Genomic DNA, 72,089 nt, shown 5'->3' with positions numbered 1-72,089 from the left:
CTTCTGGTACGCCGACCTAGCGGCCCATTAGGCCTTCAGGTATCTTCATGGGCCTCCAATTAGTCAATACCGGATAGGGCAACGCTGGTTACTCGAAGGGTAATGCCCACGTCACTAGGGCCCGAGTGCCATGATCTCAGATCTGAACATGTTATTGTTTCATCATGATATTCATTGTTTTATGATCTTACCTGCAAGTTGTATACACATGTCGCTGTCCGGAACCCGAGGCCCCGAAGTGACAGAAATTGGGACAACCGGAGGGGATGGTAGTGATGTGAGGATCACATGTGTTCACGGAGTGTTAATGCTTTGCTCCGGTACTCTATTAAAAGGAGTACCTTAATATCCAGTAGATTCCCTTGAGGCCCGGCTGCCACCGGCTGGTAGGACAAAACATGTTGTGCAAGTTTCTCATTGCGAGCATGTACGACTATATATGGAACACATGCCTATTGATTGCTTTGTACTTGGACACCGTTTTATTATTATCTGCAAATGCCCTGCTATGATTGTTACATGAGTTTCTCTCATCCATGCAACGCCCGTTATCCGTCCCAGTATTTTAATCCTGCTGTTTACTATAATCACTACTGCTGTCTCTGTTACTCTGCTGCTGTTATTTCACTACTGCTACTGCTATAAAACTGTTACTACTGATAAACTCTTGCGAGCAAGTCTGTTTCCAGGTGCAGCTGAATTGACAACTCCGCTGTTAAGGCTTTCAAGTATTCTTTGTCTCCCCTTGTGTCGAATCAATAAAGTGGGTTTTACTACCCGCGAAGACTGCTGCGATCCCCTATACTTGTGGGTCATCAAGACTGTTTTCTGGCGCCGTTGCTGGGGAGCATAGCTTTATTTGGAAGTTCACTTGGATTGATATTGTTCGCTGCAAATTCTCCATCATGGGTAAAACTCGCGATCCTAAAGTCGCCATATTACCATCCACTACAAGAAAAGGTACAACTCTGAGTACCTCTGCTACTCTTGATTCACCATCTGCGATAAGTCAACTTGTTTCACCGCCGCAAGCTTCACTTGCTGGTACTTCTGCTGAATCTGAAAATTCTCATAATATTGATAATGTTTCTGCTGTGCTTGATGATAGTGGTTCATTGGGATCCTTTCTAGATGCTACAATTGCTAGGTCTAGACAAATTGAAAATGCTGAAACTCCTAATGAAAATGCTACTACACCTGTTAATTCACCTGAACTTGATTATTCTAGTGATGATCCTGATGAAGATTATGTGGAGCTTAATGATGATTTTATTAATAGATGCAATGCTACTGCCGATGCAAGAAAAATTAAAAAGTTTCTCACACAATATACTGTTAGACATAAGTTATCTCCTGATCCTAAATTTGCCACATCTCCTATATGCATTAAGGATAAAGATTATGATTTTTCTCTTGATCTATCTCATATAGCTATTGTAGAGAAAACACTCTTTTGTGGTACTGAAAAAGAAAGTGCTGTAGAACACATGATTGAACTTTCTTCTATGAGTAGCTTGTTTTCTGATGATATCAAGATGCGTACTTACTTTGTCGCTAAAATTTTTCCTTTCTCATTAAAGGATGATGCTAAAACTTGGTATAATAATTTGCCTCCTGGTTCTATTAAAAGTCCAACTGATTTGCGTGATGTTTTCTTTCGGAAATACTTTCCTGCTAGTGCTCAACATGCTGCTTTACAGAAAATTTATAGATTTGACCAGGGAGATGAAGAGAAATTGCCTGAGGCGTGGGCAAGATTTTGTTCTCTTATCAGAGCTCGACCTGGACATGATTTAGAAAAGAATGATCTACTTGATATATTTTATAGTGGACTAACCATTGAGTCTAGACCATATTTGGATAGTTGTGCTGGTTGTGTTTTCAGGAAAAGAACTCCAGACGCAGCTGAAGAATTATTGGCTAAAATAGGCCGGAATCATGATGATTGGACTACACCTGAACCAACTCCGACGCCAATATTGAAGAAGAGGGGTTTAATTGAATTGAATGATGAAGATATGAGGGAAGCTAAGAAGTCTCTCAAGGAGAAAGGTATTAAATCCAAAGATGTGAAGAAACTACCTCCCATAGAAGATATATGTGATATAATTCCCCCTTCATCCATGATCGAGGTAAACTCCCTTCAACGCTTTACTAGGGAAGATATTCCGTATTCGAAACCTCCTGCTCAATGCTTAGATGAGTTTGATAATTATATTGTTAAGCAAGAAAATTTTAATATGAGAGTAGAGAATCATCTCATGGAAAATTCTCAAGCTATTAGCAATTTGCATGATATTGTGGAGAGAACCTCCAATGATGTTAAGATGCTTGTTAAACATTTTCAAATGGTTCAAACTCAAATTGATCAACTCACTAAAGTGCAAAATGACTTGTTAAAAAATAATTCTAAAGAGAAACATGCGTATGAAGTAACAACTAGAGGTGGTGTCTCTACCCAGGATCCTCTATATCCTAAAGGTCATCCCAAAAGAATTGAACAAGATTCTCAACGCATTGAACCTAGTGCTCCTTCTAAGAAAAAGAAGAAGAAACATAAAAAGGTTGTAGAATCCTCTGAACCTATTAATGATCCTAATAGTATTTCCATTTCCGATGCTGAAACTAAAAGTGCTAATGAACATAATAATGATAATGATAATGATAAGAATGATGCTTCTGATAAAGAAGAGGTTGAAGATGAACCTGAAAAACATGCTAAAAATAAAAAGTATACTAAAGAAGATTTTATTGCTAAGAAACATGGTAATGAAAGAGAACCTTGGGTCCAAAAGCAAATGCCTTTTCCTGCTAAGAAACTAAAATCAAAGGAAGAAGAACACTATAATAAATTCTGTGATTGGATGAAACCTTTATTCTTGCAAATCCCTTTGACTAATGCTATTAAATTGCCTCCTTGTTCAAAGTATATGAAATATATTGTTACTAACAAAAGGAAAATCCCCAATGAGGAGATTTCCACTATGCTTGCTAATTACTCTTTCAATGGCAAAGTTCCAAAGAAGTTGGGCGACCCAGGTATACCTACTATTCTTTGTTCTATTAAGAATAATTATGTTAAAACTGCTCTATGTGACTTGGGAGCCGGTGTTAGTGTTATGCCTTTTTCTCTTTATAAGAGACTTTATTTAGATAAGTTGATACCTACTGATATATCTTTGCAAATGGCTGATAAATCTACTGCTATTCCTGTTGGTATATGTGAGGATGTTCCTGTTCAAGTTACTAATAACTGCTTGATATTAACTGATTTTGTTGTGTTGGAAATGCCTGAAGATGATAATATGTCTATTATTCTTGGGAGACCTTTTCTTAACACTGCAGGGGCTGTTATTGATTGCAATAAAGGAAAGGTTACTTTCAATGTTGATGATAAGGAGCATACCGTCTATTTCCCCAAGAGAATTGATAAAGTATGTGAAGTCAATACTATTTCTAATGTGAGAACTATCAAAATTGGAACTATTGATTGTCCTATATATGAGCCTAAAGAAGGTTATCAAAGTCTTATGATTGGATCCATATCAATACAATTCAAGGTAACATGATTGATTTGAGGTTTATTTCTTCTCATGCTATGTAAAATTTATTTGGTGGCAAGACTTGATCAACCTTGTTAACAAATACTTTTTATATGCATAGAGGAGGTAAACAACATCTCTTTCTTCCTCCACTTGTCTTACTTGTTGTAGCATTTTTAATTTGCAAAGTTCCTTAGCTAATTAGAGATTTCGAAAATTTTCCTGGCCAGTAATAATAAACTTAATACCCAGAAATGTGCATTTTTCTAAGTTTTCAAAAATTCACAAAAATTATACCGTTGGTCCTATTTTTCGAAAATGCACCAGGGAGCATCTGGGGATGATCAGTGGGGCACCCCAGGGTGGCACCCCACAGGCCGGAGCGGCCAGCAAGGGGGGCGCGCCACCCTGGTGTGTGGGTCCCCCTTTGCCCCACTTTGGCATCTCTTCCTCCCAGACTGTTCTCTCTCCCGAAAAAATCGACACCAGCTTTCTCTCACTCGCGTTTTTGCTCAAGAGCTCGGGATTTTTCGATCTCTTTGCTCAGCCCAGATTTCTGTCTGAAATTTGGCACATTTTCTCTCTGGTATGTGACTTCTCCGATTATCCAAGTAGAATTTTGTTTGGTTGAGTATATCTTGAATATTTTGCTGCTGTAGGTAACATGTTTAGTGAGCTTGCATGCTTGTTCTAAGTTGTATAAACTAAGTTTGATGCATGATTAGTACTCTAGCAAGTTCCTATAGTAGTTCCCCTTGATTATATGTCACCAAATCAAATTTTATAATGTTTGTTGAAAAATTTCAGAAAATGGAGTGGAATAGATATCAACTAAACCAACAAGAATTGGAGGTGCAACAAGTCATGAGAGTGAACCGCGAAGAGGGAGTATACCCCTCTTACTACCCGTGCACAGATTTCATGAGAAGTGCGGGAATATTGGAAGATGTTCAGAATCTAATTTCTCGTGCAGGGTTGAATGATTTTGTTGACGGAGAACCATGCCAATATGCAAAATTGACTATGTCTGTTGTGCAGGATTTTAAGTTCAATTGGTCGCAATCTAAACCTATGGTTCAGTACAAGATTTATAATAAAACTGTCAACTTGCCATTCAATGATTTTTGTACAGCAATTAGAGTACCGCAATGGGGATCATGTGAGAAGATAAGGGGATCGCCGCGAGAGCTCTTAAGCCTCTTCGAGATGATTTGTCATGGAAGGAGTTTCTCAGAGGATGGTGGTAAAATCACTAGTATTCAACTCCCAGCTATCCGCTACTTTGCTTATTTCATTACTAAATGCGTTCTTGCTAGAAAGAATGGTAGTAAACTATATATCCAGGATTTAGCTTTTCTAGCTGCTGCACTGCAAGGTAGCAAGACTTATAATTTGGGGGCATTGATAGCTTATAGACTTACTACTAACCGTGAGAAGGGCGGAATTTGTGGAGGTCTCATCGCCTCCCGTTTACTAGCTTTGCATGGTGTAGAACCTCACCATCTTGATATTCGACTTTCCGTAGAAAGACTTGACATAGTCTCCATGATTAAACATGAATTTGTTTCTGATTCATCTAACTGGAGTAACCTGTCTTACAAGATAACATTTTACAAGAAGTCTTGGAGAACAACTAAGAAAACTGAAAAACTAGTGAGATTGCCTGCGCCTGTTCTATTTAACCTTGATTCCAGGGAGGATTGGTCAGTCACAGAAGGTGCACTGAATGCACACATAAAGGGAGGATGCCATCATGCAAGAGACAATATGGAGGAGGCCGAGGAACACCTCGACTCGTCATCCGATGCAGCAAGTTCTTCGCATCAAGATTTTGGGCATGTGGAGCCTCCACGCTTTTCTTCTGCACGGGGACCTTACTATGACTACGCCATGCATGATCCACCGGCAAGGAACAGCGACCCTCGCTGGGGTTGAACTCCACTCAGGCCAAAAGCATAAGCTTGGGGGGAGGTATACCGGCATCACTCATTCTTTGCATATTATGGTTGCTGGATACTTGTATATACTTGTTTAGTTTGTTTGAGTGGTTTTCTAATGAGAGGGAGATGATATTTGGGGAAGTGCTGCCTGAAAACAGATTCTGGACTGTTACCGAAAAAATTCTCAAAAATAGGCAGAACGATATTTTGCGAAGCCAATTTTTGTGCATATTCCCCAGGTTGTTATATAACTTTCATTAGTTAAACACTTTTCGATTTGAGCAGTGGAAGAATTTCTTAAAAATCGAGTACTGTACTGCTGTCAAGTTTGACGAATTTCTGCTGCTTTGTGTTTATGTGACTCTTCTAGTTTGCCATTTCTTGTTTTTGCTTTGCTTCTTTCCTAAAACCCAAAAATACCAAAAATATTTCTGTTGTTTCTCTTCATCATTTGTTTGTTTTGGTTTCTTGCATTTAGTTTGCTTTATTTGCTATCGTTGGTTTGCTATAAGAAAATCCAAAAAGATTTTGCTTTGTTTGCTTGTTTCCTTTTGTTCTTGTTCTCAAATTCGAAAACACCAAAAATATTTGCTGTTCTTCTTTGGTTTGTAAAGTTCATCTTGAGTTCAATGGTCTTCGGTGGCTGGAGCGTGGTTTTCATTTCATATTATCCAAGCTACACAAGTGAAAGGCAATAATGACGATCTACGACAATTGGATTGTGGTGAGAGGCTGGTATGAACTCTATTTGTTTTCATTTTTGTACATATACTCATCCATGTGAGCATGCTTAGTTGGTTCATGTGAGGTATATGTCATTTAAGAAAACCTAGTAGTTCATGATCTCTCATGTTTAGCTCCAATTTATTAATATGAGTAGCATGTCATGGATGTTTGCTTGCATTGTTTTATTCATAAGTAGGTATGGCATTGTGGTATCCTCCTCTGAATAATTCATTTATATCGACTTGGCACATGCTCACGCATGCATATGACTGAACAAAAGTCAATTAAGCCTCGATGATTTACATTGCTTCAGAGTTCTTGTATCACTTTTATGCCTCCGTTAATTTATTTTGCCGCAAGCATGATTATGACAGTTACTGCTCTCTTGATTTGTCGCTCCCCAGTCTATTGCTATCCTTCACTTGTACTAAGCGGGAACGCTGCTCGTGCTTCCAAACACCTGAAAACCAAGTTGTTCCAAAGTGTCCACCATAAATACCTATGCATGGCATTTCAAACCATTCCAAGTAAATTCTCATGCGCTACCTTTAAAACCTTCAAAATGCTTCTCAATTTGTGTTAATGTTTCATAGCTCATGAGGAAGTATGTGGTGTTTAAATTTCAACCTTGTCATTTACTCTTGACGGACTTTCATTATGGACTAGTGGCACATCCGCTTATCCGATAATTTTGCAAAAAGAGCTGGCAATGGAATTCCCAGTCCCAAATTAATTAACCTAAATAGACACTCCTCCATGGTATGTGATTGTTGGACGGCACCCGAAGGATTCGGTTAGCCATGGCTTGTATAAGCAAAGGTTGGGGGGAGTGTCATCATAATAAAACTAAAATAAAAAGGCACTCCTTCAGGGTATGAGATTGTTGGCAGGCACCCGAGGATTCGGTTAGCCATGGTTTGTGAAACAAAGGTTGGAAGGAGTGCTATATAAACACAGAAATAATTCATGGGAGCCGCTCTTGGAAGTCCGGTTGGCGAGGTAGTTGGTGTACCCATTACCATTCGTTGACAACAGCAAACACCTCTCAAAATAATTTTACTCCTGTTTTAAAAATGAAAAGCTCTAGCGCATGTTAATCCCTGCTTCCCTCTGCGAAGGGTCAATCTTTTACTTTTATGTTGTGTCTCCATTCTCTCTTTGAGCACTATCTTGAGAGCACAACTGTCATTCTTAGTACAATATGCTTGTCTCAAAATATGACTGATTGTGGTATAACTTTGATGCTTTTATCTTTGACAATCACTACTTCTAGTCTTTCTATGAACTTCAGAGGTGCCTGAGCATTTATGTTTTGCTGATCAAATATGGGCAAGCGAGATACCACTCTATCATACTCTTTTATGAATATTGCAATCCTGCTTATAGACATGATTCATGATGCTTATTATTAATTGTTGGTACCTTTCCATGATTGACATAGCTATTAGATGATCTTATTTGCATGTATCTTATTATGAACTGCCTAAGTGTTAGCCATAGCATGAGAATATTTACATCATATGAACAAATGTGTTCGTGAAAGTTCTTTTATCGCTCAGTTGTTAACTGAATTGCTTGAGGATAAGCAATAAGCTAAGCTTGGGGGGAGTTGATACATCCAAAACGTATCTACTTTCCCGAACAATTTTGCTATTGTTTTGCCTCTAATTTGTGTATTTTGGATGCAACTAACACGGACTAACGCTGTTTTCAGCAGAAATGTTCTGGTGTCTCGTTTTTGTGCAGAAATCCAACTTTCAGGAAAATCCTCGGAATTTATGCGAAAGGTCTTATTTTTCCAGAGGACTCACGGAGCCAGAAGGGCAAGTCAGGTGGAGGCCCGATGGCCCCAGACACTAGGCCGGCGCGGCCCAGGAGGGAGGCGCGCCGCCCTAGCGTCTGGCCCCCTCGGCTGGCCTCCGACGCCCTCCTCTGGACTACTTAAGGGGTTTCGATCTAAAAATCGCATCCAAGAAGTCGAAGTCGCCAGAAACCCTCCAGAACGCCGCCACATCGCGAAACTCCGTCTCGGGAGCCAGAAGTCTCCGTTCTGGCACTCCGCCGGGACGGGGAATTGGAGGAGATCATCGCCATCATCACCACCGATGCCTCTCCATCGACCAGCCATGTTTCCCCCATCCATGTGTGAGTAATTCCCCCGCTGTAGGCCGAAGGGGATGGTAGGGATTGGATGAGATTGGTCATGTAATAGCATAAGATTGTTAGGGCATAGTGCCTAGTGTCCGTAATTGGTACTTTGATGATATTGTTGCAACTTGTTATGCTTAATGCTTGTCACTAGGGCCCGAGTGCCATGATCTCAGATCTGAACATGTTATTGTTTCATCATGATATTCATTGTTTTATGATCTTACCTGCAAGTTGTATACACATGTCGCTGTCCGGAACCCGAGGCCCCGAAGTGACAGAAATTGGGACAACCGGAGGGGATGGTAGTGATGTGAGGATCACATGTGTTCACGGAGTGTTAATGCTTTGCTCCGGTACTCTATTAAAAGGAGTACCTTAATATCCAGTAGATTCCCTTGAGGCCCGGCTGCCACCGGCAGGTAGGACAAAAGATGTTGTGCAAGTTTCTCATTGCGAGCACGTACGACTATATATGGAACAGATGCCTATTGATTGCTTTGTACTTGGACACTGTTTTATTATTATCTGCAAATGCCCTGCTATGATTGTTACATGAGTTTCTCTCATCCATGCAACGCCCGTTATCCGTCCCCGTGCCTACAGTATTTTAATCCTGCTGTTTACTATAATCACTACTGCTGTCTCTGTTACTCTGCTGCTGTTATTTCACTACTGCTACTCCTATAAAACTGTTACTACTGATAAACTCTTGCGAGCAAGTCTGTTTCCAGGTGCAGCTGAATTGACAACTCCGCTGTTAAGGCTTTCAAGTATTCTTTGTCTCCCCTTGTGTCGAATCAATAAATTGGGTTTTACTACCCGCGAAGACTACTGCGATCCCCTATACTTGTGGGTCATCATAGTTGTATAATAAGTGAAGAGCAGTTGTCAATTTTATGTCCTATAGTGCATGGTTGATGATTACTTATTATATAATTCAAAAGAATAACTTTTGAAGAACATGTTCTATAATAAAGAACGAGTATGATAATTAGGTTGGTGGGGTTCTATTGTTAACTATGGTTCCAATTAGCTTTGGAGTAGATATTAGATGGATCCTAACAAGGTTGGATTCATTAGCAACTAGGCTTGAATGGTTTTACTTAAGCATAAGCAACTTCAACAATTAGTTATACATGGTTGTTATCATGGTGGGTTCATCTAGCTGGTGATAGCTCGGTAGGGTTTATAGGTCCTATAATGTAGGGTTGATGGCTATTCTTTATTTTCTTCAAAAGAATAACGTTTGAGGAACATACTTATTAAGTAATAAGGAGTATCTCAATTAGAGTTGTGGTTGACTAGGGTTTACTATTGGTTTCATTAGATAATGAACAATTGGTTCCTAAATAAGATGGTTCATAAATATCTAACACTACTAGGGTTTAGTGTGTATGGTATATGATGCACAATATTGGGCATGGTTGCTATTATGGTTCATCACAAGGGTGTGATGCTAAGCATGGATGAGTAAGGATCAGATTCTTGGTAATAAGGACTAGGGTTGATCCTATTTGATCATCTAGGTAAGATAGGTGTGTATACATGGAATACTGAATTATGGATAATAGGGCTCCTACATTTTATGTGGACAGGGCAAGTATTTAATTGCTAATTATGGTTCTATGGATCAAAAGGAAAATATCATGATCACATCTCCTAACCTAGGTTTTAGGTTAGAAACGAATTAGGGTTCATATGAATTAATGGAGCTAGGGTTCCTAATGGTATTAGGGTTTTAGGGTTTCACATGCAATGATAATGTTGTAATACCATTCAATAAGGAATTAGGGTTTGCTATCTACCATATAGTTCTATGCTTAATAACTTCAATTTTAAAGTTGAAGTTATTAATAATGTTGAAATAAAAATAATATTGAATTTGGCCTTTTATTATTTTTTAAACAATTAATAATTAGGTAATTATTAATTGGGATTTCTATTTTCATGCCCTCGGGTCCTTAGTTGTACTCAGTTTTCCCCAGCTCCTTAGTTTTTCCTCAGTTTTCCCCAAGCCCTTGTCTGTAACCCGCAGAAAGAGCTCGGACGGAAGGAATCCCGTTTAGTTGACGTTGGTTGGTGCTGGCAAGTGGGGCCGCTGTTGGTGCCCCGCGGTGGACACGTCTCCACTTATCCAGATCATCATGGGACCCACAACTTGTCCACGTTAGCGCGCCGGACCCACAGCTTACCCAGGTGACCGTTGCAAAATGGGAGCCCGAGCCAGCCCCGCGCCCGTGCCCGTGCCATTGCTTCCCCTTTCTTTCTCCGCGCCCCATTGTTCTTCTTCTCCGCCAGCGGCAGCCCTTCTCCGGTAGGCGGGTGATGTCTAGTTTCTCTTCGACCTCCCGTTCTTCATGGCCGCAGTATGGACCCGTGCCTTTGACAAGATGCCCTGACTGCCCACGCCAGGAGCCTCTGAAGCGGTCGATCTGTAAGACGGACGAGAACGGCAACCGTGGACGTGAGTTCGTTGCATGCGAGAGCTTGCCATATAGAGAGGGGGATAAGGTTAGATCTCGCTCCAATTTCTCTGTTTTCTCTCGATTTTCTTGTTATTCCCTCGAATTTGGGATTTAGGGTTCACGTTGTTGTTTTCAGATCTTGAAGAAATGCGGGCATTTCGAGTGGATCGATGTGTACGTTCGTAGGCTTCGGTTGCGGGAATCAATTGGCGCTATTGGGGGCGCAATTTGGGAGGGGGACTTGCTGTAGAGAATGCGGCGGAGAGAGGAGCCGTTCCGATTATGCCTAATGCTCCCAATGCAGAACTGGTGGAAGTGAAGGGAGAAGTAAAGAAAATGAACAAGCAGTTAAGGCAGCTGATCGAGTTGAAGAAGCAAGCTAACCTGATGGCTGGTTTTTTTTTGTTGTATAATTACGATCGGATTCTTATCATTGCTCACCCGGCGCTAGAAGTTGTTACAAGGGATACCTTACAAATCCATTATTCAGTTACATGTACTTGTAGTTGTTTTCAAAGTTAGTGTGTGCATTCACCGAAATTACCAACTATATTCCCTAAAAGAAAAGGAAAGCTAAAGATAGTTGATAATTGTTAGAGGGTGACGAATAATGCAATCACCGAAATCCGCAAATATGTATGCCTCGTGTTTATACCAAAATTATACCACTTTTAGGCCGTTTCAAAATACCAATACCATATCCCAAACTATATTCCCTAAAAGAAAAGGACAGCTAAAGATAGTTGATAATTGTTAGAGGGGTGACAAATAATGCAATCACCGAAATCCACAAATATGTATGCCTCATGTTTATAACAAAATTATACCACTTTTAGGCCGTTTCAAAATGGGATCCCTTTCAAAATAGGGTCCCTTCAAAATACCAATACAATATCCCAAACTATATTCCCTAAAAGAAAAGGACAGCTAAAGATAGTTGATAATTGTTAGAGGGGTGACAAATAATGCAATCACCGAAATCCGCAAATATGTATGCCTCATGTTTATAACAAAATTATACCACTTTTAGGCCGTTTCAAAATACCAATACTATATCCCAAACTATATTCCCTAAAAGAAAAGGACAGCTAAAGATAGTTGATAGCAATCACCAAAATCCGCAAATATGTATGCCTCATGTTTATAACAAAATTATACCACTTTTAGGCCGTTTCAAAATACCAATACTATATCCCAAACTATATTCCCTAAAAGAAAAGGACAGCTAAAGATAGTTGATAATTGTTAGAGGGGTGACAAATAATGCAATCACCGAAATCCGCAAATATGTATGCCTCATGTTTATACCAATACTATATCCCAAACTATATTAAGTGGCAAACTCGTTATTGCACATAAATAGAGGGGTGGGCATTCTCCACCGACAGAGAGAGAGAGGGGTGGCCACGAAGAGAGAGAGAGAGAGAGGTTGCCACGAAGAGACGGATAGGGGTATACTGCCCGTTAGATCAGTGGATCAACGGTTCGTGGAGTCGATCCGTGTGACAACGGCTCAACCAATCAGGATAAGTTTGGGCTTCTCCGAGCATTTGTGACAGGACTTGAGGGAAAAACTGAGTAGTACAAAGAATCCAAGGGCACATAAATAGTAAATAGACTAAGGGATTCAAACAAAAGAATTACAAAATGAAAAATGTGTGTTTTGTACAATATAATTCATATTGGGCTACATCAAATTATTTGCAATTCAAATATACATGAGTGTGACAATTATGGCATCATTTAGACAAACTATGTTTTGGGAAAGATGTTTTGCAAAGGGGTTTGGGTGGAAAACCAATCATCTTCATAGCTACACTAGTGATTCTGAGAAGTGGCAATTTGTGGTAAAACTTGATTTATATATGTTTGTTAAGGTTTTCTAGGTGGCAGGTTGCGTAGGAAGACTCCATGAGTAGTTGCCACTATGTTTTTATTTTTTGGATTTTTTTGCGCATGAAATGACTCAATTAGCTATGTTAATCTCATTTGTTGACTCTCTGTTGACCAGCTACTTGAGGGTAAAACTGAGTATATTGCACTTGCCGGTCTAAGTCCTCGAGGGGAAAACTGAGTACAGATAAAATTTCTGTATAAGGCCTGAGGTTATAACTGAGTACACCAAACGTCCCAGGGTTAGACTCGTGTAGCGGTGCACGCTGCAGCCGTGCATAGCGGACGCGTGTTGCGGTACACGCCACCTTCGTCTTTATAGAGCCCCTCTTTCTCTCCCTCGACGCACGTTCTCACTGGCTCACTGCAACCGCCTCTCCTGTCCCATCATCTTCTCCACAACCGAAGAAAAAACCCCGAAGAAAACCGCCGGCGATGGAGAAGAATGAGATGCCCATTGTCGGCACATCAGCCGCCGCCCCCGTCCAGGCCCCTGTCGCTGCTTCCAACGTAGCAACAGGCGCATCGGCCGCCGCCCCCGTCCAGGCCCCTGTCGCTGCTTCCAACGTAGCAGCCGGCGGATCGACCGCCGCCCCCGTCCAGGCCCCTGTCCCTGCTTCGAACGTAGCAGCCGGCGGATCGGCTGCCGCCCCCGTCCAGGCCCCTGTCGCTGCTTCCAACGTAGCAGCCGGCGCATCGGCCGCCGCCACCGTCCAGTCCCCCGTCGCTTGGGACCCGTACGAACCAGTGCAATACGACGCGTCGGAGAACCCCTACGATACCAGCATCGTCGACAATGAGCCGGAGGTAACCCTTTGTTCCCTTGTTCTTATCTCATTTCAATCATTTTGTGTTAGATCTAGCGTTATTACGGTTCGTCTGTTCCTAGTTCAATCCTTTTGTGTTAGATCTTGCGTTATTACTGTTCGTCTGTTCCTAGTTCGATCCTTTTGTGTTAGATCTTGCGTTATTAGTGTTTGTGATTTACTTTTGTTTAAGATTTGTGCCGATGATGATGAATATTTGGGCATAAATTGATTCAGGGTTTGGTCAGTAAACAATTGGTGTGTACAAATTTGTTGTGCATGATCTTTGGTTTGCTGACTCAAATCCTGGATATAAGTGTGTCCAATGTAACTGAGGCTACCTCTTTTTTTCGAGCCCATATTATCATGCATGATTTTTTGTTCACTCTCTGTTCCATCATCGTTGCAATTGACTCTGTTTTTTTTGCACGATCTTTGGTGCTACGTGACAGGTGCAGAGCAGCGACGTCGACAGCGACGACGAGTCCTTCCACACCAAGACTCGTCACGTCCTCAGGAGGCTGCAGTCCGGCCATTACGATGGCCCCTTTGCTCGAGGCATTTACAAGTGCCCCTTCTGCAACAGGAAGCTCCGCGCCACCGACTTCAACTCCCTAGTGAACCATGCTGAATCCATTGGCAAATGTGGCGCTAGAGTTCGAAGGACCGTGAACGTGCATGCGTACATGGCCAAACACAAAGCACTTGGGATTCACCTGCGCAACCTCCAAGCGAGTCACACACGCTACCTGGAGGCGTTGAACGTGCCTACTGCACTCTCTGTATGTGACTGCTCTATCTGTAGAGCAGCTTAAATTCATGTAAAATGTAGCTTATGTTGGATCTATCGATACTACTTTTGGATCTGTCCTGAATATATCTATGTTATGTTGGTTGCTGTATGCAGCTTATCCTATATTTTCTATCTGGATTTGTGCCCTAGATTTCCAACCTGATTGGGTAAAAACGAAGGCATAAAGAAATGAATGGCGTTAAAAAACAGAAGGACAAGCTGCTCTAGATTTGCTACCAATTTGGGCTATCAAATATGAATGAGATCAAGCGAGAGAGAGGAAAAAGGTACATTGAAAACTGCTAATCTGGGCGAAAGAGACAGAAACCACTCGTGCTCCCGTCCCGGACCCACACGGCTCCACACGCTACGGCCCCACAAACATGGTCTCGTCCTGTCCCACGCGGTCCCTTCCTACCAGCCCCACACGACGCGGTCCCACACGACGCGACCCCACAAACGACACGACCCCACTCGTCAGCACGGAACGGTCAACTTAACGGATTCCTTCCGTCCGAGCTCCTTCTGCGGGTTCAGACAAGGGCTTGGGGAAAACTGAGGAAAAACTAAGGAGCTGGGGAAAACTGAGTACAACTAAGGACCCGAGGGCACGAAAATAGAAATCCCTTATTAATTAGGGTTTAAATCTCTCTAATAATGATTTAACGAATAATAAATAAAGAAAATTAGTTTTCATGTTTTTCTTTATTTATTTATTGGTTTTTATTTAATTTGGAAGATTTTCCTAATTATTGAATTTTAATTGCATTTAGAATTAAAAGAAATGACTTAATTATTAAGTTTAAAACAATTAAATTTTTATTAAAAATAAAATTTTCATATTATATTTTTATTGGATAGATTTTATTTTTAGGATCATTCTGATATCTCATTTATATTTTTCTGATTTAAGATGAATTTTCTAAATTTATTCTAAGTTTCAGTAATTATGGGGTTTAAATATAAACGGAGAATTACTGAACACACCCGACTGACTCTACCCGTGGTCACTGACTAGTGGGGCCTAGTTCCAGCGTGGCAGCCATGTTGGCGTGGACTGGTCAACTGGCTGGCTGTGCATAGAAGCACACCGCCGGCGAAGTAGATGGCGACGGCGCCGCCAAACTATGGCTGAAGGCGGTGTGAGACCATCCACGTTCAACGCGCAACATTTTTACGCGTCGGACAAGATGCTTGTAGGATCAAATGGTCAACAGAGGCGGTGGTGATGATCTCCGACATGGCGGCGCTCGCTGGCCCGATTCAATAACGAGCTACGGTGATCCGTAAGATGAAATAGAAGACTTAGGTGAAGCGCGGGATTACCCTGAGGACGATGAGATGCTCGACGAGCTCGCAGGTGATCGGAGACGGACGAATCGTCCACTTTTCCGTCGATCACCGGCGAAAGGGAATGTTGATTTTCCAGCGATTGAGGCTTCCCCTCCTCGATTCCTGTTGCCAGAAGGTTTCCCGCGGCTTCACGCTCCTCCTCCGCTACCCCACGGACCAGGGGATGGTCTGAGTCGACAAAACCGTGCTCGACTCCGGCGGCTACTGCCAGATGGTGGTGGAAGATACAGAGGGTTAGAGGATGATTGAGTTAGAGGTCAAGTATTAGGGTTCTCTGGCGGATCTCGGAGAGTCTTTATAGCTCAAGGCAGCCTCGGAATCGGCAGCAATCCGACGCCGGCGGCCCGGATACAACGGTGGTGTCGGTTGCGATTTTTGGACGGAATCCAGAGGTTCCAATTGGCCGCGGATGCAGAGGGTATTCGTCTCAGCTTTGGTACGGTCGTTGGCGTCCGGGGATCCTTATCATCGACGAGGAGGTGGAGCTGATCGGCGTGCTGTCGATATCCTGTGCGTTTGAGCGAGACGGAAACGAAGACGACGACGTCTTCCTCACGAGCGGATAAGGAAGGGTAAGTTGGGCTGGGCTTCGTTGGGCTGTGCGGGGGCAAGTGCGGCTGGGCTGCTCTAGGGCTAGTGATGGTGGGATGCTCGCCAGGTAAGGTCCAGGTAAGCTTCTCTTCTCTTTTCCTTTCTATTTTTATTTTCTGTTTTCCTTTTCTATTTTACATTCTGTTTTTAATTCAAACTTAAGTCATTTTATACCATGCAGGTATTTTATAATTTGAATTCCATTAGGAATAAGAAAAGGATACATGCATTACTGCATTGTTTTTGAATCACATTCAATATATGTGAGCCTTACTTGTTAAGGTCTTGTAGGTTTTATTATAACTCCCTTCTTAGGTCTAGCACTAACACCTTGAAATACCTAGAGTAGATACTACTCTCATTATGGTTTGGTTCTAATTATAAGGATAAGTGGTTGGTAACCACACAGGGGTTTAATTATATGGTTTAGCATTGGGTGTCTCATATGTTTGATAATTGAAGCATATGATTCAATTAATGAACAATTAGGGTTCTAATCCTATTCTCCTAATTGCACATGGTTTGAATCTCTGTAATATCCCAGGTAATGGGGTTACAAAAATAGAGGAAACAGATGTGTGCATTGCATTCATGCATAGAAAATCTGGGGAATTTTTGCGCTTTAAAGTAAAACAGTCACAGTAACTGAAGTTTCACTTGACCTTGGTGGAATTGAAGTAGCTCATCAAGTCAAGCGCTGTAAACCTCAATGTGAATTTGGTTAAAACATTGTTTTGGGTAGAGATGATTTGATCTAAGGGGTTAGATCAAATGGAACTAATAATCAACACAACAACACTTTACTCAATGATCAATTGCTTGATCTTATAAAAGATTATAATATGGTAATCCTTGCCACAACATATGAACATCCATTTAATTGGAAGTCAAGTAACAGTAAAATGGAGAAACCATTCTTGACTTATCTTTTCCATGTCTTAAACTAATCCTTGATCCTACCATGAATCTCATGGTATTCATTTTACTTCATCCTTGGAAACAAGACAAGGAGATCCAACCAAGGATTACATATCTTTCTCTATTTCAAATTATTATACATCAAACCCAGAGAGGTGAGAGTTCTATAGTATTTATTAGAGAAGCAATGGAAAACCTTAAGCTAAAATCTTAGATATACATTCATGTAATCAAATCATCAGCTTTCAGAGAAACCCTAGGATGTTATTCAAGACAATCCCTAGAGAGAGAAACCATTTATGTTAAACATAGATATTGATGATCACATCAATCTCTATGGAGCCTAACCTCAGATTAGTATTAAAGACCTTCCCAAATGAGAGAGAGACCACTCATACCAATATTAGATTTACCTATTTAAGAATCAAGGACAACCTTTGAACTAAAGTATTAGGAACAACAATTTCATCTTGGAATGATGAGATACCCTGTTATCACATGGAATAATACCATATCCATGAATTAATAAGGTGAGGAAGAGACTAACCCAACTAAGCTAGACAAATGGAACCTGAGATTAAATACCTATTGAGATGTTGTGAATACACCATAAACCCTAGAATATCCTGTTCCTATATGAAAGAGCTCAACATATGGTATTATACTCCAGATAGTTGAGGCAACACTTGAAATTGAAGGGAGAGAACTATCCATATAACCAGATGAAATCATCATGCCTTGAGTAGAACCCTAAGTAATTATCTCAGGGAATCTCCTGGGATAAAAAATTATTGAGGCAACCATAGTAGTCCCATTCAAGAAGGTAAATTAGGTGTACTATACCTTAGTTGATCAAGACAATGCTTGATCATAGAAGAGAGAAACCCATTTAATGAGAGATACCTTAGGAAGCCAAACTTTGATCATTATAAATAGAGTGATGATCATAAACCCTAAGAACTTGAGGTAGAGATATTAAGAACAAGTTGATCATGCCTAATCCATGATCATGCTCTTGAGATATGTGAGGATAAGTTAAACCCTAATAGGATAAGCAGATATCATTCACCACATGAAATCAAAGGGAGGTAACTAGTAAGAAACCCTAAGCTTATATTCCAACCTTAACTTGTGAATCACATGGTGATCATCAGTAGAACCCTGTCACATCTGTATTCCAATTATTCCTCAATTAAAGGACCTAAGAAAACCTTAGAGTAACACTCCATACTTTATAAGGAGAAGAAACCATTAATCCATATAACCAAAGTTAACTATAAAAAGAACCATAACCACCTTAGTTACTTTAATGATAAATTGAGGATAGTAATAGAAGTTAATTGGGATTAGATAAAACTAATTCTCAAGTCCTTAGTAATTCAAGGAGAACAGAAACAATTAAGCAAGTAATCATATTACCTTGGTTAGGGGAGAATAAACCCTAGCAAGTGCAATATGGTGTCATCCCAACTCTACAAACTAGAAGTACATCTCAACCCTAGTTTATGTATCACTATGGTGATCATAATATAAAACTAAAACCATGCCTAAGCTAAAATAGGAATAAGGGAATTGTTCAGCCAACCTTGAAATGAATCAAGATACCAACTTAACCTATTTTTCAAGCCATGCTATATAGGTGCAACTAACTACTGTTTCCAGATAAATAGAAGTCTAATGAGAGGAATAAGATCCATCTTAACCATTTTAAAAGAAAGGGTTTAGAAGATGAGATTAATACTGGAAGATAGCCTAAACAATTTTCCAAATCCTTAACAACCATGATCACATGAAGTAATGTCATGGGATCATATTCTTAAATAAGAAACTAAATAATGAGCTATGCCTTGAAAGTTGTTTCTTGCAAGGTAACATAAACCTAACTATCAACAGGTACTTAAAAGGGCCAATTGGAAAATAGTTTGGACCAACCTAGATTGATATTGAAAATTATGACTATATAGATGCCCATTTCCAATCTCTAATAACATTTAATAAACAAGGGTGTAATTAAACATATATAATATTTTTAAGATCTTATATGAAGCTATATCATTATCTTTATAAACTCCCAAAAGGATCCATACATTTAAAATCCTGCAAAACAGATTTGAAATAAAACAGAATTCAAAATAGAAAACAGGAAATAGAAAACAGAAAAAATAGGAAAATAGAAAAGAGAAGGGAGCCTACCTGGCTTACCTGAAGGGCCACCGCAGCCCAGCACGAGCCCATCAGCACGGCCCAGTCCACCATCAGAACCGATCCACTTACCGTTTTGTCGTGGAAAAAGACGAGACGAAGGACATCGTCTTCGTCTTCTCCACCTCGCCCTCAGGAGGTCTACACCGCGACGGGAAGGGACACGTCCCGTGGTCGCCGCCGCCGACGCTGACCGCCAGCACACGCCAAAGCCCGTATAAAAGGCGCAGAAGCCCTTCCATTCCCCTCTCTTCGTCTCAAACATCCCAATTTTGGAAACCCTAGCTCCCGGACCACCACCTCTCGCCGCCGATTGGGGAAGCCCTAAGCCCCGCCGTGGACGCCATCGTCACCGCCATACTCCACTTGCTCTACTGGCGCGAGGAATTGAGCCGAAGCGTTCCGAGGCGACCTCACCGAGCTCATCCTCTTCGCTCCCGGCCATCGTCTCCATCGACGGTGGAGTCGCCGTCCGGCCACCTCTACCTCGCCTAAGCGCTCCTACGCATTCGTGGTGAGCCTTTGCTCCTCGTGGCCCAATCCACTCTTTCCCTAGCATCCTGTACCGTGCTATCGCCGGAGAACTGCGAGCTCCGCCGCTCGCCGTTGTCGTCGGGCAAACGCCGGTGACCAAAAATAGGTGGCGCCACCATCATTAGCTTCCCCATGTCACGTAGAGTAACCAGAGCATCCACTCGAACCCGTAGATCACCGGAGTCTCGCCGCCGTCGTTAAATTCCCGCCGGCAGAGAGCTCCCAGAACATTTCTTCGATTTTGACTCCAGTCAATGGCCACGTGGCATGTGACGTGGCTAGGACCCCACCAGTCATTGACTGTGGTTGTACCCTGGCCGGGTACGTTTAGCAGATTTCCTTTTATTTCAAATTCAATAATATCTGCAACTTCAAATAATTGTAGAAAATTCATAAAAGCTCAGAAAAATATAAATGAGATATCAAAATTCTTATAAAAGAAAAATCTATCCAATAAAAATATAATATGAAATTTTTATTTTTAATAAAAATTCAATTATTTAATACTTATTAATTAAGCCTTTTCTTTTAATGCAAAATGCAATTAAAATTCAAAAATTAGGAAAACTTTCCAAATTAAATAAAAACCAGTAAATAAATATAGAAAACATTAAAACTAATTTTCTTTATTTGTTAAATTGTTAAATCCTTATTAGAGAGATTTAAACCCTGATTAATAATTATCCTAAATTATTAATTGTTCAAAAATAACAAAATGGCAAATTCAATCTTATTTCTATTTGCAAACTATTAATAACTTCATCCATAATGAAGTTATTAATCCAAGAACTAATTGACAATTAGTAAACCCTAAGTTCCATATTGAATTAAGAACACTAACCCATAATTTTAGGTGGGATACTAAAACCCTAATACCATTAGGAACCCTAGCTCTATTAATCCATATGAACCCTAAATTGCTCCTAAACCTAAAATCTAGGTTATACCATGTGATCATCCTACTTTCTTCCAAATCATAGAACCATAGCAGCAACTAAATACGTCTTGGCCACATAAAATGTAGAAGACCTATCACTAATATATGGGTATCCCATGTGTTCATCCTCATCAGACCTAACTAATCAGGTAGGGTCAACCAAGTGAAAACCCTAGATCCTATTACCAAAGCCATCATCCTTATTTATCCCTATTTAGCATCACACCAATGTGATGAACCCTAATAGCAACCATACCTACTATTTTACATTACCTAACCATATTCCACTAAACCCTACTAGTGTTGGATACATATCAACCATCCTATTTAGGAGCCAATTATTCCTTACTTAATAAGAACCAATAGTAAAACCTAGACCACCTCAACCCTAATTGATATACTTCTTATTACTTAAGAAGTATGTTCTTCAAAAGTTATTCTTTTGAAGAAAATAATGAGTAGCCATCAAAGCTGCTTCATCGGATCTATCAACCCTAGCCAACTATCACCAACAAGATATACCACCTTGATAGCAACTATTGGTAATTAAGATGTTTAGGCTTAATTCAACCATACAAGCCTAGTAGCTGATGAATCCAACCAGGTTGTGATCCATCTACTACTTACTCCAGAAAACAATTAGAACCATGGAAAACCATAGAACCCCACCAACCTAATTATCATACTTGTTCTTTACCAAAGAACATGTTCTTCAAAAGTTATTCCTTTGAAGTATATGATAATCAATCATTAACCATGCCATATAGTACTAAAACTAACCACTGTTCTTCACTTGTTAACTTTATGCCAATTATCATTCTTTGTGTGCTCAATTGATTTCTATGCTTTATTATCTACCTGCTTATAATACCAAGTAATCACACATGAATAAGAACCTTGTATGTGAATCACTCTAAAAGTGCAACACACCCTGAACTAATCAATACAACTCACTAATCCTAAAATCATCGGGGTTAGGTCACGCTTAGAGCGATTGCATCTCATTCTTATGCATTATTGCATCCTTGCCAATCTTTTAAACATCGTCCTTACCGGACGATGATGCTATTTCAGAATTTGGAGTTATTGCGTATCGAAGACCTTGCCTGCATAATCTTGCAGTCAACAAAGGCAAGTTCATCACTTGCTCATGTCATTTGAGTACCTTTATCAAATTACTTGCAAAGTACTATGGTTATCACTATTGCATAAAAACCAAAACCACTATTTTCATAACTATGAATATGACTATGTGGTGGGCAATGGAACCATGGATTGTGTTGATATGGTGGAGGTTCCATTGCAAGGGTTTATATCCATCTAGGATTAAACAACAAATGTCGTCCAGTGATTCTTGTGCCGTAATACCCGTGTTAACCATAAGATCCGGAGTGGGACGGAGTAGTCAAAAGTGTTTCCACCTCTCGTTCATCAACGGATGCGCTTTACCATAGACACTTGTATCTGTCAGGGGCGAGCGGTAGGCTGGGGAAGCCTTAAGTCCCCACGGCATTGTCCGTAGACACTTGTCGCCCGAAGAACAAGCGGTAGGCTGGGGAAGCCTTAAGTCCCCACGGTATTGCGGTCTATGATGGGTTGCAGCTACCGGCGTAGGAGTGTATGGTAGAGCCCAGCATTGTCGTCGTGGTCGGGGTCCACCCTGAAATATATGGGAATAATGGGACCGGCGTGGACCCAGGGTCGGGGCATGCAACAAAGGGTGGGTGTTCGAGTTAGCGGAGGAACATGATTGGCTAGACCTTATACCGGGCCTCACACCATAGGAAGTGTGGACGGGGAAATTGCACGGTTGGCACCAAGGTTAAGATCTCTTATGGGTAAAGCAACACACCTCTGCAGAGTGTAATGAACCGTGACCTGTCACTCCCTGTTCCGGGATATGGAACTGCGAACGCGGCCGGAAAGGAGCTCCATGAAGTTCTAGTAAACCGGTGAAGGCTGACGGACATAGTTCTTCTGAATAAAAGCAACCTTTTGAAGAAATGGTTATGAAAACCTGCATTGGTATTAGACTTTCTGGTCTAATGTTGTAGCTAGTGCATTAAACACCTCTTTCCTATAATGAACTTGTTGAGTACGCTAGTACTCATCCCACTCTTAAATCCCCTGCTTAGATATGGAGGCATCGAAGGAGGATCTACAGTGCAACTCGAAGGCCGAGGAGTCAACAACTACTTCACGAGACAGGACCCTGTCAGAGGAGTCAGATACCACATCCAACAAGGAGAAAACCTAGTTTAGCCATAGAAGGGAAATAGCTTCCTAAACTTAGCTCCTATTTAGCTAGAGTCTATTCTTAGCCTCTGTAGTTAGTGAAATACTCTACAAATAGAGTTCGTGATAAGACTAGACTACGAGTCGTTCTTCTGGAGTTTATTTGCAGTTTTACCTCATTGTAAAGTAGGAGGCTGTGATGATCTTATGTAACAGGGTCAATATTGTAATTCTATAGACATGCCTTGGACCCGCATATGTTTCTGTTGTACCACTCTGAGCGATATGATACTAGTGGAACGGTGTTTCATTGGTGTTATATCAGACTTGCATACTACACCATGCAGTGGTATGCCGGGTCACCACAGTTGGTATCAGAGCAAATGCTTTGACCCTAGGATTAAAACCCTTTAAAGGAGACCTATAGGATTGGTAGTGTCTATAGGAAGTTGTCCTAGGTAAACCAAATACAACATATGACTTGAGATGGATATTCACTTGAGAATAATCCTGACACACTTGAGTCAACCTTTTTACCTATGTTTCCTAAGTAAAGTTAGTTAGCTAATCCCAAATATGTAGGACACCATTAAATCCTTCAAACAATAGATGAGTAGACCACAGTTGGTATACAATACATGGTAGTCCAAAGAGAGGATACAACCATAAGGAAGATATCCTATTGGAAGATGTGTACCAACACCTGTCATGAATAAATAAGAGATATCCAGACCTGCCATAGGAATACTATCAAGTGATGGAGATAATTAAAGTATCCTATTAGAAGGTGTAAACCAATACAAGTAATGGGTAAATAAATTATCCAAACTTGTAAAACAAATGATAGTAAGTGATAAATATAAGTTAGATAAAATAGTATAAACCATGATGAGTCAATCATGGAAGGTAAGGAAGAGAGATAGGAATAAAATATGCCAACTTACATGGTAGAGTTGTTAATCATATATGATTCACCTGAGAATCGTTATGTGATGGAATAGAATATCTTAAACATTTAGGAGGAGAACAATAAGAAGCGAAACAATAGAGCAAGATTTGTGTTCCAAAACCATGGGAAGTGTGCCAAGCACATCATGACCATATGTTTATGGTAGAAACACTTGGAAATATAGCAACTATATTCCAATAGTTATGTGTTTAGAGTAGCCATAACTTAGACATATCATGTGAAATAGTCCTCAACAAAATGGAAGCTAAGTTAGTACTTCCAAAGAAAATTAGGTTAACCTCAACTATCCTAGACCACTTTGTTTCAAGTTTATCTCATTGCAATTGTGCAATTAAGATAAATGTTGAGACAAATAGTAGAATGCCAACTATATGTGCTAAGTATCACGATATAAACCTATATTATGTGGTGTTATATACTACACATCAGAGCCTGATGTTTAGAGATGTCTTACTCAACTATTATATTCAGGCTTATGATGATGTGCAATATAAACACAAAGCTGAATCTTCTTGGATTTCATTGGATTTTCATTGATTGACTAGATCCATACATGAAGTTGGACTTTGATATGCAAGTGCATGTTGCAATATCAAGTTCTTACTTAATGCCATAGATCTAGAGGGTTATGGTATTCGTGTGAGGAAGCGACGAATTCTGGAAGATTCCGAAGACTAGATGAAGGTTCATCAGAGAAAGGAAGCAAATTTGTGGGAAGTAACCACAATACTCTAAATGAAGTATCAATCAAAACTCATGCTTTGCCTCAATAGAGGAGTACTTTAGTACGAAAGAAGCATGAAGGGAGAAATATAATGATTATGGTGAAGCTGAAGCAGATCCATAGTTAATATAGAAGAGGGAATGCATGGGAAATCACTCAGGATACTATATTCATAGTGTCAGCTAGTGGTTTTCTTGCAACAATAAACCCTCGAAAAAAAAGATGATCTATGAAACCATAGAAGGTATAAGAAGACCACAGTTGGTATCAAAAGACCACAATTGGTATAGTATCAATACTGCGAGATAAAGTAGAGGATGTCTCGTCCAGTTGATCAGAACCTATAATAGAATCCATTTTTAGATATCAAATAGCCACAGTTGGTATTACAAATAGTCCACCATTTAATTATTTGTAACAAAAGGTTGAGAACAAATAAAATCTGGTCAGCCAAACAGCTAGACCTATAATCATTTAGTCGAAGGATTCACATTGGATATCCACAATTGGGTGGATACATCACAAACATTCTTCGCGATACCTTAGAAGAAGTAAAACCCATAAGTTAGAACCAGACCAATATTCTAACCATCAATTCAATGGTTGGAAGAAAAGGAGTTTAAGACCATAAGAAAACTCTAAGGGGTAGAGTAAAGATTGAGTTGGATGTACCACGACTCAATGCTGTGAGTAAGAAATAAGAAGAAGGTCTGAACTGAGAGGAAGTTCGATCTTATTTTCATAAGATTGTCGGACACTACTTTCAGAAGGATGTCAGACCAGAAGCCGAGGTTTATACCTCGAGGAAGTAAGAAGTGGACTATAACTTGAGAAAGTGAGTAGTATTTACTCAAAAGTACGAAAGCTCAAGTAAGTTAAGCATAAAGAAGTTGGACGAAGAAAATACCATAGACCAAATACAGCTCAAGAAAGCCAAAGACCGAAGGAAATTGACCATACCAGAACCACAGACTAATAGAATGATTCCTTTCATGGAACCTAAATAACCCAAAATAGTTATAGGTATCAATTATAAACCATGATTGGATGGACTAAATGAGTCTAATCCATTCCTAGAGGAATAAACTATCACAACCATTTCCATGGTAAGTACCTTACTAAGTACCATTATTGCAGTTTTGGTAGTAAGGGAAAACAAAGACCTATTTATCAATTAGGAGTTATTATCAAATCAGTCTTCAGATAAGACTAGCAGCACCAGAATAAGACCTAATCATTGAATCTTCAAAGAGAAAGGAAACAAGCTCATAGAGTTGGAAGAAATCAATAAATCAAAGTAAGAACCATGGTTCAGAGACAAACCCTAAAGGATTCCAGGAAGAATCTGGACAAAGGATATATTCAATTATATCTAGTGAAATCAATACGGAGTTCGAGAAAAGTTTTAGTCTATACAAGTCTGATCCACACTTCGGAAACGTGAGAGAGTTCAAACTTCGAGGAGGAAGTTTAGTTTAAGGGGTAGAGACTGTAATATCCCAGGTAATGGGGTTACAAAAATAGAGGAAACAGATGTGTGCATTGCATTCATGCATAGAAAATCTGGGGAATTTTCGCGCTTTAAAGTAAAACAGTCACAATAACTGAAGTTTCACTTGACCTTGGTGGAATTGAAGTAGCTCATCAAGTCAAGCGCTATAAACCTCAATGTGACTTTGGTTAAAACATTGTTTTGGGTAGAGATGATTTGATCTAAGGGGTTAGATCAAATGGAACTAATAATCAACACAACAACACTTTACTCAATGATCAATTGCTTGATCTTATAAAAGATTATAATATGGTAATCCTTGCCACAACATATGAACATCCATTTAATTGGAAATCAAGTAACAGTAAAATGGAGAAACCATTCTTGACTTATCTTTTCCATGTCTTAAACTAATCCTTGATCCTACCATGAATCTCATGGTATTCATTTTACTTCATCCTTGGAAACAAGACAAGGAGATCCAACCAAGGATTACATATCTTTCTCTATTTCAAATTATTATACATCAAACCCAGAGAGGTGAGAGTTCTATAGTATTTATTAGAGAAGCAATGGAAAACCTTAAGCTAAAATCTTAGATATACATTCATGTAATCAAATCATCAGCTTTCAGAGAAACCCTAGGATGTTATTCAAGACAATCCCTAGAGAGAGAAACCATTTATGTTAAACATAGATATTGATGATCACATCAATCTCTATGGAGCCTAACCTCAGATTAGTATTAAAGACCTTCCCAAATGAGAGAGAGACCACTCATACCAATATTAGATTTACCTATTTAAGAATCAAGGACAACCTTTGAACTAAAGTATTAGGAACAACAATTTCATCTTGGAGTGATGAGATACCCTGTTATCACATGGAATAATACCATATCCATGAATTAATAAGGTGAGGAAGAGACTAACCCAACTAAGCTAGACAAATGGAACCTGAGCTTAAATACCTATTGAGATGTTGTGAATACACCATAAACCCTAGAATATCCTGTTCCTATATGAAAGAGCTCAACCTATGGTATTATACTCCAGATAGTTGAGGCAACACTTGAAATTGAAGGGAGAGAACTGTCCATATAACCAGATGAAATCATCATTCCTTGAGTAGAACCCTAAGTAATTATCTCAGGGAATCTCCTGGGATAAAAAAATATTGAGGCAACCATAGTAGTCCCATTCAAGAAGGTAAATTAGGAGTACTATACCTTAGTTGATCAAGACAATGCTTGATCATAGAAGAGAGAAACCCATTTAATGAGAGATACCTTAGGAAGCCAAACTTTGATCATTATAAATAGAGTGATGATCATAAACCCTAAGAACTTGAGGTAGAGATATTAAGAACAAGTTGATCATGCCTAATCCATGATCATGCTCTTGAGATATGTGAGGATAAGTTAAACCCTAATAGGATAAGCAGATATCATTCACCACATGAAATCAAAGGGAGGTAACTAGTAAGAAACCCTAAGCTTATATTCCAACCTTAACTTGTGAATCACATGGTGATCATCAGTAGAACCCTGTCACATATGTATTCCAATTATTCCTCAATTAAAGGACCTAAGAAAACCTTAGAGTAACACTCCATACTTTATAAGGAGAAGAAACCATTAATCCATATAACCAAAGTTAACTATAAAAAGAACCATAACCACCTTAGTTACTTTAATGATAAATTGAGGATAGTAATAGAAGTTAATTGGGATTAGATAAAACTAATTCTCAAGTCCTTAATAATTCAAGGAGAACAGAAACAATTAAGCAAGTAATCATATTACCTTGGTTAGGGGAGAATAAACCCTAGCAAGTGCAATATGGTGTCATCCCAACTCTACAAACTAGAAGTATATCTCAACCCTAGTTTATGTATCACTATGGTGATCATAATATAAAACTAAAACCATGCGTAAGCTAAAATAGGAATAAGGGAATTGTTCAGCCAACCCTGAAATGAATCAAGATACCAACTTAACCTATTTTTCAAGCCATGCTATATAGGTGCAACTAACTACTGTTTCCAGATAAATAGAAGTCTAATGAGAGGAATAAGATCCATCTTAACCATTTTAAAAGAAAGGGTTTAGAAGATGAGATTAATACTGGAAGATAGCCTAAACAATTTTCCAAATCCTTAACAACCATGATCACATGAAGTAATGTCATGGGATCATATTCTTAAATAAGAAACTAAATAATGAGCTATGCCTTGAAAGTTGTTTCTTGCAAGGTAACATAAACCTAACTATCAACAGGTACTTAAAAGGGCCAATTGGAAAATAGTTTGGACCATCCTAAATTGATATTGAAAATTATGACTATATAGATGCCCATTTCCAATCTCTAATAACATTTAATAAACAAGGGTGTAATTAAACATATATAATATTTTTAAGATCTTATATGAAGCTATATCATTATCTTTATAAACTCCCAAAAGGATCCATACATTTAAAATCCTGCAAAACAGATTTGAAATAAAACAGAATTCAAAATAGAAAACAGGAAATAGAAAACAGAAAAATAGGAAAATAGAAAAGAGAAGGGAGCCTACCTAGCTTATGATACGTCTCCGACGTATCGATAATTTCTTATGTTCCATGCCACATTATTGATGATATCTACATGATTTATGCATACTTTATGTCATATTTATGCATTTTCTGGAACTAACCTATTAACAAGATGCCGAAGAGCCAGTTGTTGTTTTCTGCTGTTTTTAGTTTCAGAAATCCTAGCAAGGAAATATTCTCGGAATTGGACGAAATCAACGCCCAGGGGCCTATTTTCACACGAAGCTTCCAGAAGACCGAAGAGTCAACGAAGTGGGGCCACGAGGCGGCCAGAGGGTAGGGCGGCGCGGCCCAGCCCTTGGCCGCGCCGGCCTGTCTCCTGGGCCCCTCGTGACGCCCCCTGACCTGCCCTTCCGCCTACAAATAGCCTTCGTCGCGAAACCCCCAGTACCGAGAGCCACGATACGGAAAACCTTCCAGAGACGCCGCCGCCGCCAATCCCATCTCGGGGGATTCAGGAGATCGCCTCCGGCACCCTGCCGGAGAGGGGATTCATCTCCCGGAGGACTCTACACCGCCATGGTCGCCTCCGGAGTGATGAGTGAGTAGTTCACCCCTGGACTATGGGTCCATAGCAGTAGCTAGATGGTTGTCTTCTCCTCATTATGCTTCATTGTCGGATCTTGTGAGCTGCCTAACATGATCAAGATCATCTATCTGTAATGCTATATGTTGTGTTTGTTGGGATCCGATGGATAGAGAATACTATGTTATGTTGATTATCAATTTATACCTATGTATTGTTTATGATCTTGCATGCTCTCCATTATTAGTAGAGGCTCTGGCCAAGTTTTTGCTAGTAACTCCAAGAGGGAGTATTTATGCTCGATAGTGGGTTCATGTCTCCGTGAATCTGGGGGAGTGACAGAAACCTCTAAGGTTATGGATGTACTGTTGCCACTAGGGATAAAACATTGATGCTATGTCCGAGGATGTAGTTATTGATTACATTACGCACCATACTTAATGCAATTGTCTGTTGTTCGCAACTTAATACTGGAAGGGGTTCGGATGATAACCTGAAGGTGGACTTTTTAGGCATAGATGCATGCTGGATAGCGGTCTATGTACTTTGTCGTAATGCCCAATTAAATCTCACAATACTCATCATAATATGTATGTGCATGGTCATGCCCTCTCTATTTGTCAATTGCCCAACTGTAATTTGTTCACCCAACATGCTATTTATCTTATGGGAGAGACACCACTAGTGAACTGTGGACCCCGGTCCATTCTTTACATCTGAAATACAATCTACTGCAATTGTTCTACTGTTTTCTGCAAACAATCATCATCCACACTATACATCTAATCCTTTGTTACAGCAAGCCGGTGAGATTGACAACCTCACTGTTTCGTTGGGGCAAAGTACTTGGTTTGTGTTGTGCAGGTTCCACGTTGGCGCCGAAATCCCTGGTGTTGCGCCGCACTACATCTCGCCGCCATCAACCTTCAACGTGCTTCTTGACTCCTACTGGTTCGATAAACCTTGGTTTCTAACTGAGGGAAACTTACTGCTGTACGCATCACACCTTCCACTTGGGGTTCCCAACGGTCGCGTGTTGTACGCGTGTCAAGCTAAATTTCTGGCGCCGTTGCCGGGGAGATCAAGACATGCTGCAAGGGGAGTCTCCACATCCCAATCTCTTTACTTTGTTTTTGTCTTGCTTTATTTTATTTACTACTTTGTTTGCTGCATTAAATCAAAACACAAAAAAATTAGTTGCTAGTTTTACTTTATTTACTATCTTGTACTCTATATCAAAAACACACAAAAAATTAGTTACTTGCATTTACTTTATCTAGTTTGCTTTATTTACTATTGCTAAAATGGGTACTCCTGAAAATACTAAGTTGTGTGACTTCACAACCACCAATAATAATGATTTCTTATGCACACCTATTGCTCCACCTGCTACTACAGCAGAATTCTTTGAAATTAAACCTGCTTTACTAAATCTTGTTATGCGAGAGCAATTTTCTGGTGTTAGTTCTGATGATGCTGCTGCCCATCTCAATAACTTTGTTGAATTATGTGAAATGCAAAAGTATAAGGATGTGGATGGTGACATAATAAAATTAAAATTGTTCCCTTTCTCATTAAGAGGAAGAGCTAAAGATTGGTTGCTATCTCTGCCTAAGAATAGTATTGATTCATGGACTAAATGCAAGGATGCTTTTATTGGTAGATATTATCCCCCTGCTAAAATTATATCTTTGAGGAGTAGCATAATGAACTTTAAACAATTGGATAATGAGCATGTTGCACAAGCATGGGAAAGAATGAAATCTTTGGTTAAAAATTTCCCAACCCATGGACTGACTACTTGGATGATCATCCAAATCTTTTATGCAGGACTGAATTTTTCTTCGCGGAACCTATTGGATTCAGCTGCTGGAGGTACCTTTATGTCCATCACTCTTGGTGAAGCAACAAAGCTTCTTGATAATATGATGATTAATTACTCTGAATGGCACACGGAAAGAGCTCCACAAGGTAAGAAGGTAAATTTTGTCGAAGAAACCTCTTCCTTGAGTGATAAGATTGATGCTATTATGTCTATGCTTGTGAATGATAGGACTAACATTGATCCTAATAATGTTCCGTTAGCTTCATTGGTTGCCCAAGAAGAACATGTTGATGTGAACTACATTAAAAATAATAATTTCAACAACAATGCTTATCGGAACAATTCTAGTAACAACTATAGGCCATATCCTTATAATAATGGCAACGGCTATGGTAATTCTTATGGGAATTCTTACAAAAATAATAGTAACACACCCCCTGGACTTGAAGCTATGCTTAAAGAATTTATTAGTACACAAACTGCTTTTAACAAATCTGTTGAAGAAAAGCTTGGGAAAATTGATATACTTGCTTCTAAAGTCGATAGTCTTGCTGCTGATGTTGATCTTTTGAAATCGAAAGTTATGCCTCATGAAAATCATAATCATAAAATTGTTACTACAGCAAATGCCATTCAAGTTAGAATTAATGAGAATATAAGATTGATGGCCGAATTGCGTGCTAGGTGGGAAAGAGAAGAAAATGAAAAAGAAGATAATATAGCTAAAGTTTGGACTATTACCACCACTAGTAATGCTAATGCTACACATGTTGCTGCACCTCCTACTATTAATGGTAAAATAATTGGTGTTGGCAATGTTTCCACTTCAAATGCAAAGCGCGAAAAACTGCCTGAAACTGCTAAAATCATTTAAAGCGCTGTGATAAAACTGCTGAAATTTTTTCCAACATTGGGGATGATGATCCCATTGCTTTAGATTATAATGGTTTAAATTTTGATGATTGCCACATCTCTGAAGTTATAAAGTTCTTACAAAAACTTGCTAAGAGTCCTAATGCTACTGCTATAAATTTGGCTTTCACGAAACATATTACAAATGCTCTCATAAAAGCTAGAGAAGAGAAACTAGAACGCGAAGCTTCTATTCCTAGGAAGCTAGAGGATGGTTGGGAGCCCATCATTAAAATGAAGGTCAATGACTTTGATTGTAATGCTTTATGTGATCTTGGTGCAAGTATTTCTGTTATGCCTAAGAAAATTTATAATATGCTTAACTTGCCACCATTGAAAAATTGTTATTTGGATGTTAATCTTGCTGATCATTCTACAAAGAAACCTTTGGGGAAAGTTGATAATGTTCGCATTACCGTTAACAATAACCTTGTCCCCGTTGATTTTGTTGTCTTGGATATTGAATGCAATGCATCTTGTCCCATTATATTGGGAAGACCTTTTCTTCGAACTGTTGGTGCTATCATTGATATGAAGGAAGGTAATATTAAATATCAATTTCCTCTCAAGAAAGGTATGGAACACTTCCCTAGAAAGAGAATGAAGTTACTTTTTGATTCTATTATTAGAACAAATTATGATGTTGACACTTCGTCTCTTGATAATACTTGATACACACTTTCTGCGCCTAGCTGAAAGGCGTTAAAGAAAAGCGCTTATGGGAGACAACCCATGTTTTTACTACAGTACTTTGTTTTATATTTGTGTCTTGGAAGTTTTTTACTACTGTAGCAACCTCTCCTTATCTTAGTTTTGTGCATTGTTGTGCCAAGTAAAGTCGTTGATAGTAAAGTTCATACTAGATTTGGATTACTGCGCAGAAACAGATTTCTGTGCTGTCACGAATCTGGGCAAAATTCTCTTTAGGTAACTCGGAAAATTATGCCAATTTACGTGAGTGATCCGCAGATATGTACGCAACTTTCATTCAATTTGAGAATTTTCATTTGAGCAAGTCTGGTGCCTCAATAAAATTCGTATTTACGAACTGTTCTGTTTTGACAGATTCTGCCTTTTATTTCGCATTGCCTGTTTTGATATGTTCGATGGATTTTTCGATTCCATTGACTTTCAGTAGCTTTGTGCAATGTCCAGAAGTGTTAAGAATGATTCTGTCACCTCTGAACATGTAAATTTTAATTGTGCACTAACCCTCTAATGAGTTGTTTTGAGTTTGGTGTGGAGGAAGTTTTCAAGGATCAAGAGAGGGAGATGATACAACATGTTCAAGGAGAGCGAAAGCTCTAAGCTTGGGGATGCCCCGGTGGTTCACCCCTGCATATATCAAGAAGACTCAAGCGTCTAAGCTTGGGGATGCCCAAGGAATCCCCTTCTTCATCGACAACATTATCAGGTTCCTCCCCTGAAACTATATTTTCATTCCGTCACATCTTATGTGCTTTGCTTGGAGCGTCGGTTTGTTTTTGTTTTTTGTTTTGTTTGAATAAAATGGATCCTAGCATTCATTGTGTGGGAGAGAGACACGCTCCGCTGTTGCATATGGACAAATATGTCCTTAGGCTTTACTCATAATATTCATGGCGAAGTTTCTTCTTCGTTAAATTGTTATATGGTTGGAATTGGAAAATGATACATGTAGTAATTGCTAAAATGTCTTGGGTAATGTGATACTTGGCAATTGTTGTGCTCATGTTTAAGCTCTTGCATCATGTACCTTGTACCTATTAATGAAGAAATACATAGAGCATGCTAAAATTTGGTTTGCATATTTGGTCTCTCTAAGGTCTAGATAATTTCTAGTATTGAGTTTGAACAACAAGGAAGACGGTGTAGAGTCTTATAATGTTTACAATATGTCTTTTATGTGAGTTTTGCTGCACAGCTTCATCCTTGTGTTTGTTTCAAATAGCCTTGCTAGCCTAAACCTTGTATCGAGAGGGAATACTTCTCATGCATCCAAAATACTTGAGCCAACCACTATGCCATTTGTGTCCACCATACCTACCTACTACATGGTATTTCTCCGCCATTCCAAAGTAAATTGCTTGAGTGCTACCTTTAAATTTCTATCCTCTACCTTTGCAATATATAGCTCATGGGACAAATAGCTTAAAAACTATTGTGGTATTGAATATGTACTTATGCACTTTATCTCTTATTAAGTTGCTTGTTGTGCGATAACCATGTTCCTGGGGACGCCATCAACTACTCTTTGTTGAATATCATGTGAGTTGCTATGCATGTTCGTCTTGTCTGAAGTAAGGGAGATTTACCACCTAATGGTTAGAGCATGCATATTGTTAGAGAAGAACATTGGGCCGCTAACTAAAGCCATGATCCATGGTGGAAGTTTCAGTTTTGGACAAATATCCTCAATCTCATATGAGAAAATTATTAATTGTTGCTACATGCTTATGCATAAAAGAGGAGTCCATTATCTATTGTCTATGTTGTCCCGGTATGGATGTCTAAGTTGAGAATAATCAATAGCGAGAAATCCGATGCGAGCTTTCTCCTTAGACCTTTGTACAGGCGGCATAGAGGTACCCCTTTGTGACACTTGGTTAAAACATGTGCATTGCGATAATCCCGGTAATCCAAGCTAATTAGGACAAGGTGTGGGCACTATTAGTATACTATGCATGAGGCTTGCAACTTGTAAGATATAATTTACATGACACATATGCTTTATTACTACTGTTGACAAAATTGTTTCTTGTTTTCAAAACCAAAGCTCTAGCACAAATATAGCAATCGATGCTTTCCTCTTTGAAGGACCATTCTTTTACTTTTATGTTGAGTGAGTTCACCTATCTCTCTCCACCTCAAGAAGCAAACACTTGTGTGAACTGTGCATTGATTCCTACATACTTGCATATTGCACTTGTTATATTACTTTGCATTGACAACTATCCATGAGATATACATGTTATAAGTTGAAAGCAACCGCTGAAACTTAATCTTCCTTTGTGTTGCTTCAATACCTCTACTATGAATTATTGCTTTATGAGTTAACTCTTATGCAAGACTTATTGATGCTTGTCTTGAAGTACTATTCATGAAAAGTCTTTGCTATATGATTCATTTGTTTACTCATGTCATTTACATTGTTTGGATCGCTGCATTCATTACATATGCTTACAATAGTATGATCAAGGTTATGATGGCATGTCACTCCAGAAATTATCTTTGTTATCGTTTACCTGCTCGGGACGAGCAGAAACTAAGCTTGGGGATGCTGATACGTCTCCGACGTATCGACAATTTCTTATGTTCCATGCCACATTATTTATGATATCTACATGATTTATGCATACTTTATGTCATATTTATGCATTTTCTGGAACTAACCTATTAACAAGATGCCGAAGAGCCAGTTGCTGTTTTCTGCTGTTTTTGGTTTCAGAAATCCTTGTAAGGAAATATTCTCGGAATTTGACGAAATCAACGCCCAGGGGCCTATTTTCACACGAAGCTTCCAGAAGACCGAAGAGTCAACGAAGTGGGGCCACGAGGCGGCCAGAGGGTAGGGCGGCGCGGCCCAGCCCTTGGCCTCGCCGGCCTGTCTCCTGGGCCCCTCGTGACGCCCCCTGACCTGCCCTTCCGCCTACAAATAGCCTTCGTCGCGAAACCCCCAGTACCGAGAGCCACGATACGGAAAACCTTCCAGAGACGCCGCCGCCGCCAATCCCATCTCGGGGGATTCAGGAGATCGCCTCCGGCACCCTGCCGGAGAGGGGATTCATCTCCCGGAGGACTCTACACCGCCATGGTCGCCTCCGGAGTGATGAGTGAGTAGTTCACCCCTGGACTATGGGTCCATAGCAGTAGCTAGATGGTTGTCTTCTCCTCATTATGCTTCATTGTCGGATCTTGTGAGCTGCCTAACATGATCAAGATCATCTATCTGTAATGCTATATGTTGTGTTTGTTGGGATCCGATGGATAGAGAATACTATGTTATGTTGATTATCAATTTATACCTATGTGTTGTTTATGATCTTGCATGCTCTCCGTTATTAGTAGAGGCTTTGGCCAAGTTTTTGCTAGTAACTCCAAGAGGGAGTATTTATGCTCGATAGTGGGTTCATGTCTCCGTGAATCTGGGGGAGTGACAGAAACCTCTAAGGTTATGGATGTACTGTTGCCACTAGGGATAAAACATTGATGCTATGTCCGAGGATGTAGTTATTGATTACATTACGCACCATACTTAATGCAATTGTCTGTTGTTAGCAACTTAATACTGGAAGGGGTTCGGATGATAACCTGAAGGTGGACTTTTTAGGCATAGATGCATGTTGGATAGCGGTCTATGTACTTTGTCGTAATGCCCAATTAAATCTCACAATACTCATCATAATATGTATGTGCATGGTCATGCCCTCTCTATTTGTCAATTGCCCAACTGTAATTTGTTCACCCAACATGCTATTTATCTTATGGGAGAGACACCACTAGTGAACTGTGGACCCCGGTCCATTCTTTACATCTGAAATACAATCTACTGCAATTGTTCTATTGTTTTCTGCAAACAATCATCATCCACACTATACATCTAATCCTTTTTTTACAGCAAGCCGGTGAGATTGACAACCTCACTGTTTCGTTGGGGCAAAGTACTTGGTTTGTGTTGTGCAGGTTCCACGTTGGCGCCGGAATCCCTGGTGTTGCGCCGCACTACATCTCGCCGCCATCAACCTTCAACGTGCTTCTTGACTCCTACTGGTTCGATAAACCTTGGTTTCTAACTGAGGGAAACTTACTGCTGTACGCATCACACCTTCCACTTGGGGTTCCCAACGGTCGCGTGTTGTACGCGTGTCAGCTTACCTGACGGGCCACCGCAGCCCAGCACGAGCCCATCAGCACAGCCCAGTCCACCATCAGAACCGATCAACTTACCGTTTCGTCGTGGATAAAGACGAGACGAAGGACATCATCTTCATCTTCTCCACCTCGCCCTCAGGAGGTCGACACCGCGACGGGAAGGGACACGTCCCGCGGTCGCCGCCGTCGACGCTGACCGCCAGCACACGCCGAAGCCCGTATAAAAGGCGCAGAAGCCCTTCCATTCCCCTCTCTTCGTCTCAATCATCCCAATTTTGGAAACCCTAGCTCCCGGACCACCACCTCTCGCCGCCGATTGGGGAAGCCCTAAGCCCCGCTGTGGATGCCATCGTCACCGCCATACTCCACTTGCTCTACTGGCGTGAGGAAATGAGCCGAAGCGTTCCGAGGCGACCTCACCGAGCTCATCCTCTTCGCTCCCGGCCATCGTCTCCGTCGATGGTGGAGTCGTCGTCCGGCCACCTCTGCCTCGCCTAAGCCCTCCTACGCATTCGTGGTGAGCCTCTGCTCCTCGTGGCCCAATCCACTCGTTCCCTAGCATCCTGTACCGTGCTATCACCGGAGAACTGCGAGCTCCGCCGCTCGCCGTTGTCGTCGAGCAAACGCCGGCGACCAAAAATAGGCGGCGCCACCATTATTAGCTTCCCCATGTCACGTAGAGTAACCAGAGCATCCACTCGAACCCGTAGATCACCGGAGTCTCGCCGCCGTCGTTAAATTCCCGCCGGCAGAGAGCTCCCAGAACATTTCTTCGATTTTGACTCCAGTCAATGGCCAGGTGGCATGTGACGTGGCTAGGACCCCACCAGTCATTGACTGTGGGTGTACCCTGGCCGGGTACGTTTAGCAGATTTCCTTTTATTTCAAATTCAATAATATCTGCAACTTCAAATAATTGTAGAAAATTCATAAAAGCTCAGAAAAATATAAATGAGATATCAAAATTCTTATAAAAGAAAAATCTATCCAATAAAAATATAATATGAAATTTTTATTTTTAATAAAAATTCAATTATTTAATACTTATTAATTAAGCCTTTTCTTTTAATGCAAAATGCAATTAAAATTCAAAAATTAGGAAAACTTTCCAAATTAAATAAAAACCAGTAAATAAATATAGAAAACATTAAAACTAATTTTCTTTATTTGTTAAATTGTTAAATCCTTATTAGAGAGATTTAAACCCTGATTAATAATTATCCTAAATTATTAATTGTTCAAAAATAACAAAATGGCAAATTCAATCTTATTTCTATTTGCAAAGCTATTAATAACTTCATCCATAATGAAGTTATTAATCCAAGAACTAATTAATCCAAGAACTAATTGACAATTAGTAAACCCTAAGTTCCATATTGAATTAAGAACACTAACCCATAATTTTAGGTGGGATACTAAAACCCTAATATCATTAGGAACCCTAGCTCTATTAATCCATATGAACCCTAAATTGCTCCTAAACCTAAAATCTAGGTTATACCATGTGATCATCCTACTTTCTTCCAAACCATAGAACCATAGCAGCAACTAAATACTTGTCTTGGCCACATAAAATGTAGAAGACCTATCACTAATATATGGGTATCCCATGTGTTCATCCTCATCAGACCTAACTAATCATGTAGGGTCAACCAAGTGAAAACCCTAGATCCTATTACCAAAGCCATCATCCTTATTTATCCCTATTTAGCATCACACCAATGTGATGAACCCTAATAGCAACCATACCTACTATTTTACATTACCTAACCATATTCCACTAAACCCTACTAGTGTTGGATACATATCAACCATCCTATTTAGGAGCCAATTATTCCTTACTTAATAAGAACCAATAGTAAAACCTAGACCACCTCAACCCTAATTGATATACTTCTTATTACTTAAGAAGTATGTTCTTCAAAAGTTATTCTTTTGAAGAAAATAATGAGTAGCCATCAAACCTGCTTCATCGGATCTATCAAACCTAGCCAACTATCACCAACAAGATATACCACCTTGATAGCAACTATTGGTAATTAAGATGTTTAGGCTTAATTCAACCATACAAGCCTAGTAGCTGATGAATCCAACCAGGTTGTGATCCATCTACTACTTACTCCAGAAAACAATTAGAACCATGGAAAACCATAGAACCCCACCAACCTAATTATCATACTTGTTCTTTACCAAAGAACATGTTCTTCAAAAGTTATTCCTTTGAAGTATATGATAATCAATCATTAACCATGCCATATAGTACTAAAACTAACCACTGTTCTTCACTTGTTAACATTATGCCAATTATCATTCTTTGTGTCCTCAATTGATTACTATGCTTTATTATATACCTGTTTATAATACCAAGTAATCACACCTGAATAAGAACCTTGTATGTGAATCACTCTAAAAGTGCAACACACCCTGAACTAATCAGTACAACTCACTAATCCTAAAATCATCAGGGTTAGGTCACGCTTAGAGCGATTGCATCTCATTCTTATGCATTATTGCATCCTTGCCAATCTTTTAAACATTGTCCTTACCGGACGATGATGCTATTTCAGAATTTGGAGTTATTGCGTATCGAAGACCTTGCCTGCATAATCTTGCAGTCAACAGAGGCAAGTTCATCACTTGCTCATGTCATTTGAGTACCTTTATCAAATTACTTGCAAAGTACTATGGTTATCACTATTGCATAAAAACCAAAACCACTATTTTCATAACTATGAATATGACTATGTGGTGGGCAATGGAACCATGGATTGTGTTGATATGGTGGAGGTTCCATTGCAAGGGTTTATATCCATCTAGGATTAAACAACAAATGTCTTCCAGTGATTCTTGTGCCGTAATACCCGTGTTAACAATAAGATCCGGAGTGGGATGGAATAGTCAAAAGTGTTTCCACCTCTCGTTCATCAACGGATGCACTTTACCGTAGACACTTGTATCTGTCGGGGGCGAGCGGTAGGCTGGGGAAGCCTTAAGTCCCCACGGCATTGTCCGTAGACACTTGTCGCCCGAAGAACAAGCGGTAGGCTGGGGAAGCCTTAAGTCCCCACGGTATTGCGGTCTATGATGGGTTGCAGCTACCGGCGTAGGAGTGTATGGTAGAGCCCAGCATTGTCGTCGTGGTCGGGGTCCACCCTGAAATATATGGGAATAATGGGACCGGCGTGGACCCAGGGTCGGGGCATGCAACAAAGGGTGGGTGTTCGAGGTAGCGGAGGAACATGATTGGCTAGACCTTATACCGGGCCTCACACCATAGGAAGTGTGGACGGGGAAATTGCCCGGTTGGCACCAAGGTTAAGATCTCTTATGGGTAAAGCAACACACCTCTGCAGAGTGTAATGAACCGTGACATGTCACTCCCTGTTCCGGGATATGGAACTGCGAACGCGGCCGGAAAGGAGCTCCATGAAGTTCTACTAAACCGGTGAAGGCTGACGGACATAGTTCTTCTGAATAAAAGCAACCTTTTGAAGAAATGGTTATGAAAACCTGCATTGGTATTAGACTTTCTGGTCTAATGCTGTAGCTAGTGCATTAAACACCTCTTTCCTATAATGAACTTGTTGAGTACGCTAGTACTCATCCCACTCTTAAATCCCCTGCTTAGATATGGAGGCATCGAAGGAGGATCTACAGTGCAACTCGAAGGCCGAGGAGTGATACGTCTCCGACGTATCGATAATTTCTTATGTTCCATGCCACATTATTGATGATATCTACATGTTTTGTGCACACTTTATGTCATATTCGTGCATTTTCTGGAACTAACCTATTAACAAGATGCCGAAGTGCCAGTTGCTGTTTTCTGCTGTTTTTGGTTTTAGAAATCCTAGTAAAGAAATATTCTCGGAATTGGACGAAATCAACGCCCAGGGTCCTATTTTGCCACGAAGCTTCCAGAAGACCGAAGAGGAGACGAAGTGGGGCCACGAGGTGGCGACACCATAGGGCGGCGCGGCCCAAGCCCTGGCCGCGCCGACCTAGGGTGTGGGCCCCTCGTGACGCCCCTTGACCTGCCCTTCCGCCTACAAATAGCCTTCGTCGTGAAACCCCCAGTACCGAGTGCCACGATACGGAAAACCTTCCAGAGACGCCGCCGCCGCCAATCCCATCTCGGGGGATTCAGGAGATCGCCTCCGGCACCCTGCCGGAGAGGGGAATCATCTCCCGGAGGACTCTACGCCGCCATGGTCGCCTCCGGAGTGATGTGTGAGTAGTCTACCCCTGGACTATGGGTCCATAGCAGTAGCTAGATGGTTGTCTTCTCCTCATTGTGCTTAATTGTCGGGTCTTGTGAGCTGCCGAACATGATCAAGATCATCTATCTGTAATTCTATATGTTGTGTTTGTTGGGATCCGATGAATAGAGAATACCATGTTATGTTGATTATCAATTTATATCTATGTGTTGTTTATGATCTTGCATGCTCTCCGTTACTAGTAGATGCTCTGGCCAAGTAGATGCTTGTAACTCCAAGAGGGAGTATTTATGCTCGATAGTGGGTTCATGTCTCCGTGAATCTGGGGGAGTGACAGAAACCTCTAAGATTATGGATGTGCTGTTGCCACTAGGGATAAAACATTGGTGCTATGTTCGAGGATGTAGTTACTGATTACATTACGCGCAATACTTAATGCAATTGTCTGTTGTTAGCAACTTAATACTGGAGGGGGTTCGGATGATAACCTGAAGGTGGACTTTTTAGGCATAGATGCATGCTGGATAGCGGTCTATGTACTTTGTCGTAATGCCCAATTAAATCTCACTATACTCATCATAATATGTATGTGCATGGTCATGCCCTCTTTATTTGTCAATTGCCCAACTGTAATTTGTTCACCCAACATGTTGTTTATCTTATGGGAGAGACACCTCTAGTGAACTGTGGACCCCGGTCCAATTCTCTATACTGAAATACAATCTACTGCAATACTGTTCTATTGTTTTCTGCAAACAATCATCATCCACACTATACATCTAATGCTTTGTTACAGCAAGCCGGTGAGATTGACAATCTCGCTGTTTCGTTGGGGCAAAGTACTTGGTTTGTGTTGTGCAGGTTCCACGTTGGCGCCGGAATCCCTGGTGTTGCGCCGCACTACATCTCGCCGCCATCAACCTTCAACGTGCTTCTTGGCTCCTACTGGTTCGATAAACCTTGGTTTCATACTGAGGGAAAACTTGCCGCTGTACGCATCACACCTTCCTCTTGGGGTTCCCAACGGACACGTGTTGTACGCGTATCAAGCTCTTTTTCTGGCGCCGTTGCCGGGGAGATCAAGACACGCTGCAAGGGGAGTCTCCGCATCGCAATCTCTTTACTTTGTTTTTGTCTTGCTTAGTTTTATTTACTACTTTGTTTGCTGCACTAAATCAAAATACAAAAAAAATTAGTTGCTAGTTTTACTTTACTTGCTATCTTGTTTGCTATATCAAAAACCCAAAAAAATTAGTTACTCGCATTTACTTTATCTAGTTTGCTTTATTTACTATCTTGCACTCTATATCAAAAACACAAAAAAATTAGTTACTTGCATTATGTTTCCTTTTAATTTTACCGTAAAAAACATGCCGGTAGGGCGCGGGTCTATAATTGGGAGAAATAATATAGAAGAATTTTTCAACCATGTTAGTACCGTTGATGATTTTGAAGATAGACACTTGGTAGACCTTGCTCCTACTTATGAAATTGCCGCTGCTGCTTTAGTTCGTATGATGGAAACTAAATTTGTTAATCTCAGTCCTATAATCCAACACATGTTTCTTACACTCGGTGATATGGAAGAAGGGGAAAAGAAAGATTTTGTTTTAGAAACCCTTCTTAGAGAATTTGGTAGTATAGCAAGAGAGGCCAGAAAGGTCTTTGCTAAATATGATATGCATGGTTCTTATACCAATTTTGTTAGTCTCCTTGAAAAGATGGATATGGATAGAATAAAGTACACTAATAATATTAATGATGGTGGGGAGATCAAAGCACCAATACCATGTAAGCTCCTAGCAATGCATGAAGCACTAGAAAATAACTATGCTTGGCTTGTTCCTGAAAATTTGTTTGATGAGAGTAGCAAGCCCAAGACTAATGAAAAGGGAGACACTAAAACTTATGTATCCAATATACTATGCATGGTTGAGAAAACTCCAAACCCCGCTGTAGATGCACCATCCTTCGATAATACTTGATACACACTTTCTGCGCCTAGCTGAAAGGCGTTAAAGAAAAGCGCTTATGGGAGACATACCATGTTTTTTACTACAGTACCTTGTTTTTATTTTGTGTCTTGGAAGTTGTTTACTACTGTAGCAACCTCTCCTTATCTTAGTTTAGTGTTTTGTTGTGCCAAGTAAAGTCGTTGATAGTAAAGTTCATACTAGATTTGGATTACTGCGCAGAAACAGATTTCTTTGTTGTCACGAATCTGGGAAAAATTCCCTGTAGGTAACTCAGAAAATTATGCCAATTTACGTGAGTGATCCTCAGATATGTACGCAACTTTCATTCAATTTGAGAATTTTTATTTGAGCAAGTCTGGTGCCTCAATAAAATTCGTCAATACGAACTGTTCTGTTTTTGACAGATTCTGCCTTTTATTTCGCATTGCCAGTTTTGTTATGTTCGATGGATATTTCGATTCCATTGACTTTCAGTAGCTTTGTGCAATGTCCAGAAGTGTTAAGAATGATTATGTCACATCTGAACATGTATATTTTGATTGTGCACTAACCCTCTAATGAGTTGTTCTAAGTTTGGTGTGGAGAAAGTTTTCAAGGATCAAGAGAGAGAGATGATACAACATGAGCAAGGAGAGTGAAAGCTCTAAGCTTGGGGATGCCCCGGTGGTTCACCCCTGCATATATCAAGAAGACTCAAGCGTCTAAGCTTGGGGATGCCCAAGGCATCCCCTTCTTCATCGACAACATTATCAGGTTCCTCCCCTGAAACTATATTTTTATTCCATCACAGCTTATGTGCTTTGCTTGGAGCGTCGGTTTGTTTTCATTTTTGTTTTGTTTGAATAAAATGGATCCTAGCATTCATTGGGTGGGAGAGAGACACGCTCCGTTGTAGCATATGGACAAGTATGTCCTTAGGCTTTACTCATAATATTCATGGCGAAGTTTCTTCTTCGTTAAATTGTTGTATGGTTGGAATTGGAAAATGATACATGTAGTAATTTGCTAAAATGTATTGGATAATGTGATACTTGGCAATTGTTGTGCTCATGTTTAAGCTCTTGCATCATATACTTTGCACCCATTAATGAAGAAGTACATAGAGCATGCTAAAATTTGGTTTGCATATTTGGTCTCTCTAAAGTATAGATAATTTCTAGTATTGAGTTTGAACAACAAGGAAGACGGTGTAGAGTCTTATAAAGTTTTCAATATATCTTTTATGTGAGTTTTGCTGCACCGCTTCATCCTTGTGTTTGTTTCAAATAGCCTTGCTAGCCTAAACCTTGTATCGAGAGGGAATACTTCTCATGCATCCAAAATACTTGAGCCAACTGATACGTCTCCGACGTATCGATAATTTCTTATGTTCCATGCCACATTATTGATGATATCTACATGTTATATGCATACTTTATGTCATTATTATGCATTTTCTGGAACTAACCTATTGACGAGATGCCGAAGGGCCAGTTCCTGTTTTCTGCTGTTTTTGGTTTCAGAAATCCTAGTAAGGAAATATTCTCGGAATTGGACGAAATCAACGCCCAGCATCTTAGAATCCCCGGAAGCATCCAGAACACCCGAGAGCCGCCAGAGAGGGGACACTGGGCCCCCAGATGATAGGCCGGTGCGGCCCAGGCCCTGGCCGCGCCGCCCTATGGTGTCGTCGCCTCGTTGACCTTCTGACGCCGCCTCTTCGCCTATAAGAAGCCCCTCGACCTAAAACCTCGACACGAAAAAGCCACGGTACGAGAAACCTTCCAGAGCCGCCGCCATCGCGAAGCCAAGATCTGGGGGACAGGAGTCTCTGTTCCGGCACGCCGCCAGGACGGGGAAGTGCCCCCGAAAGGCTCCTCCATCGACACCACCGCCATCTCCATCAACGCTGCTGTCTCCCATGAGGAGGGAGTAGTTCTCCATCGAGGCTCGGGGCTGTAACGGTAGCTATGTGGTTCATCTCTCTCCTATGTACTTCAATACAATAATCTCATGAGCTGCCTTACATGATTGAGATTCATAAGATGATGCTTGTAATCTAGATGTCGTTATGCTAGTCAAGTGAATTTTACTTATGTGATCTCCGGAGACTCCTTGTCCCACGTGTGTAAAGGTGACAGTGTGTGCACCGTGTGGGTCTCTTAGGCTATATTTCACAGAATACTTATTCACTGTTATGAATGGCATAGTGAAGTGCTTATTTATATCTCTTTATGATTGCAATGTGTTTTGTATCACAATTTATCTATGTGCTACTCTAGTGATGTTATTAAAGTATTCTATTCCTCCTGCACGGTGTAATGGTGACAGTGTGTGCATCCGTGTTAGTACTTGGCGTAGGCTATGATTGTGATCTCTTGTAGATTATGAAGTTAACTATTGCTATGATGGTATTGATGTGATCTATTCCTCCTACATAGTGTGAAGGTGACAGTGTGCATGCTATGTTAGTACTTGGTTTAGTCGTGTTGATCTTTCATGCACTCTAAGGTTATTTAAATATGAACATTGAATATTGTGGAGCTTGTTAACTCCGGCATTGAGGGTTCGTGTAATCCTACGCAATTAGTGGTGTTCATCATCCAACAAGAGAGTGTAGAGTATGCATTTATCTATTCTGTTATGTGATCAAAGTTGAGAGTGTCACTAGTGAAAGTATGATCCCTAGGCCTTGTTCCTAAATACTGCTATCGCTGCTTGTTTACTATTTTACTGCGTTACTACTGCTGCGTTACTACTGCTTGTTTACTGTCCTGGGCAAAGCACTTTTCTGGTGCCGTTGCTACTGCTTATATATATTCATACCACCTGTATTTCACCATCTCTTCGCCGAACTAGTGCACCTATTAGGTGTGTTGGGGACACAAGAGACTTCTTGCTTTGTGGTTGCAGGGTTGCATGAGAGGGATATCTTTGACCTCTTCCTCCCTGAGTTCGATAAACCTTGGGTGATCCACTTAAGGGAAACTTGCTGCTATTCTACAAACCTCTGCTCTTGGAGGCCCAACACTGTCTGGGGAAAAGGAGGGGCGTAGACATCAAGCTATTTTCTAAAGCGCCGTTCTTGCCGGGAGGAAAGGTAAAAGGCACTCATACTTCGGTTCCGTGTAATGTGTACTCTTCTGGCGCCATTGTGTTTGTGCTCGAAGCTATTTCCTTTAGATCCTGCAATTGCATCTTTTTGTTTCTTGTTTACACTAGTTAGGCATAATGGAAAACAACAAAAATATGAGAGATCTTTATGAACTTTATCTTGAATTAGGACATGATGTGTTTGAAGAGAGAATTAAAAAACCCATGGAACTTTATATGCATGCTAATGGGAATGTTATTAATATGAATGCTTTGAACACTATTGTTGCTAATGCTATGGAAAATTCTAAGCTTGGGGAAGCTGGCTTTGATGAGCATGACATTTTTAGTCCCCCGGGCGTGGAGGAGAAAATTTACTTTGATGATACTTTGCCTCCTATTTATGATGATTATAATGATAGTAGTCTTATGGTGCCGCCTGTTATGGAGGATAAATTTGATTATGATTACAATATGCCTCCTACATTTGATGATGAGAATAATAATGATAGCTACTTTGTTGAATTCGCTCCCACTACAACTACTAAAATTTATTATGCTTATGTGGAGAGTAATAATTTTATGCATGAGACTCATGATAAGAATGCTTTATGTGATAGTTATGTTGTTGAGTTTTCTCATGTTGCTACTGAAAGTTATTATGAGAGAGGAAAATATGGTTGTAGAAATTTTCATGTTACTAAAACACCTCTCTATGTGCTGAAATTTTTGAAACTACACTTGTTTTATCTTTCTATGCTTGTTGCATTATGCTTCTTGAACTTGTTTATTTACAAGATTCCTATGCATAGGAAGCATGTTAGGCTTAAATTTGTTTCATACTTGCCTCTTGATGCTCTCTTTTTGCTCCAAATACTATTTCCTTCGAGTGCAACATTAAAACTGCTGAGCCCATTGATGACCCACAAGTATAGGGGGTGTATCGTAGTATCTTCGATAAGTAAGAATGTCGATCCCAACGAGGAGCAGAAGGTGTTGACAAGCAGTTTCGATGAAGGTTTCACTGTAAATGCTCACAGACAAGTATTTAGGGGGTTTTGATGTAACAGTTGAATAAAGTACGAGTATGTAAAGTGCGAGAGTAATAATTGCAGCGAGTGGCCCAATCCTTTTTAGCACAAAGGACAAGCCGGTTTGTTTACTTATAATGACCAAGCGTTCTCGAGGACACACGGGATTTTAGTCTAGTGCTTTCGCTACATACGGCTAAATAATCTTCATTGTTGTGATAAGTGTTGTGTGGGTGAACCTATGCTAATGTACCGCCCTTCCTAGGACTAATACATACTTGTGATTATACCCCTTGCAAGCATCCGCAACTACAAGAAAGTAATTAAGAATAAATCTAACCACAGCCTTAAACTCTGAGATCCTGCGATCCCTCCTGCATCGATATACCAACGGGGGTTTAGGTTTCTGTCACTCCGGCAACCCCGCAATCAGCAAACGAATACAAGATGCATTCCCCTAGGCCCATAAATGGTGAAGTGTCATGTAGTCGACGTTCACATGACACCACTAGAAGAATAACACCACAACTTAAATATCACACCATTGAATATTACTCAACCATAGTTCACTACTAACATTTAGACTTCACCCATGTCCTCAAGAACTAAACGAACTACTCACGAGACATCATATGGAACATGATCAGAGGTGATATGATGATGAATAACAATCTGAACATAAACTTGGTTCAATGTTTTCACTCAATAGCATCAACAATAAGTAGGAATCGATACCGGGAGAGTTTCCCCTATCAAACAATCAAGATCAAACCCAAATTGCTACGGCGGTGACGGTGTCCAGCGGTGATGACGGCGGTGATGATGGTGGAGATGATGATGATGGTGATGGCGATGATGTCCAGCTCGATGACGGTGACGATGGCGTCGATTTCCCCTCCCGGAGGGAATTTCCCCAATGATTCCTGCCCGCCGGAGAGCTCTTTTCTCTCTGGTGTTCTCCGCCCCGCAGAGGCGGCTGTAACTCTTCGCGAGGTACCCTCTGTGGCTTAGGTCTTCGGGACGAAGGGTTTGGCGAAGAAAAGGAGGCGAAAAGGGTCGTGGGCCCCCCAGACCACAGGCCGGCGCGGCCAGGGCTTGGGCCGCGCCGCCCTAGGGTGTGGGCCCACCCTGGCTGCTCCTGGCTCCCCCTTCTGGCTTCCTTCGTCATCTTGAAAAATAGGATTTTTGGTATAATTTCCTTCCAGAGTTGATCTTCCGAAATATTGCGTTCTGACGGTGCTTTTTCCAGCAGAATCCTGGCTCCGGTGCTTGATCTCCCAATAATGATGAAACATGCAAAATAGATGAAATAACATAAGTATTGTGTCCCAATATGAAATATATCAATGAATAACAGCAAATTATGATATAAAATAGTGATGCAAATTGGACGTATCAACTCCCCCCAAGCTTAGACTTCGCTTGTCCCCAAGCGAAACTGAGCTCGATAGACATGACCACATGTTTATGGAGTGAAGAGTCGATAAATAAAATACGGACAAGAAGCATCATATTCATTCACACAGGACATTATAGTAAACAACCTCTTATAACTCACATTGAAACAAGTATAAGGTAATCACAAGTAAAGGTGCATGAGAAATCATGATTGGTGATGGCAAACTTCGTTCTTGGTCAGAGAACAATTAACAGATTATATTTATCTCATTGAGCAGCGCTCTCATGTTAAAGTTTATAAGGCACAACTTGCATACTCAATCATAATGGTCTTCTCATGATCATTGATAACTTGCAAAGCTATATTCATTCAGATAAAACTCGTACTAAACAAGGAAGAATAAAAGACATGATGTAGCAAATCACAATATAATGGTTTGATCACAACTACTCAAATGCTTGCTTGAGATGGAGAGAAATAGGTTTACTGACTCAACATAAAGTAAAAGACAGGCCCTTCGCAGAGGGAAGCAGGGATTAAATCATGTGCTAGAGCTTTTTCAGTTTTGAAATCATATAGAGATAATAAAAGTAACATTTTGAGAGGTGTTTGTTGTTGTCAACGACTGGTAGCGGGTACTCTAACCCCCTTGCCAGACAACCTCCTAAGAGCGGCTCCCATATTATTTTCATTTTGTGTGGCACTCCTTCCAACCTTTCTTTCACAAACCATGGCTAACCGAATCCTCGGGTGCCTGCCAACAATCTCATACCATGAAGGAGTGCCTTTTTACTTTGTTTTATTATGATGATGACACTCCCCCCAACCTTTGCTTACACAAGCCATGGCTAACCGAATCCTTCGGGTGCCGTCCATCAATCACATACCATGGAGGAGTGTCTATTTAGTTTGATTAATTTGGGACTGGGAATCCCATTGCCAGCTCTTTTTGCAAAATTATTGGATAAGCGGATGAGGCCACTAGTCCATTGGTGGAAGTTGCCCAACAAGATTGAAAGATAAAACACCACATACTTCCTCATGAGCTATGAAACATTAACACAAATAAGAGATACTAAGTTTTGAATTGTTTAAAGGTAGCACATGAAGTATTTACTTGGAATGGCAGAAAATACCATGTAGTAGGTAGGTATGGTGGACACAAATGGCATAGGTTTGGGTTAAGGTTTGGATGCACGAGAAGTATTCCCTCTCAGGTACGGTATTTGGCTAGCAAGGTTAATTAGCAAGCATAAGAGTCGAGGGAAACAAACAAATATACATGTGATAGAAACAATCATGCATCTTCCTTGTAAGCACAAACAATTTTAACTTCAGAATAATAAGCTATGAGCTAACAAGAAAGACAATGAAACAACTACATGTATTTCTCTTTTCTATTTAAACCTCAAAGTGTTGTTGCTATTGACTAATGCTAAGTTTGCCAAAACCAAATAGATTTATTCAATGCTCCCAAAGTGATACCAATACTAACAACAAGATGAATCATAGAGATTGCAAACTAAAATAAGATGTGCAATATGTAAATGATAAGACTTCTCATTAATATTCCATAACGATAACTCACACCAAGGGATACATAGATAACCAACTAAAGGAGAGATACTTCCAAACGCAGCCCATCTTATACGATAACTTCCCTACTCATGATATGACACTACTTGACAATAAAAGTAAAAGGTAGTGATAATGTGATACCGCGGCACTCCCCCAAGTTTGGAACAAACCAAGGGGATGCCAATACCGATGATGAATTACTCCTTTGGCGATGGTGGTGATGAATTCTTCCCGAGCTTCTTAATAAGCTCCTTCGTCTTCAGCTTCTCAGCTTGATAATTCTGCACTAAGATTCGAAGAGATTCATTGTTATCCGAAGTTGGCGATGACGACCTTGTGACGCGAATCGAGTGGTATTCAATCAATCTTCGGAGACGGCAGTTCTCCTCCTGGAGTATCTCCACTTCTCTTCTCAGAGCCCGATATTGATCACAAAACTCATCGGTAACCCATAGAACTTCTTCCACCATGGGGAAGGAGTCGAGGCTGAGAGCGGGTGGTAGAGGTCCCTGCAAGTTATGAGAAAAAGAACGTCGAGTGTCAACAGATCCCACCAAGATTTGCTTGCTCCCTCCGGCTTGCTGATCTTGTCTTGATGGCACCTCCTTCACTTCTTCCTCCGAAAGCCCCTTGCCCTTGTCGTTGGAGGCCATGGTGCTTCTAGACTGAAAACAGATCCTGGCAGAAACAGCTCGAAACAAAACACGTCGAAAACACGATATACGGACCTCCAGGGGTCCGGGGGATTATATAGCAAAAATTTTCACGACATACGGAAAGTACCAGATCGAACCAGAGTCGGAAAGGGGCGACGGGGCGGCCAAACCATAGGGCGGCGCGGGCCCAGGCTTGGCCGCGCCGGCCTATGGTGCCGCGCCCTCGTGCGTCCTTTCCACTCCGTTTCGAACTCGTAATTTCTCATATTTTCCAAAAACAGCAAAAATATAGTTCGGAAAGTAAATTGCGTACTTTTCATTACCAGTACTGTTACCTATTCAAAGTCGAGTTCTGGCGGATTGTCAATTTGCCCTTTGATGAAATCCTCCGGTGTTTCCACTTGAATAATATCAACATCAACATTATAAGAATCACCCGAGATATAATGCTTGAGTCTTTGTCCATTCACCACTTGCGTAGCATTGCCTTGGAGAGAGCTAATTTTGATTGCTCCTGAACGATACACCTCCTCGACAACATATGGTCCTTCCCATTTCGAGAGTAATTTCCCCTGCAAAGAATCTCGAGACGAGACCGATACAATAGGACTTTATCCCCAATATTAAATTCTCTTTTGATAATCCTCCTATCATGCCATTTTTTAACTTTCTCTTTAAAGAGTTTAGCATTTTCATAAGCTTCACTTCTCCATTCATCTAGAGAACTCAATTGCAACAATCTCTTATCACCGGCAAGTTTAGGATCTTTATTTAATTCTCTAACAGCCCAATAAGCTTTGTGCTCTAGTTCTAAAGGTAAATGACAAGCTTTCCCATAAACCATTTTATAAGGTGACATTCCCATGGGATTTTTATAAGCAGTTCTATAAGCCCAAAGTGCATCCTTCAATTTACTAGCCCAATTCTTTCTGGTTTTATTAATGGTCTTTTGCAAAATAGATTTAATCTCTCTATTTGATAATTCTACTTGACCACTAGTTTGAGGATGATAAGCGGAAGCAATTCTATGATTAATACCATACCTAGCAAGAGTTTTTCTAAATCCTCCATGAATAAAGTGAGAACCTCCATCGGTCATAATATATCTAGGTACTCCAAATCTAGGAAAAATAATATCTAAGAGCATTCTTAAAGAGGTCTCACCATCAGCACTTTTTGTAGGTATAGCTTCCACCCATTTAGTAACATAATCAACAGCAACGAGTATATGAGTGTTACCTTCTGAAGACGGAAAAGGTCCCATGAAGTCAAATCCCCAACAATCAAACGGTTCAATAACAAGAGTATAATTCATAGGCATTTCATTGCATCTGGAGATATTACCAACCCTTTGGCATTCATCACAAGATAAAATAAACTTTCTCGCATCCTTGAAGAGAGTTGGCCAATAAAAACCTGATTGTAGAACCTTTTGCGCGGTTCTTTCTCCGGCGTGATGTCCTCCATAAGCACTACCATGACATTTACTCAATATCTCCTGTTGTTCATATTCGGGAACACATCTTCGCATAATACCATCCACTCCTTCTTTATATAAGTGTGGGTCATCCCAGAAATAATGCCTCAAATCATAAAAGAATTTCCTCCTTTGCTGAGCTGAAAAGGTTGGAGGCAAGTACTTGGAAACAATAAAGTTAGCATAATCAGCATACCAAGGACTGTCTCGCGAGTTCACCTTTATTACAGCCAATTGTTCATTTGGATAACTATCATTACCTGGAACAGGCTCATAAGCCATATTTTCCAATCTAGACAAATTATCAGCAACAGGATTATCAAGACCTTTCTGTCTACAATATGTAGATCAAATTCTTGCAAAAGAAGCACCCATCTAATAAGCCTAGGCTTAGCATCTTTCTTCGTCATTAGGTATCTAATTGCAGCATGATCAGTATGAATAGTAACTTTTGAATCAACAATATAAGATCTAAATTTATCACAAGCAAAGACTACAGCTAATAATTCTTTTTCAGTTGTAGCATAATTTCTTTGAGCAGCATCAAGAGTTTTACTAGCATAATGAATAACATTCAGTTTTTTATCTACCCGCTGTCCAAGAACAGCGCCTACAGCAAAATCACTAGCATCACACATAATTTCAAAGGGTAAGTTCCAATCAGGAGGTTCAACTATAGGAGCAGTTGTTAAGGCTTTCTTAAGAGTTTCAAAAGCTTCCTTACAATCATCATCAAAAACAAATGGTACATCTTTTTGAAGAATATTAGTAAGAGGCTTTGAAATCTTGGAGAAATCTTTAATAAATCTCCTATAAAACCCAGCATGACCAAGAACACTACGAATACCTTTAACATCCCTCGGATAAGGCATCTTCTCGATTGCTTCAACTTTAGCTCTATCAACTTCAATACCTCTCTCAGAAATTTTATGTCCCAATACAATTCCTTCATTAACCATAAAGTGGCATTTCTCCCAATTAAGAACAAGGTTAGTTTCTTCACATCTCTGCAAAACTTTATCAAGGTTTCGCAAGCAACTATCAAAAGAATTCCCATAGACAGAAAAATCATCCATGAATACCTCTACAATACTTTCACAAAAACCATGAAAAATAGCAGACATGCACCTTTGAAAAGTAGCAGGAGCATTACATAAACCAAAAGGCATGCGTCTATAAGCATAAGTTCCATAAGGACAAGTAAAGGTGGTTTTCTCTTGATCTTTAGCTTTAACAGCAATTTGTGAAAACCCAGAATAACCATCAAGAAAACAAAAATGAGTATTTTTAGATAATCTTTCTAGCATTTGATCAATAAATGGTAAAGGGTAATGATCTTTCTTAGTAACTTTATTAACTTTTCGAAAATCAATGCACATTCTATACCCTACAACTACTCTTTGAGGAATGAGCTCATCATTATCATTAGGCACAACAGTCATACCTCCTTTCTTGGGAACACAGTGCACAGGACTAACCCATCTACTATCAGCAATAGGATATATAATACCAGCTTCAAGAAGTCGTAATACCTCATTCCTTACCACTTCCTTCATCTTTGGAATTAGACGACGCTGAGGTTCAAGAACAGGCTTTGCATCATCTTCCATATTAATAGCATGTTGGCAAATAGAAGGAGAAATCCCCTTCAAATCATCAAGAGTGTAGCCAATAGCGCCTCGATGCTTCTTCAATATTTCCAATAACCTTTCTTCCTCAATCTCTGAAAGCTTAGAACTAATAATAACAGGATATATTTTCTTATCATCAATATGAGCATATTTAAGATTATCAGGTAAAGGCTTTAAATCAAAAACAGGATCTTCCTTTGGTGGCGGTGTTGTACCCAAATCTTCCACCGGTAAATCATGCTTGAGAATAGGTTGGCGAAGAAAAATTTCCTCAAGCTCATCTCTTTCTTTCCTAAAAATTTCGCTCTCGCTATCCTCTAAATGTTGCTGCAAAGGATTATTAGGAACAAGAACAATAGATGCACATTGCTCCATTTTAATATCATTACTAGGCAAATCAGCTTTATAAGGAGTTTTAGTAAATTTAGAGAAGTTAAACTCATAAGATTCACCAGCAAATTTAGTCAAAATTTTCTCTTTCTTGCAATCTATAATAGCTCCACAAGTATTTAGAAAAGGTCTACCAAAAATAATAGGACAATAATCACTAGCAGCAGAACCAAGTACCAAAAAGTCAGCAGGATATTTAATCTTACCGCATAAAACTTCCACATCTCAAACAATACCAATTGGAGAAATAGTTTCTCTATTAGCCAGCTGAATAACCACATCAATATCTTCAAGTTCACAAGAATCAATTTCGTGCATAATCTCCGTGTAAAGCTCATACGGAATAGCACTAACACTTGCACCAATATCACATAATCCATAATAGCAATGATCACCAATTCTAACAGACATCATAGGAACACTAGCTTGTTTGGGTTTATTAGGATGTGAAACAATATTAGAAGCATCTTCACAGAAAATAATATGACCATCCTCCACATTTTCAGTCACAAGATCTTTAACTATTGCAACAGCGAGTTCAACTTTTTATTTGTTCTTCGGGTTCTACATGTTTCTTTTCACTTTTATGAACCGCACTATTTATAACAGAGTACTCTTTCATTTTAGCAGGGAAAGGAGTTTTTTCAATATAAGCTTCAGGAATAACACGATCAGCAGTTTCAACTACAACGCATTTATTAATAGATGAATCAATTTTATCTTTATACGGTTCATGATACTTATCAAAATTCTTCTTTGGCAATTCATAATGAGAGGCAAAAGCTTTATAAAGATTTACAGCAACTTGAGAATCAAGACCATATGTAGCACTCATATTACGAAATTTATCAGTATCCATAAAAGCTTCAATGCATTTATAATCATAAATTATACCTGATTCTCTATCCTTGTCGTTCTCCCATCCTTCAGTATTTTCTTGGATCCGATCAAGAAGGTCCCTTTTAAACTCTTCTTTGTTGCGTGTAAATGATCCAGAACAAGAAGTATCCAGCAAGGTCTTGTCTTGAAAAGAAAGTCTTGCATAGAAATTATCAATAATAACATTACCAGGAAGCTCATGAATGGGGCATTTGAGCATTAAAGACTTCAATCTCCCCAAGCTTGGGCAATACTCTCCATCATGAGGCCAAAAATTATATATGCGATTCCGATCCTTATGAATTTCACTTGGAGGATAGAACTTAGAATAAAACCGGGGCACAATATCATTCCATTCAAGAGAATCCCCATTATCCAGTAATTTATACCAATGCGCCGCCTTACCGGACAGCGATAAAGAGAATAGTTTCTTCCTCACTTCATCCATAGCAATACCTGCACATTTGAATAACCCGCATAATTCATGCAAAAACAGTAAATGATCACCAGGATGGACAGTTCCATCCCCTTCATAGCGGTTATCCATAACACGTTCAATAATTTTCATAGGTATTTTATATGGTATCACTTCCTCACCTGGCGCTTCATCCACTACCGTTGCAGTAGTAGTAGATTTCCCAAATAGAAAATGAAGAGAAGATCTCTCCATAATGACTTATAGCAATGAAAGAAATAAAATCAGCACAACAGTAAAGGTTTTCCTTACCAATTCCACTTACCAATAGCGCTTCACTCCCCGACAACGGCGCCAGAAAATAGTCTTGATGACCCACAAGTATAGGGGGTGTATCGTAGTATCTTCGATAAGTAAGAATGTCGATCCCAACGAGGAGCAGAAGGTGTTGACAAGCAGTTTCGATGAAGGATTCACTGTAAATGCTCACAGACAAGTATTCAGGGGGTTTTGATGTAACAGTTGAATAAAGTACGAGTATGTAAAGTGCGAGAGTAATAATTGCAGCGAGTGGCCCAATCCTTTTTAGCACAAAGGACAAGCCGGTTTGTTTACTTATAATGACCAAGCGTTCTCGAGGACACACGGGATTTTAGTCTAGTGCTTTCGCTACATACGGCTAAATAATCTTCATTGTTGTGATAAGTGTTGTGTGGGTGAACCTATGCTAATGTACCGCCCTTCCTAGGACTAATACATACTTGTGATTATACCCCTTGCAAGCATCCGCAACTACAAGAAAGTAATTAAGAATAAATCTAACCACAACCTTAAACTATGAGATCCTGCGATCCCTCCTGCATCGATATACCAACGGGGGTTTAGGTTTCTGTCACTCCGGCAACCCCGCAATTAGCAAACGAATACAAGATGCATTCCCCTAGGCCCATAAATGGTGAAGTGTCATGTAGTCGACGTTCACATGACACCACTAGAAGAATAACACCACAACTTAAATATCACACCATTGAATATTACTCAACCATAGTTCACTACTAACATTTAGACTTCACCCATGTCCTCAAGAACTAAACGAACTACTCACGAGACATCATATGGAACATGATCAGAGGTGATATGATGATGAATAACAATCTGAACATAAACTTGGTTCAATGGTTTCACTCAATAGCATCAACAATAAGTAGGAATCGATACCGGGAGAGTTTCCCCTATCAAACAATCAAGATCAAACCCAAATTGCTACGGCGGTGACGGTGTCCAGCGGTGATGACGGCGGTGATGATGGTGGAGATGATGATGATGGTGATGGCGATGATGTCCAGCTCGATGACGGTGACGATGGCGTCGATTTCCCCCTCCCGGAGGGAATTTCCCCAACGGATTCCTGCCCGCCGGAGAGCTCTTTTCTCTCTGGTGTTCTCCGCCCCGCAGAGGCGGCTGTAACTCTTCGCGAGGTACCCTCTGTGGCTTAGGTCTTCGGGACGAAGGGTTTGGCGAAGAAAAGGAGGCGAAAAGGGTCGTGGGCCCCCCAGACCACAGGCCGGCGCGGCCAGGGCTTGGGCCGCGCCGCCCTAGGGTGTGGGCCCACCCTGGCTGCTCCTGGCTCCCCCTTCTGGCTTCCTTCGTCATCTTGAAAAATAGGATTTTTGGTATAATTTCCTTCCAGAGTTGATCTTCCGAAATATTGCGTTCTGACGGTGCTTTTTCCAGCAGAATCCTGGCTCCGGTGCTTGATCTCCCAATAATGATGAAACATGCAAAATAGATGAAATAACATAAGTATTGTGTCCCAATATGAAATATATCAATGAATAACAGCAAATTATGATATAAAATAGTGATGCAAATTGGACGTATCACCCATCTTAATGGCTATAAAGAAAGAACTTCTTGGGAGATAACCCATGTGTTATTTTGCTATAGTACTTTGTCTTTATTTTGTGTTTTGGAAGTTGTTCACTACTGTAGCAACCTCTCCCTATCTTAGTTTAGTGTTTTGTTGTGCCAAGTAAAGTCGTTGATAGTAAAGTTCATACTAGATTTGGATTACTGCGCAGAAACAGATTTCTTTGCTGTCACGAATCTGGGCAAAATTCTCTGTAGGTAACTCAGAAAATTATGCCAATTTACGTGAGTGATCCGCAGATATGTACGCAACTTTCATTCAATTTGAGCATTTTCATTTGAGAAAGTCTGGTGCCTCAATAAAATTCGTCTTTACGGACTGTTCTGTTTTGACAGATTCTGCCTTTTATTTCGCATTGCTTCTTTTGCTATGTGGGATGGATTTCTTTGTTCCATTAACTTCCAGTAGCTTTGGGCAATATCCAGAAGTGTTAAGAATGATTGTGTCACCTCTGAACATGTGAGTTTTTGATTATGCACTAACCCTCTAATGAGTTGTTTTGAGTTTGGTGTGAAGGAAGTTTTCAAGGGTCAAGAGAGGAGGATGATACAATGTGATCAAGAAGAGTGAAAAGTCTAAGCTTGGGGATGCCCCGGTGGTTCATCCCTGCATATTTCAAGAAGACTCAAGCATCTAAGCTTGGGGATGCCCAAGGCATCCCCTTCTTCATCGACAAATTATCAGGTTCCTTCTCTTGAAACTATATTTTTATTCGGTCACATCTTATGTGCTTTACTTGGAGCGTCTGTGTGCTTTTGTTTTTGTTTTTGTTTGAATAAATGCTTTTTTGGGAGAGAGACACGCTCCGCTGGTTCATGTTCTTAGCTTTTAATGTTCATGGCGAAGGTTGAAACTGCTTCGTTAATTGTTCTATGGTTGGAATCGGGAAATGCTACATGTAGTAATTGCTAAAATGTCTTGGATAATGTGATACTTGGCAATTGTTGTGCTCATGTTTAAGCTCTTGCATCATATACTTTGCACCCATTAATGAAGAAATACATAGAGCATGCTAAAGTTTGGTTTGCATATTTGGTCTCTCTAAGGTCTAGATAATTTCTAGTATTGAGTTTGAACAATAAGGAAGACGGTGTAGAGTCTTATAATGTTTTCAATATGTCTTTTATGTGAGTTTTGCTGCACCGGTTCATCCTTGTGTTTGTTTCAAATAGCCTTGCTAGCCTAAACCTTGTATCGAGAGGGAATACCTCTCATGCATCCAAAATACTTGAGCCAATCACTATGCCATTTGTGTCCACCATACCTACCTACTACATGGTATTTCTCCGCCATTCCAAAGTAAATTGCTTGAGTGCTACCTTTAAATTTCCATTCTTCACCTTTACAATATATAGCTCATGGGACAAATAGCCTAAAAACTATCGTGGTATTGAATATGTACTTATGCACTTTATCTCTTATTAAGTTGCTCGTTGTGCGATAACCATGTTCCTGGGGACGCCATCAACTACTCTTTGTTGAATATCATGTGAGTTGCTATGCATGTTCGTCTTGTCTGAAGTAAGGGCGATCTACCACCTTATGGTTAGAGCGTGCATATTGTTAGAGAAGAACATTGGGCCGCTAACTAAAGCCATGATCCATGGTGGAAGTTTCAGTTCTGGACATATATCCTCAATCTCATATGAGAAAATTAATTGTTGCTACATGCTTATGCATAAAAGAGGAGTCCATTATCTGTTGTCTATGTTGTCCCGGTATGGATGTCTAAGTTGAGAATAATCAATAGCGAGAAATCCAATGCGAGCTTTCTCCTTAGACTTTTGTACAGGCGGCATAGAGGTACCCCTTTGTGACACTTGGTTAAAACATGTGCATTGCGATAATCCCGGTAGTCCAAGCTAATTAGGACAAGGTGCGGGCACTATTAGTATACTATGCATGAGGCTTGCAACTAGTAAGATATAATTTACATGATACATATGCTTTATTACTACCGTTGACAAACTTGTTTCATGTTTTCAAAATCAAAGCTCTAGCACAAATATAGCAATCGATGCTTTTCCTCTATGGAGGACCATTCTTTTACTTTTATGTTGAGTCAGTTCACCTATTTCTCTCCACCTCAAGAAGCAAACACTTGTGTGAACTGTGCATTGATTCCTACATACTTGCATATTGCACTTGTTATATTACTTTACATTGACAATATCCATGAGATATACATGTTATAAGTTGAAAGCAACCGCTGAAACTTAATCTTCCTTTGTGTTGCTTCAATGCCTTTACTATGAATTTATTGCTTTATGAGTTAACTTTTATGCAAGACTTATTGATGCTTGTCTTGAAGTACTATTCATGAAAAGTCTTTGCTTTATGATTCATTTGTTTACTCATGTCATTTACATTGTTTTGATCGCTGCATTCATTACATATGCTTACAATAGTATGATCAAGTTTATGATGGCATGTCACTCCAGAAATTATCTTTGTTTATCGTTTACCTGCTCGGGACGAGCAGGAACTAAGCTTGGGGATGCTGATACGTCTCCGACGTATCGATAATTTCTTATGTTCCATGCCACATTATTGATGATATCTACATGTTATATGCATACTTTATGTCATTATTATGCATTTTCTGGAACTAACCTATTGACGAGATGCCGAAGGGCCAGTTCCTGTTTTCTGCTGTTTTTGGTTTCAGAAATCCTAGTAAGGAAATATTCTCGGAATTGGACGAAATCAACGCCCAGCATCTTAGAATCCCCGGAAGCATCCAGAACACCCGAGAGCCGCCAGAGAGGGGACACTGGGCCCCCAGATGATAGGCCGGCGCGGCCTAGGCCCTGGCCGCGCCGCCCTATGGTGTCGTCGCCTCGTTGACCTTCTGACGCCGCCTCTTCGCCTATAAGAAGCCCCTCGACCTAAAACCTCGACACGAAAAAGCCACGGTACGAGAAACCTTCCAGAGCCGCCGCCATCGCGAAGCCAAGATCTGGGGGACATGAGTCTCTGTTCCGGCACGCCGCCGGGACGGGGAAGTGCCCCCGGAAGGCTCCTCCATCGACACCACCGCCATCTCCATCAACGCTGCTGTCTCCCATGAGGAGGGAGTAGTTCTCCATCGAGGCTCGGGGCTGTACCGGTAGCTATGTGGTTCATCTCTCTCCTATGTACTTCAATACAATAATCTCATGAGCTGCCTTACATGATTGAGATTCATAAGATGATGCTTGTAATCTAGATGTCGTTATGCTAGTCAAGTGAATTTTACTTATGTGATCTCCGGAGACTCCTTGTCCCACGTGTGTAAAGGTGACAGTGTGTGCACCGTGTGGGTCTCTTAGGCTATATTTCACAGAATACTTATTCACTGTTATGAATGGCATAGTGAAGTGCTTATTTATATCTCTTTATGATTGCAATGTGTTTTGTATCACAATTTATCTATGTGCTACTCTAGTGATGTTATTAAAGTATTCTATTCCTCCTGCACGGTGTAATGGTGACAGTATGTGCATCCGTGTTAGTACTTGGCGTAGGCTATGATTGTGATCTCTTGTAGATTATGAAGTTAACTATTGCTATGATGGTATTGATGTGATCTATTCCTCCTACATAGTGTGAAGGTGACAGTGTGCATGCTATGTTAGTACTTGGTTTAGTCGTGTTGATCTTTCATGCACTCTAAGGTTATTTAAATATGAACATTGAATATTGTGGAGCTTGTTAACTCCGGCATTGAGGGTTCGTGTAATCCTACGCAATTAGTGGTGTTCATCATCCAACAAGAGAGTGTAGAGTATGCATTTATCTATTCTGTTATGTGATCAAAGTTGAGAGTGTCACTAGTGAAAGTATGATCCCTAGGCCTTGTTCCTAAATACTGCTATCGCTGCTTGTTTCTTGTTTCTTTGCGTTACTACTGCTGCGTTACTACGCTTGTTTATCGTCTCCGGGCAAAGCACTTTTCTGGTGCCGTTGCTACTGCTTATATATATTCATACCACCTGTATTTCACCATCTCTTCGCCGAACTAGTGCACCTATTAGGTGTGTTGGGGACACAAGAGACTTCTTGCTTTGTGGTTGCAGGGTTGCATGAGAGGGATATCTTTGACCTCTTCCTCCCTGAGTTCGATAAATGTTGGGTGATCCACTTAAGGGAAACTTGCTGCTGTTCTACAAACCTCTGCTCTTGGAGGCCCAACAGTGTCTACAGGAAAAGGAGGGGGCGTAGACATCATCAACCACTATGCCAATTGTGTCCACCATACCTACCTACTACATGGTATTTCTCCGCCATTCCAAAGTAAATTGCTTGAGTGCTACCTTTAAAATTCCATTCTTCACCTTTACAATATATAGCTCATGGGACAAATAGCTTAAAAACTATTGTGGTAATGAATATGTACTTATGCACTTTATCTCTTATTAAGTTGCTCGTTGTGCGATAACCATGTTCCTGGGGACGCCATCAACTACTCTTTGTTGAATATCATGTGAGTTGCTATGCATGTTCATCTTGTCTGAAGTAAGGGCGATCTACCACCTTATGGTTAGAGCATGCATATTGTTAGAGAAGAACATTGGGCCGCTAACTAAAGCCATGATCCATGGTGGAAGTTTCAGTTTTGGACAATATCCTCAATCTCATATGAGAAAATTAATTGTTGTTACATGCTTATGCATAAAAGAGGAGTCCATTATCTGTTGTCTATGTTGTCCCGGTATGGATGTCTAAGTTGAGAATAATCAATAGCGAGAAATCCAATGCGAGCTTTCTCCTTAGACCTTTGTACAGGCGGCATAGAGGTACCCCTTTGTGACACTTGGTTAAAACATGTGCATTGTGATGATCCGGTAGTCCAAGCTAATTAGGACAAGGTGCGGGCACTATTAGTACACTATGCATGAGGCTTGCAACTTATAAGATATAATTTACATGATACATATGCTTTATTACTACCGTTGACAAACTTGTTTCATGTTTTCAAAATCAAAGCTCTAGCACAAATATAGCAATCGATGCTTTCCTCTTTGAAGGACCATTCTTTTACTTTTATTGTTGAGTCAGTTCACCTATTTCTCTCCACCTCAAGAAGCAAACACTTGTGTGAACTGTGCATTGATTCCTACATACTTGCATATTGCACTTATTATATTACTCTATGTTGACAATATCCATGAGATATACATGTTATAAGTTGAAAGCAACCGCTGAAACTTCATCTTCCTTTGTGTTGCTTCAATGCTTTTACTTTGAATTATTGCTTTATGAGTTAACTCTTATGCAAGACTTATTGATGCTTGTCTTGAAGTACTATTTATGAAAAGTCTTTGCTATATGATTCATTTGTTTACTCATGTCATATACATTGTTTTGATCGCTGCATTCACTACATATGCTTTACAATAGTATGATCAAGGTTATGATGGCATGTCACTCCAGAAATTATCTTTGTTTATCGTTTACCTGCTCGGGACGAGCAGGAACTAAGCTTGGGGATGCTGATACGTCTCCGACGTATCGATAATTTCTTATGTTCCATGCCACATTATTGATGATATCTACATGTTTTGTGCACACTTTATGTCATATTCGTGCATTTTCTGGAACTAACCTATTAACAAGATGCCGAAGTGCCAGTTGCTGTTTTTTGTTGTTTTTGGTTTCAGAAATCCTAGTAAAGAAATATTCTCGGAATTGGACGAAATCAACGCCCAGGGTCCTATTTTGCCACGAAGCTTCCAGAAGACCGAAGAGGAGACGAAGTGGGGCCACGAGGTGGCGACACCATAGGGCGGCGCGGCCCAAGCCCTGGCCGCGCCGACCTAGGGTGTGGGCCCCTCGTGACGCCCCTTGACCTGCCCTTCCGCCTACAAATAGCCTTCGTCGCGAAACCCCCAGTACCGAGAGCCACGATACGGAAAACCTTCCAGAGACGCCGCCGCCGCCAATCCCATCTCGGGGGATTCAGGAGATCGCCTCTGGCACCCTGCCGGAGAGGGGAATCATCTCCCGGAGGACTCTACGCCGCCATGGTCGCCTCCGGAGTGATGTGTGAGTAGTCTACCCCTGGACTATGGGTCCATAGCAGTAGCTAGATGGTTGTCTTCTCCTCATTGTGCTTAATTGTCGGGTCTTGTGAGCTGCCGAACATGATCAAGATCATCTATCTGTAATTCTATATGTTGTGTTTGTTGGGATCCGATGAATAGAGAATACCATGTTATGTTGATTATCAATTTATATCTATGTGTTATTTATGATCTTGCATGCTCTCCGTTACTAGTAGATGCTCTGGCCAAGTAGATGCTTGTAACTCCAAGAGGGAGTATTTATGCTCGATAGTGGGTTCATGTCTCCGTGAATCTGGGGAAGTGACAGAAACCTCTAAGATTATGGATGTGCTGTTGCCACTAGGGATAAAACATTGGTGCTATGTTCGAGGATGTAGTTACTGATTACATTACGCGCAATACTTAATGCAATTGTCTGTTGTTAGCAACTTAATACTGGAGGGGGTTCGGATGATAACCTGAAGGTGGACTTTTTATGCATAGATGCATGCTGGATAGCGGTCTATGTACTTTGTCGTAATGCCCAATTAAATCTCACTATACTCATCATAATATGTATGTGCATGGTCATGCCCTCTTTATTTGTCAATTGCCCAACTGTAATTTGTTCACCCAACATGCTGTTTATCTTATGGGAGAGACACCTCTAGTGAACTGTGGACCCCGGTCCAATTCTCTATACTGAAATACAATCTCTTGCAATATCTTGTTCTCTTTGTTTTCTGCAAACAATCATCATCCACACTATACATCTAATCCTTTGTTACAGCAAGCCGGTGAGATTGACAACCTCGCTGTTTCGTTGGGGCAAAGTACTTGGTTTGTGTTGTGCAGGTTCCACGTTGGCGCCGGAATCCCTGGTGTTGCGCCGCACTACATCTCGCCGCCATCAACCTTCAACGTGCTTCTTGGCTCCTACTGGTTCGATAAACCTTGGTTTCATACTGAGGGAAAACTTGCCGCTGTACGCATCACACCTTCCTCTTGGGGTTCCCAACGGACGCGTGCTGTACGCGTATCAAGGATTCAACAACTACTTCACGAGACAGGACCCTGTCAGAGGAGTCAGATACCACATCCAACAAGGAGAAAACCTAGTTTAGCCATAGAATGGAAATAGCTTCCTAAACTTAGCTCCTATTTAGCTAGAGTCTATTCTTAGCCTCTGTAGTTAGTGAAATACTCTACAAATATAGTTCGTGATAAGACTAGACTACGAGTCATTCTTCTGGAGTTTATTTGCAGTTTTACCTCATTGTAAAGTAGGAGGCTGTGATGATCTTATGTAACAGGGTCAATGTTGTAATTCTATAGACATGCCTTGGACCCGCATATGTTTCTGTTGTACCACTCTGAGCGATATGATACTAGTGGAACGGTGTTTCATTGGTGTTATATCAGACTTGCATACTACACCATGCATTGGTATGCCGGGTCACCACAATCTCAAATATGGCCTATGTTTTAATCTCCACTTATGTATGATAGTATTATTACTGGCTTAATATTTCATGTGCTCCTCTAGTTACAAAGGATCTGAAGAATTGGTTTTATCTGATTCCAATGGACTTCTATTATTATCCTAATCCATCATTCCAGTAATTAAAGTGGCTATGGTTCTTTTTATAGTTTACTTTGGTTATATGGATTAATGGTTTCTCACCATATAAAGTATGGAGTTTTTCTCTAAGGTTTTCTTAGGTCCTTTAGTTGAGGAATAAATGGAATATGGGTGTTGTAAGATTCTACTTATGATCACCAAGTGATTCACAAGTTAAGGTTGGGATATAGGCCTAGGGTTGTTTACTAGTTACCTCCCTATGATTTCATGTGGTGAATAACGTCTACTAATCCTATTAGGGTTTAACTTATCCTCACATACCTCGAGAGCATGATCATGGATTAGGCATGATCAATTTGTTCTTAATATCTCTACTTCTTAGGGTTTATAGTGCATTCACAATATCTCAACAGGTATCAAGCCTAAAACTCCACTTGGGTATCTTGGTTAAATTAATCTCCTCCTTACTCTATCAATTCATGGATATGATATTATTCCATGTGATATTAGATTATCTCACCACTCCAAGGGAAATGGTTACAAACTAATACTTTAGTTCAAAGGTTTTCCTTTATTCTTAAATAGGTAAAGCTTGAATTAGTATGAATGGTCTCTCTCAATTGGGAATGACTTGAATAATACTCTAGGGTTTCTCTTGAAGATGATGATTTGAATACTTGGATGGATATCCAAGGTTTAGTTCAAGGTTTGTTATTGCTTCTCTAATAATTATAATAGAACTCTCACCTCTCTAGGTTTGATGTATAATAATTTGGAATAGAGAAGAATTATATTCCTTAATTGGATCTCCCTGTCTTGTTTCCAAGATTAAAGTAGAATGGATATCATAGGGTCTATGATAAGAGCATGAATTAGTTTAAGACATGGAGAAGATAAGTGAAGAATAGTTTCTCCAATTATTGTTACTTGATTTCCAATTAAATGGATGTTCATATGTTATGGCAAGGAATATCATGTTGTGATCTTTAATATGATCAAGCAGTTGATCTTTGATTAATAAGTTCTTGTGTTGATTTTAATTCCATTTGATCTAACCCCTTAGATCAAATTATCTCTACCCAAAACAAGGTTTTAGCAAAGTCACATTGAGGTTTATAGCGCTTGACTTGATGAGCTACTTCAATTCCACCAAGGTCAAGTGAAACTTCAGTTACTGTGACTGTTTTACATTAAAGCGCGAAAATTCCCCAGTATTTCTATGCATGAATGCAATGCACACATCTGTTTCCTCTATTTTTGTAACCCCAATACCTGGGATATTACAGTCTCTACCCCTTAAACTAAACTTCGTCCTCGAAGTTTGAACTCTCTCACGTTTCCGGAGTGTGGATCTGACTTGTGCAGGCTACGTCTTTTCTCGGACTCCGTATTGTTCTTACTGGATATAATTGAATATATCCCTTGTCCAGATTCTTCTTGAAATCCATTATGGTTTGTCTCTGAACCATGGCTCCTTACTTCAATTCCATGATTTCTTTCAATATCATTTTCTTGTTTCCTTTCTCATTGAATATTCAATGATTGGGACTTCTTCTTGTCCTGACAGTCTTAATTGAGGACTAATTGGATAACATTCTCCTATTTGATAAAATAGGTCTTTGTTTTTCCCTTACTACCAAACTGCAATATTGGTACTTGGTAAGGTACTTACTATGGAATTGGTCATGGTGGTTTATTCCTCTAAGAATGGATTAGACTCATTTAGTCCATCCAATCATGGTTTATAGTTGATGCCTATAACTATTTTGGGTTATTTAGGTTCCATGAAAGGAATCATTCTATTAGTATTTAGTTATGATATGGTCAATCTTCTTCAGTATTTGGCCTTCGATATTTCCTTCTTCCAGCTTTATTAAGCTTAGCTTACTTGAGCTTTCGTACTTCTGAGTAAATCTTACTCACTTTCTTAAGTTATAGTCCACTTCTTAATTCCTCGAGGTATGAACCTCGGCTTCTGGTCTGACATCCTTCTGAAAGTAATGTTCAACAATCTTATGAAAAATAATATCGAACTTCCTCTCAGTTCAGACCTTCTGCTTCTATCTAGCTTAAAGTATTGAGTTATTGTACATCCATCTCAATCTTTACTCTACCCCTTTGAGTTTTCTTATGGTCTTCAACTCCTTTTATTCCAACCATTGAATTGATGGTTAGAATATTGGTCTTGGTGTAGCTTATGGTTTATATTCTTCTAAGGTCTTGTGAAGAATCCTTGTGGTGTATCCACTCAATTGTGGACATCCAATGTGAATCCTTTGACTAAATGATTATAGGTTATTGTTATTTGGCTGGCAAAATTTTATTTATTTACAACTTCTTGGTACAATTAATCCAATGATGGACTACTTGATACCAATTATGGCTATTTGTTATCTAAAACTGGATCTTATTATAGGTTCTGATCAACTGGACGAGACATCTTCTACTTTATCTCGCAGTTTTGATCCTATACCACAACAGTGGTCTTCTGATACCAACTATGATCTTCTTATCTCTGCTATGGTTTCATAGGTCATCTTCCTTCTGTCAGGGTTTATTTTGCAAGAGAACCACTAACTGACACTATGAATATAGTATCCGAAGTGATTTCCCATGCATTCCCTCTTCCATGATGACTAGGGATCTGCTTGAGCTTCACCATAATCATCATATTTCTCACCTTCATGCTTCTTCTGTACTAAAGTACTCCTCTGTTGAGGTAAGCATGAGTTTCTGATTGTACTTCTTTCAGAGTATTGTGGTTACTTCCCACAACTTTACTTCATTTCTCCGATGAACCTTCATCTTGTCTTCGGAATCTTCCAGAATTCGTTGCTTCCTCACACGAATACTATTACCCTCTAGATCTATAGCATCAAGTCAGAACTTGATATTGCAACATGCATTTGCATATCAAAGTCGAACTTCATGTATGGATCTAGTCAATCAATGAAAATCCAATAAAAATCCAAGAAGATTTAGCTTTGTGCTTATAATACACATCATCATAAGCCTGAATATAATAGTTGAGTAAGACATCTCTAAACATCAGGCTCTGATGTGTAGTATATAACACCACATAAGATAGGTTTATATCATGATACTTAGCACGAATATATGGGATTCTACTATTTGTCTCAACCTTTACCTTAATTGCACAATTGCAATGAGATAAGCTTGAAACAAAGTGGTCTAGGATGGTTAAAGTTAACCTAATTTTCTTTGGAAGTACTACTTAACTTTCATTTTATTGAGGAACTTCACATGATATATCTGTTTCTAACATCATTATTCTAGACACATAACTACTGGAATATAGCTCCTATACTTCCAAGTTATTGTACCATAAGGCTATGGTTCTGATGTGCTTGGCACACTTCCCATGGTTTTGGAATACAATTCTTGCACTATTTGTTTAGCACTTGGCTTCTTATTGTACTCCTCCTAAATACTTTAGAGGTTCTACTTCATCACATAATGATTCTCAAGTGAATCATATATGACTAGCAATTCTACCATGTAAGTAGACAAGTTTTATTCCTATCACTCTTCCTTACTTCCCATGATTGACTCATCATGGTCTATACTACTTCATCTAACTTAGATTTATCACTTACTATCAAATGTTTCGCAAGTTTGGATAAATTTTACTTACTCATTACTTAACTTGGTCTACATTTTCTATTAGGATATCTTAATTATCTTCATCACTTGATATTACTCCTATTACAGGTCTGGATAACTCTTACTTAATCATAACATATGTTGGTACACATCTTCCAATAGGATAGCTTCCTTATGGTTGTATCCTCTCTTTGGACTACCATGTATTGTATACCAACTGTGATCTACCCATCTATTGTTTAGGAACTTAATTGTGTACTACATGTTTGGGATTAGCTGACTAATTTTACTTTATCTTGGTAAGTTAGGTAAAAAAAATGTTGACTCAAGTGTGTCAGGATTATTCTCAAGTGAATATCCATCTCAAGTCATAAGAAGTATTTGGTTTACCTAAGACAACTTCCTATAGACACTACCAATCCTATAGGTCTCCTTCAAAGGGTTTTAATCCTAGGGTCAAAGCATTTGCTCTGATACCAACTGTGGTGACCCGGCATACCACTGCATGGTGTAGTATGCAAGTCTGATATAACACCAATGAAACACTGTTCCACTAGTATTATATCGCTCAGAGTGGTACAACAGAAACATATGCGGGTCCAAGGCATGTCTATAGAATTACAACATTGACTCTGTTACATAAGATCATCACAGCCTCCTACTTTACAATGAGGTAAATCTGCAAATAAACTCCAGAAGAACGACTCGTAGTCTAATCCTATCACAAACTCTATTTGTAGAGTATTTGACTAGCTATAGAGGCTAAGAATAGATTCTAGCTAAGTAGGAGCTAGGTTTAGGAAGCTAGTTCCCTTCTATTGCTAAAATAGGTTTTCTCCTTGTTGGATGTGGTATCTGACTCCTCTGACAGGGTCCTGTCTCTTGAAGTAGTTGTTGACTCCTCGGCCTTCGAGTTGCACTGTAGATCCTCCTTTGATGCCTCCATATCTAAGCAGGGGATTTAAGAGTGGGATGAGTACGAGCGTACTCAACAAGTTCATTATAGGAAAGAGGTGTTTAATGCACTAGCTACGGCATTAGACCAGAAAGTCTAATACCAATGCAAGTTTTCATAACCATTTCTTCAAAAGGTTGCTTTTATTCAGAAGAACTATGTCCGTCAGTCTTCACTGGTTTACTAGAACTTCATGGAGCTCCTTTCCGGCCGCGTTCGCAGTTCCATATCCCGGAACAGGGAGTGACAGGTCACGGTTCTTTACACTCTGCAAAGGTGTGTTGCTTTACCCATAAGAGATCTTAACCTTGGTGCCAACCAAGCTGCAGGCTTGTCCACACTTCCTATGGTGTGAGGCCCGGTATAAGGTCATAGCCAATCATATTCCTCCGCTACCTCATACACCCACCCGTTGTTGCAAACCCCGACCCTGGGTCCTCGCCGGTCCTCTTACTCCAATTAAGGATGGACCCCGACCACGACAACAGTTCAGGTCTCTACCATGAACTCCTTCGCCGGCAGCTGCAACCCATCATAGACCGCAATAACCGTGGGGACTTCATCGGGACCCCCACCCTACCACTTGTCCTCTCTTGGATCAAGGGTACCACTTGTCCTCTCTTGGATCAAGGGTCTACGGTAAAGCGCATCCATTGATGTACAAGAGGTGGAAATACAATTGACTATTCCGTCCCACTCCAGATCTTATGGTTAACACGGGTATTACGGCACAAGAATCACTGGACGACATTTGTTGTTTAATCCTAGATGGATATAAACCCTTGCAATGGAACCTCCACCATATCAACACAATCCATGGTTCCATTGCCCACCACATAGTCATATTCATAGTTATGAAAATAGTGGTTTTGGTTTTTATGCAATAGTGATAAACATAGTACTTTGCAAGTAATTTGATAAAAATACTCAAATGGCATGAGCAAGTGATGAACTTGCCTTTCTTGACTGCAATATTATGCAGACAAGGTCTTCGATACGTAATAACTCCAAATTCTAAAATAGCATCATCGTCCGGTAAGGACGATGTTTAAAAGATTGGCGAGGATGCAATAATGCATAAGTATGAGATGCAATCGCTCTAAGCGTGACCTAACCCTGATGATTTAGGATTAGTGAGTTGAAATGATTTGTTTAGGGTGTGTTGCACTTTTAGAGTGATTCACAGACAAGGTTCTTATTCAGGATTGTGTTGTTTTAGAATCATAAGCAAGTGGTAAAATGCATTGTAACAATCATACACACCAAGGAATAGTAGTTGTATAATAATAAAGAGCAGTTGTCAATTTTAAGTCCTATAGTGCATGGTTGATGATTACTTATTATATAATTCAAAAGAATAACTTTTGAAGAACATGTTCTATAATAAAGAACGAGTATGATAATTAGGTTGGTGGGGTTCTATGGTTAACTATGGTTCCAATTAGCTCTGGAGTAGATATTAGATGGATCCTAACAAGGTTGGATTCATTAGCAACTAGGCTTGAATGGTTTTACTTAAGCATAAGCAACTTAAGCAATTAGTTATACATGGTTGTTATCATGGTGGGTTCATCTAGCTGGTGATAGCTCGGTAGGGTTTATAGGTCCTATAATGTAGGGTTGATGGCTATTCTTTATTTTCTTAAAAAGAATAACGTTTGAGGAACATACTTCTTAAGTAATAAGGAGTATCTCAATTAGAGTTGTGGTTGACTAGGGTTTACTATTGGTTTCATTAGATAATGAACAATTGGTTCCTAAATAAGATGGTTCATAAATATCTAACACTAGTAGGGTTTAGTGTGTATGGTATATGATGCACAATATTGGGCATGGTTGCTATTATGGTTCATCACAAGGGTGTGATGCTAAGCATGGATGAGTAAGGATAAGATTCTTGGTAATAAGGACTAGGGTTGATCCTATTTGATCATCTAGGTAAGATAGGTGTGTATACATGGAATACTGAATTATGGATAATAGGGCTCCTACATTTTATGTGGACAGGGCAAGTATTTAATTGCTAATTATGGTTCTATGGATCAAAAGGAAAATATCATGATCACATCTCCTAACCTAGGTTTTAGGTTAGAAACGAATTAGGGTTCATATGAATTAATGGAGCTAGGGTTCCTAATGGTATTAGGGTTTTAGGGTTTCACGTGCAATGATAATGTTGTAATACCATTCAATAAGGAATTAGGGTTTTCTATCTACCATATAGTTCTATGCTTAATAACTTCAATTTTAAAGTTGAAGTTATTAA

Source organism: Lolium perenne, chromosome 3, assembly GCF_019359855.2.
Source record: "Lolium perenne isolate Kyuss_39 chromosome 3, Kyuss_2.0, whole genome shotgun sequence".
Lineage (NCBI taxonomy): Eukaryota > Viridiplantae > Streptophyta > Magnoliopsida > Poales > Poaceae > Lolium > Lolium perenne.
The sequence above is the reverse complement of the archived record's forward strand: the minus strand, read 5'-3'. Positions refer to the sequence as shown.